Source organism: Acomys minous, assembly GCF_964271855.1.
Source record: "Acomys minous genome assembly, chromosome: 15".
NCBI lineage: Eukaryota > Metazoa > Chordata > Mammalia > Rodentia > Muridae > Acomys > Acomys minous.
The window spans coordinates 76077429-76143419 of NC_140497.1; the positions used below are offsets into that span (position 1 = coordinate 76077429).

At 44.5% G+C, this 65991-nt stretch overlaps 1 protein-coding gene across 2 annotated transcripts; it reads left to right on the forward strand.

The window, feature by feature from the left end:
* The first annotated feature begins 10652 nt into the window (after positions 1 to 10652).
* On the forward strand, positions 10653 to 58710 carry ANXA3 (annexin A3). Of its 2 annotated transcripts, none has more exons than XM_084760075.1 (13): positions 10653 to 10753; positions 14289 to 14341; positions 27648 to 27735; positions 30842 to 30936; positions 34467 to 34580; positions 38021 to 38111; positions 42199 to 42278; positions 45580 to 45636; positions 45966 to 46059; positions 47626 to 47721; positions 49110 to 49168; positions 51135 to 51257; positions 58502 to 58710. In XM_084760075.1, the coding sequence occupies exons 2-13, from the start codon at positions 14327 to 14329 to the stop codon at positions 58559 to 58561; spliced, it is 972 nt and encodes a 323-aa protein (XP_084616201.1). In that variant the 5' UTR covers positions 10653 to 10753; positions 14289 to 14326; the 3' UTR covers positions 58562 to 58710. The 2 variants fall into 2 exon arrangements, with proteins under 2 accessions (XP_084616201.1, XP_084616202.1); XM_084760076.1 differs by lacking the exon at positions 10653 to 10753 and adding an exon at positions 11168 to 11243.
* Positions 58711 to 65991: the final 7281 nt, after the last annotated feature.

A 65991-nucleotide genomic window follows, 5' to 3' on the forward strand; every position in this document is an offset into this window, starting at 1 on the left:
GGCGGCGGTGGGGGGGGGGCAGGGGGGGATGTCATCCATATCCAAACCCCTAAGTCCTCAAAGACCCTGGGGCCCAATGCAATCTTCAAATCTTCTTTGTGTCCTGTTGTCAACATTAGCTTAGCAGCAGACTCAACTCTGGAGTGCATTTCCCTAGAGACACGGAGAAATAGTTCCAAAATCCAGTTTCTAAACTTTCAAGATTGGCTGGGGGAAAAAAAATGCTTCTGAGACTTGAAATTTCATGCCCATAAAATTTAGGAATTTTGAGTGGCAGAATAGTCATTTCCGTGTAGAATTTAAAATGTCTCATAGGGTTTTTAAATGGAAAGCTGAGGAAGGAAATACTATCTAGAGTGTGTTGCTATGTTCAGCCACATGAAACTGAAGTTTTATAGGTCATGAGAAGTCCACAATATAGTTTTGTAGATCTCCACTTAATATAAGGATGTCAGAATGTCTTTTATAGATACTTTCCCAAATGAGCCAGAGAGGGCTCTTACAAGAGCCTGTCAGAACGGTGCATTGAGCTAATAGCCTGGTCACAGTCTAGGGACAATGTCAAACGATGCATTGAGTATGTCTGGCAAACAACCAAGTACAGTGATCCCCGGTAGGATTTCTGCCTAATCCTCATAACAACTATGGGACAAGCACCCCAGGTAATTTTCTTTGAAATTCCAAATGCACACCGGAATTTCAAAGCCTTCACAAGCAGAACTTGAGTTGCTTACTGTTGCCCTCGGGTTCCTATACGCTGATTGGATGTTTGTGCTGAGAGTCCCATCACTCGGTTACTATAACTGGACAGAACGATGCTGCAAGCTTTCCTTTGGAAACTGATAGGACTTTCATCCTTACGTCTGTTTTTGGTTTAAAGCTATCAGATTCTAGAACTTGTCAACACATGATAAAATAAAAAAATTTTTAAAAAAATTAAAAAAAAAAAAAAAGGGCCCAGCCTCTGGGACAATTTCCAAAAGTTGTTCGAAGCGAGATCCAAGATACGCCCTCAAACATCACACTGAGAAATATTTCAAAAATGAAGCGATGCTTGTTACCAGTAGACCCTGGTACTGTGCAGTGTGCAGTGTACTGGCTTCTCCAGATGTGATGGGCCATGTAGGGCCACTGAAATGAGAGAAATTTCAAGAAGTCAGGCCCCGCCCCACTCTTCTCTCCGCCTTGTTGTGGTCTCCTTCTTGGCCACAGGCCCCGTCAGACAGTCTCTCTTCCACAGTTACTGTTCTTATAGGTTATGAAGAATCCCTTCCCTCCTGTGTGGAGACAGCAATGGTTTCATGCTGTTTCTAGTTCAGGGACGTCTTGATGCCTGGGGAACAGGGTAACATTGCCCACACGTCTGTGCACACTCTCCGTCTTCAGCTCTTTCATTCTAACCCTCTGGGTAGACTATCTCTCTTCTGCTTGAGCTCATGTAGTCTCTCAACTTAGTGGCATTCTGCTAGAGTTTGTTTTGATTTTAACATAAACCATAACACTTGATCTCACTCAAAACAACTATTTTAAATTTGTCTTTCTGCTTAACACTCAACAGCTGGCTCTCAGAACCACTGGAAGTCTTACACCCAGCATTTACAGGCTTTTGTTAGTATATATTCCAACCTATCATCATCATTTATCTAAATGTAGAGTGGGGAAGAAATGAATAAAAGCACCATTTCACGCCATATTTTTTTTTTTTATCACACAAGTGGAACAGGTGTAAGTAACCTCAAGAGCGCAGCAACGTTAGCAAATGGTTGTGTCTGAACACCTCCCTATTTCTGGTGCTAGGGATTGAACCAGGGCCTCCCCTGTGCACGGGCAAGTGCTGCAGTCCCATCACAACTTTGATTTTTAACTTTGTCTTTAACTTCCTGCATTCAATTGTTATCTATTTCGGTTTTACATATACCTTTTAAAAATATTTTTATTAATTCTTTGGGGATTCCATATGTTGTATTTTGGTCATATTTACCTCCCCTTCCCCAACTCCACACAAATCCACATCCCCTCATTCCATAGCCACCCACCTTTGTGATGTTTTGTTTTCTTTACCCATCAAATCCATTTTGCTCTGCCTATATGTTCTCAAACCTGTGTCCATCCAATGGAGTATGGGGACCACATTCTTTAAGAAAACTGCCTCTCTCTTTGCCAGAAGCTATCAGTCACTTCACATCCTCAGCTGGAAGTGAAACTCTTGTGCACTTTCCCTTTCTGTGAGGCAGTTTTGCCTTGTCTGAGCTCACACAGGTCTTGCGCACACTGTTGTGACAGCTGTGAGCTCCTATGTTCAGAAAACACTATTTCCCCCACCCACCACCTCTGAGTCTTATACTCACTTGCTCCCTCCTCTTCCCTGATCCCCCAGCCTTGGGAGGAGAGGGTCTGGTGTAGATACCCAACTTACTGCTGCTGAGCACTCCACAGTCTCTGAGCCTCGGCATCTTTACCAGCTGTGAGTCTTTGTGCTAATCAGGATCCACTCCAAAAAGAAGTTTCTCTAGTGAGATTGAGAAATGCACTAACCGATGAGGGTGTGATGGTTTGCGAATGGCCTACCAAGCCTCATATGTTCGAATACTTAGTCCCCAGCCGGTGGAATTGTTTGGGGAGGATTAAGTGGGACGGCCTTGTTGGGGGAGATGTGTCACTGGGGAAAGGCTTTGAGGTTTCAAAAGATTTGTTGCCATTGTCTTTCTCTGCCTCAGGGTTGTATTTCCAGCACCATGCCTGCTTGCTCACTGCCATGCTTCCCACCGTGAAAGGCCTGGACTCTAACCCTCTGAAACTATACATTCCAAATAAACTCTTTTATAAGCTGCTTTGGTCATGGCATCTTATAGCAATAGAAAACTAGTTAAAGCAAGGTATAAGAAATCATTAGGAACTTTTCAGATTTAGCATTATCCTGGATGATTGTTTCCAATTGTGCGATTGTATCTTCAAGTCCTGATATTCGTTCTTCCATTTCTTGCAATCTGTTAGATAAGGCCACCTCTGAGATGTCTAAACACAATAAAGGCTATATATAGCAAACCAATAGCCAACATTAAATTAAATGGAGAGATACTCAAGGAAATCCCTCTAAAATCAGGGACCAGACAAGGCTGCCCACTTTCCCCATACCTCTTTAATATAGTTCTTGAAGTTCTAGCCAGAGCAATAAGACATCAAAAGGAGATCAAGGGGATCCAAATGGGAAAGGAAGAAGTAAAATTATCCCTATTTGCAGATGATATGATAGTGTATATAAGTGACCCCCAAAATTCCACCAGAGAACTCCTACAGCTGATAAACACCTTCAGCAAATTGGCAGGATACAAAATAAACTCAAAAAAGTCAGTAGCTTTCCTATATACAAATGACAAACAGGCAGAGGAAGAAATTAGAAAAATTACTCCCTTCACGATAGCCACAAGCAATATAAAATATCTAGGAATAACCCTAACCAAGCAAGTGAAGGATTTATTTGAAAAAAACTTTAAACCTCTGAAGAAAGAGATTGAAAATGACATCAGAAGATGGCGGGATCTACCATGTTCGTGGATTGGAAGAATCAACATAGTAAAAATGGCCATCTTACCAAAAGCAATTTACAGATTCAATGCAATCCCTATCAGAATACCTACTAAATATTTTGAAGATATTGAAAGAACAATTCTCAACTTCATATGGAGAAACAAAAAGCCCAGAATAGCAAAAACAATCCTTTACAATAAAAGATCCGCTGGAGGAATCTCCATACCTGATCTCAAGTTGTACTATAGAGCAACAGTAATTAAAACAGCATGGTACTGGCACAGCAATAGGCTAGTGGATCAATGGAATCGAACTGAAGACCCAGAGATGAATCCACACACATTTGCTCACCTGATTTTCGACAAAGAAGCCAAATCCATTCAATGGAAAAACGACAGCATCTTCAACAAATGGTGCTGGTCTAACTGGATGTCTACATGTAGAAAAATGCAATTAGACCCCTATTTGTCACCATGCACAAAACTCAAGTCCAAGTGGATTAAAGACCTCAACTTAAAACCACAGACATTAACCCAGTTAGAGGAAAAAGTGGGGAAGAGTCTGGAACTCATAGGCACAGGAGACAACTTCTTGAACAGAACACCAACAGCCCAGGCCTTAACATCAACAATTAATAAATGGGACCTCATGAGGCTGAGAAGCTTCTGTAAGGCTGGTGACACTGTCAAGAGAACAAAGCGACAGCCTACAGACTGGGAAAAGATCATCACCGACTCTTCATCTGACAAAGGTCTAATATCCAAAATATATAAAGAACTTAAGAAATTAAACACCACCAAACCAAATAACCCAATAGAGAAATGGGGCGCAGAGCTAAACAGAGAATTCTCAACAGAGGAATATCAAATGGCTGAGAAACACTTAAAGAAATGCTCGACCTCCTTAGTCATCAGAGAAATGCAAATCAAAACGACACTGAGATTCCATCTTACACCCATCAGAATGGCTAAGATCAATAACTCAACTGACACCTCATGCTGGCGAGGGTGTGGAGAAAGAGGAACACTCCTGCATTGCTGGTGGGAATGCAAACTAGTACAACCACTTTGGAAAGCTATCTGGTGCTTTCTCAGAAAAATGGGAATAGGGCTTCCTCAAGACCCAGCTATTCCACTCCTTGGAATATACCCAGAGGATGTACTACCACACAACAGGGACATATGCTCAACCATGTTCATAGCTGCCTTATTCATAATAGCCAGAACTTGGAAACAACCTACGTGTCCCTCAACAGAAGAATGGATAAAGAAACTGTGGTACATTTACACTATGGAATACTACTCAGCTATTAAAAACAAGGAATTTCCAAAATTTGTGGACAAATGGATTGAACTAGAAATTGTCATAATGAGTGAGTTCACACAGAAGCAAAAAGAGCTAAATGGTATATACTCACTTATATCGAGACACTAGCCCAAGGTGTACGTCCCCATGAAAAACTGTACCTACCAGAATAATGGGTAAGAGGGGAGGACATCCTATTGAAACTTTAGGTGTGAGAAGCCTGGGAGAAAGAGGAAATGGAAGGATCCAGTGGGTCCTGGAAAACTACAGGCTAGTCTGGGCCCTGGGGTCCTCCGCAAACTGTGGCAACAGCCAAGGAAAAAATAGGCAGTAAAAACCTTGAACCCCTACCCGGACTAGCCGATGGACATTCTCCACTGTTGAGTGGAGAAGAAGATCTAACTCTCACACAAACTCTGGTGCCCCATATTTGATCATGTCCCTTGGATGGAGATGCCTGGTGGCACTCAGAGGAAAGATAATAGGTCACCAAGGAGAGACTTGATACCGTAGGAGCATATTCAGGGGGAGGAGATCCCCCTCAGACACAGACATAGGGGAGGGGAGTAGGGGGGGGAAGTGGGAGGAAGGGAGGGATGGGAGGATACATGGGATGGGCTAACAACTGAGATGTAATATGTATAAATTAATAAAAATGTATTAAAAAAAAAAGAAATCATTAGGAATTGGTTTAGTACTGTGTCTCTTTAGAAGATAGAGTACTATACTAGGCTTCCTCCTAAGGCCTATGACATCTCTGGCCACACAGATTTTTAGCCCTGATAACATGGCTTCCATCTTGTGAGCAGGTCTCAAGTTCAATTTTCAAAAAGAAGTGGTTGGTTACTCTCATACATTCATGCCAATAGTACACTAATGGGAGTATCCTGTCTGGCTGGTTTTTATTGTAGCTCATAGGGTTCACAGACTGATAGGAGGGGGCTACCTAACATCAAAAACATTATTTAGGAAGTCGTGTGGAAAACTGTTACTAATTGTGTTTGCAGCTACCACTGCACTGACACCACAAAAAGGAAGGAAGGAGGGAGGGAGGGAGGGAAAGAAGGAAGGAAGGAAGAGACGGGGTGAGGGAAGAGGGAAGGGGGGGGAGGGAGGCTACTACAACAGAAGCTTCCTAGAATATAATGATATGTATAAGTAGTTTTTTTAAAGATGTATTTTATGTATATATATGTGTATGTATATATACACATGTATATATATGTGTGTGTGTGTATATATATATATATATATATATATATATATATATATATATATATATATATATATATACAGTATTCTGCCTGCGTGTACACCTGTAGGCCAGAAAGGGGCATTAGATCACATTACAGATGGTTGTGAACCACCCATGTGGTTGCTGGGAATTGAACTCAGGACCTTTGGAAGAGCAAGCAGCACTCTTAACCACTGAGTCATCTGTCCAGCTAAGTTTAAATGAAGCTGCCCAACAAGAAGAAGACAATGTCCCTATTAGATAGTGCAGACTAAGAAGTAAAAAGCTCAGGGCCAGAAATGGGTTACCATTTTTAGACTTGTTGGCCAATGGGGTCTCACATATGATAGGCTATTTTCCCATTGCTGTTGGGTTCCCTCTAGAACCTGAAGACACCTCAGGTGTGAACTATAGTACCTGGAAGAGTTAAGTTGGTGCCGAACTGGAAGCTTCATTCCCCACTGCCTCGTGATCCTGAGAGGTCCTACACACGCAGGCAGAGGAGAAAAGTAGTCAGCAAGCATATTTTGGAATGGAATTTTCCCTGTGTAGCTCAGATTGGTCTCAAACACTTAGGCTCAAACCGTCCACTTGCTTTATCCTCCCTAGTATATGAGACTTCAAACACATACCACTGTGCCAGGCTTCAACTCAATGTATTTTTTACATCATTGCTGTGTTTAACAACTATGGCAGCCCCAAAACTTAGCCATTGGTTTTATGTTCTGCCAACATAGAATAGCACAGAATAAATACTCGCGATCCAAAAGAGAGGAACGCAGTTGTAGCAAGGAAGAGTCAGACCAAAGCAAGAGAGAAACCCAGCATGGCAGATACCAAACAAATCCTACAACTCCATGTCTGATGTTTGGGGCTTAAGTTGGAACCGCCTTGTAAGCGCCTAGGTAGCGCCACGTCTCCAGCTGTACTGTCTGTAGCACACTTTGCCTTTGTCTTGGGCCAGCTCTATTCTGTTTCTGCAGCTTTTCTCGGTGAATGTACTCTGGTCCTAGCTAGCTTCTACAATATCCTGGGGTCTCCACTGCAACTCAGGCTCATCTATGCAGCTTTGCACAGCGGCCTCTCAGGACTTTTTGCGGGCACCCTGACCTCATCACATATTGCTTGACCTCAGGGTCTCCCTGGGATCATGGCACAAGACTTGCATCATCCCCCTCAGCCTTGCATCTTTAATGCCTGGAGAACCAGTACCACACGGCTGACACAAAATTTTGCTGCCAGTCAAGATAGAGACTGGCATCCTTAGGCGCTGGCCTTTGTTTGGTGGTCCTGGGGAAATAAGTTCTTTATGTCATTGTTTTTTGTTGTTGTGTTGTTGTTTGTTTGTTTTGTTTAATTGGGGAGTCCCTCCAGGGGCAGTTTCAATTTAGGCTCTCTCTCCCTGTAAACCTGCATGAACATAGTGTACCATAGACATTACACAGCCTGGATGCTAACCTGCCTTAAAACTTCCTCCACCAAACAAATTAGCTCATTACCTTTAATCCAGCCTTGCCCACGTTCTTGGGAACTGGCTAGATGCAGCCAGGTTCTTTGCCAGAATGTCACAGGAGTGTTCCCTAGCCCAACACCTTTTTGAGTCCTTGGTCCCCTCTGAAGCCTCAATGAGCAGGATGCCACTGTCCACACCTCTCTCAGTTTTGTCTTCTGAGTTCCCTCACAATGGTCCAGTAAATTCTCTAGGAATTTGGAGGCCACAGCTCCAAAACTTTCCCAAAATCAGTGACACCACTCAATCCTAACTTTCTCTATTAGTTCCTTTTCTCACAATAACAGGAAATACCTTAAAGGGGTTGGGGCCTATTAGCGCCTTAAGAAGGTGGGGCTTATTAGCACCTTAAGGAGGGCGGGGCTAGTTTTGACCCCTTTGCACTTGCAGTCCTGAAGTAGAAGGTAATTCATACTTGTGCTCAGCTGGCTTTCTCCTTTTTACTCAGTCTTGCTAGCTCTGCACGAGCGCTCGGGATGCGTTAATCTGCATTGAAGGAGGATCGTCACACTTTCGTTAACCTAACCTAAATATTCTGCCAAAGATAAGCCTAGAGGTTTGTTTCTTAGATGATTAATTAATCCAGATCCGGTCAGGTTGACCATCAATATTGTGGGGGTTTGAATAGGAATGGCCCCATAGACTTATGTGTTTGACTGCTTGGCCCATAGGGGGGGGATGGCACTATTAGGAGGTGTGGCCTTTTGGGAGTAGGTGTGGCCTTGTTGGAGGAAGTATGTCACTGTGGAAGCAAGCTTTGAGGTCTCCAGTGCTCAAGCTCCACCCAGTGTGGAATTCCAGTCTCTTCCTGGCTGCCCTCAGATCAGAATGTAGAACTCTTGGCTCCTCCAGTCTCATGTCTGCCTGAATGCTGCCATGCTTCCTGCCATGATGATAATGGACTAAGCCTCTGAAACTGTAAGCCAGCCCCAATTAAATGTCTTCCATAAGGGTTGCTTTGGTCATGGTGTCTCATCACAGCAAAGGAAACCCTAACTAAGACAAATATTAACCATCATAGGTAAGTTTTAGACACCTTGCCAGGCAGAAAGAAGTGGAAGACAAGGAAATGTCCCATGTAGCCCCTGTTCCTACATGTACAACACCTCCCCTTATCAACATACCCCGCCAAGCTGGCATGGATCACATTAACATATTTTACTCAGAATCCATAGTTTTCTTAAGGTTTACTCTTGGCACCCAATAATCTGTGTTTTGACAAGTGTGTAATGTCATCTATCCATCATTAGAGTATGCATGTTTGGACAAACACCAATAAGTGCAATTCCTGAGCTGAATGATAAGAATATATTTAGTTCTGTAAGAACCAACTAAATTATTTTCCATATGCCTGGACTACTTTTTTTGTTCTCAACAGCAATCTGTTCCACGTGGTCGAGCTTGTTGTTAATAATATTATGAACTCAGTCATTTGATTTATGTTTTCAAACCTGACATGACCACCCACAGGGATCAGTGGGGTACCTGTCATTAAGCCTAACTACCTGAGATTACATACCATTGCATGTGTGCATACATATACACACATGCATACACATACTATCTGAGCATACATGTCATTACATACACACACAGAGACACATACATCATCTGAGCTCACATACCATTGCATACACACATACACACACACACCATCTGAGCTCATGTGCCATTGCGCACACACACACACACACACACACACACACACACACACACCATCTGAGCTCACATGCCATTGCACACACACACACCATCTGAGCTCAAATGCCATTGCACACATATACACACACCACCTGAGCTCACATGCCATTGCATATATACAAACACACACACACACACACACACACACACACACACACACACACACTCCATCTGAGTTTATATGCCATTGCATACACACACACACACATATCTGAGCTCACATGCCATTGCATACACACACATACACACACACACCATCTGAGCTCACATGCCATTGTGTACACTCAAGCATACACACACACACACACACACACACACACACACACACACATGTAAAAATAAAAAATTAGGACCTAACAAATAGTATTTTATGTCACTGCTACATCAATATTTGGAACTCATATAAAATCATATATGAGAAAAGCTATAACTATGCCCCAGTATAGGACACATGAGGTTCTTGATTCAGTTCTGCACTGAGGTCGAGTAACATCAGGGCTGGTCTACTGCTGACCACTGTCCACTTACTTGGCCCATAGGTCAATCACCTGCTCACTCACTTGTCTAGTTGCTTCTTCTGTAATTAAAAAAAAATTGTTTAAATGTATTTACCTTTTATTTTATGTGCATTGGTGTTTTCCCTGTGTGAAGTCTAAATGAGAGTGTCAGATCTTGGAGTTACAGACAGTTGTGAGCTGCCACATGGCTGCTGGGATTTGAACTGGGGTCCTCTGGAAGAGCAGTCAGTGGCCTTAACCGCTAAGCCATCTCTCCAGCCCCATCTTCTGTACTTCATGTTTTGTTGTTATTGTTGTTGTTGGAGGTGGTGGTGATAGTGATGGTGGTGATGCTAATAGTGGTGGTGGTGACGATGGTTGCCATGGTCATGGTGTGTGTTTGTGTGTGTGTGTGTGTGTGTGTGTGTGTGTGTTAACATGTTTGTTGCATGGCTATCATGCAAAATTTAGAACAGTGCCTGGCACGAAGGACCGGCTAGGTAAGTGTTACTTAGCGTAGGTACCTGTAAGGACTGTACCTTGTCTAGAAAGAAGCCAAATGCTGGAATAAAACAACATCACCACCAACAACAAAAAAACCCAAACCAAACAAAATAAAATAGCAACACAAAAAGACACCAAAACAAAAACAAACAAACCAATCCAAATCAGAAAGAAAAAGAAAAAAAGAAAGAAAAAAGAAAAACCGGAAAGCAGCTGTGGGGTGGAGAGGAGCATGAGGAGGTGGGGTGGGGGTGAGCGGGACGTGGTGGGTGGGTCAAAGCCAGAACCCGGAGGATCCCGGAGCCACTAGCTGGCTGGGCGTGGGCGGTCCCTGAGTGGAGGCAGGAGGAGGGGCTGAGGAGGGGTGCGGTCTGGGTCGCTGCCGTCTAGGCTCTTGCAGAGCGCGACTGAGCGACTGAGCGCCGGTACCTTCGCAGAGCTTCTCCACAGGGTTCTCGGCAGCGGCACCCAAGGGTAAGTTTCCCACGCCTGCTCCACTGTGCCCACGGTGCAGCGGGTCCCCATGTCCACAAGCTTAGCTAAATCCCTACACCGTCCCCTCCGGTCCCTTCCCCAAACCCATTTCCCTCCTGTGGGAAGAGAGGAGACTGGACCCTTGGAGCTCAGGGGTGCCGTCCTGGGGGAAGTTAGCAAACTTGGGGTCTTAGGGCTCAAGCTCACACACAGGGGCTCTCTCATTCCTAAAGGTCTTGGAAACGTTTAGAAGACTAAAAAGGGGTGGAGCTGGTCTCGGTGTTGAGAACTTTATTCCTACCACTCCCAGGAGCTCCCCTCCCCTCCACGAGTGCAGCGCCTTTCAGTTTTACTTTTTATAGGGAAGAGAAAGGTGAACTAGGGTATTGGATTTGAGAGTTGAGGAAATTCGGTTTTCTCTGCCAAGACACCTTTCTATTCACTAGAGGTGAATCACCTGCCCTGGTGAGTCAGCACGCAAGGAATCCAGGTTGGAGGTCTGCCTTCACAAATGACCATATATAGACGTTCTACTGATAAAAAGTTGAGCAGCTAGGGCAAAATTCTTCCTTAGGAGGCGTGTTCAAGAGAAGAGCTTTTGCCTCAGAAAGAACTTCAGTTTCTACTCTAAACAAACATCTTTTTTTTTTTCTTTTTAAAGGGAGACTGAAAGGTTATTCTGTGAAGAATTGTTACTGGTTTTCCTAAAGGTGGAAAATTCCAGACTTCCTAGAAACGTGATTTTTAAACGCAAGAAAAATTAGACCCCTGTTCCTAGATCTGTCTGTGTTCAGAAATCTGTAGAAATGAGAGCAGGCAGAAGTACAAGGAAATTGCGTAGCTTCAGGAAGGATGTGTTTAAAGCTCTGTTGTTAGGACATACGGCCTCCACTGTGGAGTAATTCTTTACTTTTTAAAAGCGTAAAGGACGGCTCGATAATACCTCTTAGTATTGGATCAGAAAACAGTAAGCATCAGTTTGGGTCAGAGGCTGCAGGACTTGGGGATTAACAGTTCATTTCTTTGGAATCTGGATGCCTGGGTTCAATAGGGTCGGTCCAACAGCTGTGTGGTGGGAATTTCACCAGAGCTCCCTGGTGTCCCAGCATCTTCCTGTGCAAAGTGGAGATGCTGTTTCTGATGCCCACTCACTCACTAACTCATGCTGAGGCTTTCATCTAAATAATTTAATAAGCCCTGCCCCCTGCCCCGCCCATACACACCAGTGGATACACATTACATAAAACCCCAGCTTTGTGTAACTCACCTACTACTACTTCCCCTATTACCTGGCACGTAGTAAAAATACAAGATGCTATCTGACATAATCTCCCTCCCACTCACCCCCGCCCCCAGCAACAGCCTGTTTTACAGATGGGGAAATCCTGACTCAAATTATGTTTCACATTAAGAGATGTATTAGTTTTTTTTCTCAGTGAGACAAAATCCCTGAGATGGACATTTTTAAAGGAGGAAGGGTGTCTTTTAGCTCGTGGTTTTAGTTCAGTTCGGACTATCTGGCTCCATCGCTAGTCGCCCTAGGTGAGGCAGGTCTATTGGTAATGGAGGCAGTGGCAGAGGTGGATGCTCACCTCTTAGCAGCCAGGAAGCAGGGAGCAGGAGAGGCTAGCGTCCTCTAAGGCATCCTGTGAAGGAGCTTCTCCCTTAAGTTTCCGTCATGTCCCAGCCGCCCATTAAATTCTGAAACTATCACTGGTGCTGAGGTTGAGCGGATACTCAAGATCCAGTTGTCCATCCAAGTTCCCACCATACTCTGTGTTCAGGACCAAAACGGAAAACCCTGTTCTATATGACAATGCAAAGCAATCTTAGCCTGAACCCTCCACTGTACACTCTGTAGAGGGAGAGAGGGTTGGACCCTTTAACCAGGGAGCACAGAGCATACAGAGGGGAAAAAGCAGGGGCTGAGTATTTCCAGGGTCTATTGATGGGATTTCCTGTTGAACTTTGGCCTTGAGCTCCCATTGAAGCTTTAGAACATATTGTTGCCAGGATGGGTGGGGGCAGCTTGTATTTCAGAGTCAACCCGGATGCAAGCCAGCTCCTCTGAGTAATGCCTATTTATGGAAAGTGTGCCTGGCTCCAAGGAAGTAGCCTTTTCCCCTTTCTGTACCTGTACCTATTTGAGGGCCTAGCCTGGCCTCCTCAAAGAGTAGACCTGAGTATTTATAACAGGCTGCGTACATAGCCTTGGGCCTTGTAAAATGAATAGACAAGAAATCAGTCTGAAGCCAGGTAGGATTTGTCTTGGTATAGGGGGTTCTTCCTCTCTCTGTCATGGCAAGCTGACCATCTCAAAAGAAATCAGTAATAGACACTTAAAGTTCTCCTGGTTCTGTGTCATTTTGACGTGCGATGTCCTTATGTAGATCAGGTGACGCTTCTGTCCCAGCTGTCACAGGCTGGGACTGCAGACATGGACACTGGCCCCGACTACCAGATTTATTTGTTTTTATTTTTATTTTTTAAAAAATAATTTATTCAGATTACATCCCGATTGTTATTCCCTCACATGTATCTTCCTGTCCTCCACTGCCCCTCCCTCTTTCGCCCTATTCCCCTCCCCTAGGTCTGTGGCAGAAGGGGACCTCCTCCTTCACCATATGATCACAGCCTATCAGGTCTCATCTGGATAGCCTGCTTACCTTTCCTCTGAGTGCCACCAGACATCCCCACCAAGGGGGAAGTGGTCAAATAGGGGACACCAGAGTTCATGTCAGAGTGAGACTACTGGGTTTAAAGAAGAAGTGAAAATAGACTTCCCAGAAACCATTCCTGTAAGGCTTGAAGTGGGGAGCTGAATTTTTCTTGTCTGGTTGCCCTCAAAGGTCCAGGTCCAACACAACCCCTCTGTAGCTGTTTTAAGGCCGGAAGTGGGGAGCAGTAAATGGAGACCCCAGAGCGCTCCCTTTGGCCACTGTACTTTTGAAATGGTGGTCTTCAAAGATTTGAAATTTCCCCGAAGTCTCATGCTGCAGGGACACAAGGGAAGGCAGACATCTTGTGTCCCAGGAAGAGACTTCACACAGCTTTAACAAATTCCAGGACAACTGGAGCCATGCCAATAATGGCAGGCCCCTGATTTGAGCAGGCAGTACTAGTTAACTGTGCATGTCTCCTGTCCCGGTGTCAGTACCCTGAAGGCAGACATGGGGGTGCCCATCGGTTCCTGGGCCCCTTTGTTTGTTCCTCTTCCCAAGGGGCCACTTTGAGGAAATCTTCTTTCTCTGCTTTTCAATATTACTTGTCTCTTTCTAATTGGTGTACTGAGGACAAGGGGCCAGATCTGCAAGGCTCTGCTAACAGTTTGAGTTTGGAGGTACCTAGTAAATTCTTGCTCAGGGGATGGGTTTCCTGAAGTCAGATGCACACCCTCTTCCAGAGAAGTCTCCTGTTGGCTGCCCACATTTGACATCTGCTTTCTGGATTGAGCATTAAGAGTGGGACTGAAAAGGCTGTGCTCTGAATCGCCGTACAGCTCACTCAGTTTAGTACTTGCTTGTTTCTTTTATAGCTTACTGTGATCTCAGCTGGAGAAACAGGTGGAATATCATGGCATCTCTCTGGGTAAGTAAAAGAGCCAAAAAATAGTTTAATGGAAAGTCAAACTATTCCAAAACAAAAAACAAAAAACAAACCCTGAACATTGATTAACTGTTTAAAAAAATGGCTAAAAGTTAGAGATCGTCTAAAAATAAATTATAAAAGAATATATTATAAGCCGGTGCGGTAGTTATATCTATAATCACAGAACTTAGGAAGTCCAGGCAGGAGAATGACAAATTTGGGGCTAGACAGAGCTATGTGGGGAGAGCTTAGCTAAAAAGGGCTAGTAGTGAGAAATGTGTCAGAGGGGCCGGAGTCATGGTTCAATGTGACACTTGCATGCAGAGGACCGGGTTTCGGTTCCCAGAATCCACCATTGGGTGGCTTACAACCACCTGTAGCTTCCGAATTATAGTGTGTGTTGGGGGGGGGGGCGAGGGAGACACCTGTACTTATGTGAATACAGAGAGCAAGTTTTAAAGGTATTACAGAGCTCCATACTTGGCAAAGAGTCCTTAATGGAAGATAAATTTAGTGTAGAACTCAGCACCTACAATGGCAAAGATGACATTTACTATTTACTACCAGACAAAGTTAGTTTCTTCTGTTAGTAGAATTAGAGATATTTCTAGCTCAGCGGGAGAAAAGTAAATCTACATCCCCATCTCCCTTCTTATATTAAAATAAATTTTAGGTGCACGAAATATAGCAATGTGGGAATGGTTAGTAAAGTGCTGGTGATGGCAAGCCCCAGGTCCCTATGAGACACCCTGTCACAAAAAAATAAGGTGAATGGCTCCTGAGGAATGACACCAAATGCTGTCCCATGGCCTCCATATAACTGCATACACCCGCACAACTATGAACACATGCATATGCACTTGCACACACACGCACACAGGATATATAAATAAATATGCATACACACATATAGGTAATAACATTCAAGTGGATCTTTTATAATTAACTTGGAATGCGGAAGACCATTGCAACCATAAGCCTAAAGCAAAAGCCTAAAACGTTGTTTTTTATTTTTAATCTGTTTATGTATACGTTTGTAATTGTGGCAGCAGCATAGAAAGACAGCCTTCAGGGAGAGGCATTTGTAAAACATCAGGCGGATTTATTTCTGTAACATACAAATGACTTGAATAAAGCAATATGAAGAATGAGCTCGTCCCGAGACTATAGACACAAAGGAGCGAGGGAAAAGAATTACGAGTGCCCAAATGCACATGTCTACAGACCCTCACAGAGCTAAAGAAGTACCTAACACAAAAAAGAACAGGGTAACTGGGTGGGAAAAACATCAAAAGACAAAGTCACACACTCAGTAGGAACTCTCACACTGTTCATAGGACACTATGTTATACTTTTTGGAGAGTGTTTGGGTCCAGTTGACCAGTGCACTTCGCCCTGCGCTGCCCCTGCCAAGGGCAGGCTCCTAAATACTTGTGCCATTTACCCAAGTAATTCTACTTTTTATTATGTATCATAAATGTGACTAAGGTTGAAAATTTGGGGGTCTAAGCATATCTGTTTGTATTATTAAACATACGTAAACATTGTAAACAAACATCCATTAGGTACAAAGTATTCATCTTTAATTTACAGCCATTTTAATGTAATTATTCAAAAGATTGTGGGAAAAAAATGTCCAACTCTATGAAATGACAGTAGAAAATATACCAAAATGTGTTAATCAGCGAAAAATGCATCATAGGAGTAGAACATGTGAAAGAAAGGACTTGAAAGGTCCACACGGACCTAGGGCTGACAACGCCCTAGGCAGATGGCACCTCGGACTACTATGTCTCCCTCTCTGCTCTTGTACGTTTAAGCCAAGGTAAGAGAAGTTGAAAGCAAAGGCTACAGAGGTGTGGCCTGCCCTGGGCCGGGAGCAGTGTGCTGTGTCCTGGTCAAGAGCCAACCTTAGCCCTCTCTGTACCTGAGGCCTTTCTGACTGTGCATCTGTAACAGAGACAAGTGAATAGAGGCATCTTAAAATCCTAGCCCTGGTCCACTAGAATCCTGGCTGGGACCTCGATGACATCTAATGGGCTGACAGAGACCTGGGGTGAGTGTGAGACGTGGTGTTAGTTTTCTGTTGCAGTCAGCCATAAGACATGACTATAAATTGGGACTGGAAAGCAGCACATAGCTGGTGATGTTCCTGCATGGCAGAGCGTGCTTGCCTAGCCTGTGCTAAGGCTCTAGGCTCTGTCCTCAGGACTGCATAAGCAAGTAAGAGGATGTTTTTGCTGCGTGTGGTCACACAAAACCTAAAATACCACAACTTAGGAGGTGGGTCAGTAGTTCAAGGTCATACTCTACTATGCACCAAACACACATACACCCTCTACACATACACACACTATACATACAAACACACACTACATACCCTATACACACATATATACATATACACACATTCACACACACAAAGTACGCATATATTACATACATACATATACACACATTCACACACAAACCCATGCATCTACACAATGCAAATACTTACACATGCAAGTCCACACATACATAAATAAAAAACACACATACACACATTACATACACTGCACACATATATACAACACAAACACACACATGCATGTACTACACACACACTACACATAGATACACGTGCATGCACACATTACAGACCTGCAAAAATCTGTTTAATGTTCTCAGTCCTATCTGCACTATGAACTGGCTCTCTGGCAGTATATTTTTCCATAGCTAAGAAGTAAAAGCAACCTACTCTCAATGAGCAGGGACGGATGCACACCAGTGTTCCATGTGTACAATATAGAGCATCATCCAGCCTTACAGTAGAAGGGATCTCAACAGTGAGTGAACCTTGAGCATGTTCAGCCTGCGAAATAAGACAGCCATGAAAAGATACACATTGCATAATCCCTCCTATGTAAAGAAATACACAGAGGACCGTGGTTGCGTGGAGCTAAGGCAGGGCAACGGAGCGTTGCTGTTAAGCCAGAATAGAATTTGTGTTCTGCAAAATGCAGAGGGTCTGAGAACTGCTGCAGGGCCGTGTGAATAGGGCCACTTCTACGAAGTGTGTTAGGAGGGTTGGGATTTACCAAAGCATCACTTTTACAGGTTTAATATTCATGTGTGTGTGTGTGTGTGTGTCCATGTATGGCAAACATGTGAACATGTAAGCATGTATGTGAGGGCTGTAAGCAAGGGTGCGGTAAAGAAAGTACAGAAATGGCTGCTCCATGATTAGGCAGAAGGTTTGTTATTGTAGGTGTCAGGGTTGGGGGGCTGGGGGGAGAAACCAGAGGCATCTGGAGGAGACCAGAGCAGAGGGAGAAGGAAGCAGACTGGCCATGGCCAGGGCTGTCAGTGAGAGAAGGGAGCTAACTAGTGGTGGAGGAGTCTGGAGTGGGAAGACAGCCAGGAGTGCAGCAAGAAAGATGGCAGACAGCTCTGGCTTATCTCTCACACTCCTGACTTGAGACAAAGGCCTCAAGCTTTTCCAGCCAGCAGGGTCGCCCTCTGGCTGACTGACTCAGACTGGCCAGACGTGTCCAAGGCAGATCCTGAGTCCTGACCGTGTTCCCCTGAAGCTGTGGGCCGTTCAACTTCCCTTTCTTTGTTATAACTTTGATCAACCCAAAATTAAGGAAATGGGGCTCATCTCAGGCCACCAAGACCACTTAAAACCTCCAGCCTCCCAGAAGGAAAATGGATCTGTTCTGTAGGCAGTCTTTCTCTGCGGATCTCTCTCTGTCTCTGTGTCTCTCCCTCTGTGTGTGTGTGTCTGTCTGTCTGTCTGTGTGTCTCTCTCCCCCCCCTGTCTGTCTCTCTGTCTCTGTCTGTCTCTTTGTTTCTCTGTTTTCTCTGTCTCTGTCTCTGTGTGTGTGTGTGTGAGTGCGCGCGCGTGCGTGCATGTGCACACACGTGTACTTCTGCCTTTATAAGGGCGTGTTATCTGTTGTCTGGGATTCTCTCTGCCTTTCATTCTCTCATCTGTGGAGAACACGATTGAGGCTCCTAAGCAGCGAGCCTCCTGTGTGGGACTCCCAGCCCAGGGATTGCTGAGCACCCTGCTGCTGTTCATGGCTGAGGATCCAAACCCAGGCCCTCAGGCGCACAGAGCAAGCACTTCAGTGACAGCTACCTCCCCAACCCTCTGGGTTTAATATTCTCATCAGAAAGCTCTGTTATGGCTGGCATGGGGATTCACGTACAGGCCAGTCCTGTGGCCCTGCACTGCTGTAAAGGGGAAAAAAAATCTTTATTGTATTGTTAACGGACAAGGACTCCAGGAGCCAAGGTGCCCAGAGCCGTCTTCCTACGCTGGAAGCAGGGGTCTTATAGGAAGGAAAAGGGAGTCTTGGGGTTGCAGGATCCAAGCAGAAACAGGCGGCACACCACTTCCTGAGCCACGATTCCCTAGGGGAAGATATCGTGGGCTGCACTGGGCGTGGGGATTCTGAGCCTGTGACAGCAACAGGACAAACTGACTTCTGCACATACCCATTTTTATGAAGCTGGTTCCAAGCGGTTCTCGAGAGGATTCTGGAGGCATTCCATGTAAGACAACTTAAGGACTTTGTTATTTAAGGAATTCATGTCCAAGGCTGCAGCTGAGGTCACATTCTCAGTGTTTTCCCCCTTAACACAAAAGCGAGTACACACCCAAGCACAGATATGTGATCTATCCGCCCATTTCTCCACATCTCTGGCTCAGTGTGAGGTCACCAGAGTGTGGTTAGTTTCTTGTAAGAAACTCGGGATTGAGAAAACATTAAGGAGATTTAAAAAAAAAAAAGGCAAGGGCCTCTTGTTCTAGGGTCTGGCTGGAGGAGTCTTGACTTTTTAATTTTTTATTTTATTGTGATTTATGTGTAGAGGCCTGTGTCTCTGTGTGTATGCGCATGTGTGCAGGTGTCTGGGGAGGCCAAAGGTGTCAGAACGCCTGGAGCTGGGGCCTGGGGGTGGGGGCTGGGGGCTGGGGGAGGGGGGTTGTGAGCTGTCTGGTGTGAATACTAGGCATCACTGAGCCATCTTGCCAGTTCCAGGAAGTAACTTTCTATTTCGGCACAATAGCAAGGGCTAGGGAGACTGCTCAGTGATTAAGTGCACTGGCTGCTCTTCTAAAGGTCCTGAGTTCAATCCCCAGCACCCATAAGGCGCCTGGCGACTGTAACTCAAAATGCAGTGGTCTTTCCTGGCCTCTGCAGGCTCCAGGCATGTACACAGTGCATAGACATATATGCAGGCGAAACACCCAAGCACATAAAATAATAAAAATAACATGTATCTGTGCATCTCCATGCCCCTCCCCTATGGGATCAGGACACACTGCTCTGCTTACACGTTAGCAACTCCAACAGGGACACTCCCTGAGCCCCAGTAGTCAGAGTTTTAATTGGGCGTGACTGATTAAATTATTAACTTGTTATTGTATTATGGAATTCATTACCTACACGCCTTTCCTTCCCAAGAGGCGGAGCTGACTCCAAGCCCAGCGGTCTAAATCACATGGTCTTTCTGATGACCAGCTCCCCATCCTGAACCTGTCAAAGGACCAATGAGGAGTCGCCTCAGACACAGAACAAAGGCACGCCTACCACTCAGGAAATTCCAAGGGTTTTAAAACTCTGCCAAGAACCAGGACAGCTGACTACCTCCTCAGTGCACCACCCTGCGACTCACACCGAAGCACCGAGTTTCCAAAACCCTATCTGCCTTTATCGCTTTAGTGAAATTTATGGTGACACACGTGGCACCACCTTAATGCCGATTAGAAGCTTTGACTGTGAATTATATCTCTAGCTACTAGGAAAACGGGGAAATGGGAATACAGTGAAAATTGACAAAATGAAATGTTCTGTGCATGGCAAACCATGCAGCAGAAATGAAAAACTCACCTTTGGTGTTGGAGATGTGGCTCAGTGGTGGAGTGTCTACCTGCTGTGCACAAGGTCCCGCCCTTGCTTAAAGACCATAAGAAAAGGGGTGTGTGTGTGTGTGTGTGTGTGTGTGTGTGTGTGTGTGTGTGTGTGTGAGAAGAGGGGAGATCCTTAATTGTGGAAATGTTGAAGACTGCTACAAGCAGCCATCTGCAGATAGGTCAAACTCACCCATGGCCATGCGTTCCTGGGGACAGTTAGAGCGGCTGCTGGTCCCCACCTGACCACGTTCTTCTTTGTTAGGGACACGGTTGATGCAGTTTGGCAGATGGGGATGCTGGATCTCATTTCTGTGGTCCAACCAAAAAGACACTAGTGCTTGGGATCACAGGGAAGGCGCACTGTGCTAAGATGAAGGGATCTGTACAAGGTGATGGTGTTTTTCATGAGTAATGAAAGATGTTGTAAATAGTGTAAGCTCTGTAAAGAGGAAGCTGAGACCCTTTAGAGGATGGCGAAGCCCAGGCAGCCATGGTGGAGTTCTGAAGATAGAAAGACTTCAGCGCCAAACAAGAGCTTCTCAGGAGAAGTCAAGGAGGGCGTGGCATGGGTCCTGAGAGAGGCTTGGGGTGGGAGAGAAGCTTAGAGCTCCACTCCACTTCATATTTCAAAGTTGCCTTGGGCCGGGGTCACAACTACGATGAGGACGGAGGCTCCAAGGCCACGGCGGTTAGAACTTGGGGAGTTCTGAGAGCCCTAATTTCCCCCTTCTTGCTTGGATGGAGATATCCGTCTTTCTTTCCTGGGGTGTTTGCTCTTCTTCACCTTGCCAGGTCACACATGGGGTGGGAGACATACCTATATCCAATAGTGTGGGCCCCGCTTCCCTCCCGTCTTCCACATCTCAAGATTTTACTTAAGTCCCCAGTAAATTGAGGGGCCTCTTTGGATGTGGCTGTGACTTCCTGTCTGGTGTGTGTGTTGTAAATCCTTCTTCTTTAGGTAAATACTGGCACTCAGACCACTGGCCCTTGGCAGGAAGCTGGTAGAAACCAGATTGGACCTGAATTTACTTCTCTCTTTTTAAAATTTTATTAGTTATTCACTTTATGTCCTGGTCATAGTCCCCTCCTCTCCTTCCTGTCCCACCCTCCCTCCCTGCTTCCCCTCCCCCCTCCCCTACTCCTTAGAGAAAGGGAGTGCCCCCACCCACCCACTCCAGCACATCAAATTGCATCAGGAATGAGCGCATCTTCTTCCCCTATGGCCTGGCAAGTTAGTGCTGCCAGAGGAAAGTGATCAAAAAGCAGGCAACAGAGTCCATGTCAGAAGCAGCCCCGTTCCTCTTACTAGGGGACCCGTATGAGGACAGGATGGAGCTGCTTATACATTGCATCTGTGTGAAGGGCCTAAGCCCAGTCCATGCATGGTCCTTGGGTGGAGCTTCAGTGTCCACAGACCTGTCCACCCACCCCCGGTCCCTGATTAGTTGGCTCTGTTTAGACCTGAATTTCAAATCAAAACATTTAAACTTTTTTTTAAATGGAGCTTGGAAAACAAAACAAACAAAAAACAGACAAAACAAAAAAACAACTGTACAGTCTCAGAGAGAAAGGAGGAGCTCTGGAAAAGAATGGAATAACCGTTAGAGAGCTGTTCCTCACACTCAGACTCAAGCCCTACCGTGGTGGAAAGAGGCCCTCTGTGATATTTAATCATGATAAAATGACTATTTGAGTGACCTGTGGAGCACCATTGAATTAGCCTGGTCAATGAGAGGCAAAGGGGGAAAGAATTAACCTTAATTAGAAGCAGGGAATGGCTACAGAAGAAAGTCTGATTCCATGTTCTTAAACACTTATTGCTTAGCAGATGCAGAATAGGGGGAAAGTGTTGATGTCCTAAGTGATATGAATTAGAGCAGTTATGTCTGAAGGGCAGAAGGTCTCAAGGTTGCCCCTGCCTCTGTTATCAGAGCTTGGCCCCTTTCATTTGCATCTCTGTGTGATGATTAAGTACCGCACCTGAATGCTGGAGGCGTGTTCAAATAATATTGACAACTACTCCTTTGTACAAAGTTAGAAAAGATGGCGCCCGCCTTTATAGAAGGTTGGTTGGCATGGAACTTTGAACCATCTGGGAGTGTCATTTGATGATTTAAAGGAAGCAAGGTCTAAGAAAGACCAAAAAATGCGTTTTATTACGTGTGTGTGTGTGTGTGTGTGTGTGTGTGTGTGTGTGTGTGTGTGTGTACATGCACACTGCTGCTTCAGATTGAACTCAGGCTCTCACACGTTCTAGACAAGGCTGGCTTAGCAAGTCCTCTTAAATCTGTAACAATTTATTAGGATTCTCACTCCCCGAACAAGTTCATAAACAAATCATAGAACCAAGCATTTTGCTATTGTGGACATCAATGGCTTTGGCCATTTTTCTAAAAGATATTCCTCCCAGAATGTCCCAAATAGTCCATGCCTCTGGTCTCATTTCCTCATGGATAAGCTGACAACACCATGGCTATGAAGCGGATAAAAAGAAGCATCATCAGTGCTGTGTCCATGTCCTGTGGAGCCAGCTCTGTGGTCTAAACCCTCACCCTGGGTGATGACATTAGGATATGGGTCTTTTTTTTTCTTTATTAATTTATTCTTGTTACATCTCAATGGTTATCCCATCCCTTGTATCCTCCCATTCTTCCCTCCCTCCCATTTTCCCCTTACTCCCCTCTCCTATGACTGTGACTGAGGGGGATTTCCTCCCCCTGTATATGCTCATAGGGTATCAAGTCTCTTCTTGGTAACCTGCTGTCCTTCCTCTGAGTGCCACCAGGTCTCCCCCTCCAGGGGACATGGTCAAAGGTGAGGCACCAGAGTACGTGAGAAAGTAATATCCCACTCTCCACTCTACTGTGGAGAATGTTCTGTCCATTGGCTAGATCTGAGTAGGGGTTTAAGGTTTACCGCCTGTATTGTCCTTGGCTGGTGATATGGGTCTTTAGAAGTGATGAAGTGATGAGAAAAGAGCCCATGACGGAAGCTTTTAAAGAAAGTGAGCCAGTGCCTTCCATCATGTGAGGCTACATGGATAGGACTCCGCCTATGAGGAAGTGGATAGGCTCTCCCCAGAGAGCCTGCTGTAGTTAAGGATCCTATTGCTGCGATAAGACACCTTGAATTAGGTGGAGGGGATCTGTTTCCTTGTACTCCCAGGAAACAGTACAAGCACTTGAGTGAAGTCAAGGCAGGAACTCAAGCAAGGAAGGCAAGAACCTGGAGGCAGGAACTGAAGCCAAAACCAGGCAGGAGTGCTGCTTACTTGATTGCTAAGCCTGCCTTCTTAGAGAACACAGGACCAGCAGCCCAGGGGTGGTTCCACCCATGGTGAACTGGGTGCTCTCCCATTTTTCACCAATCTGGAAAATGACCCAACAGGCTTACCCACAGACCAGTCCATCTTGGCAGAACTGTCTTCGTACAGGGCACTAGACATTTTGTGTGCCGTGACATTATCTCAACCACTGGCACTGGAGTGACATTGCGTCCCATCACAGTTACATTCCTTGGGCTGCTGGTCAGGTCTTTGGCGTAGGGAAGACACAATCCAAGCCATGCCACCTGCCTCATGCAACTGCCTTTTATTTGAGGGCTTCTTGTAGGGCACTTCCTTCCGTTTTAAAAGACCGTTTCTTACTTGAGGAATGGAGCAAAAAGTCATACACTTTACAAGTTTGGACTGCTTTATTTTTCACTCAGATCCATTTCCCATGTCCCATAAAGCTTCATGACCCAGCTCAGCATCTTGACAGGGAGCACAGAGACTAATCATCTCTCCCTGGCTCTTTGAAAGCCCTTGAGTCCTAGAATTTTTCTCCAAGGCTGAATTTTTGGATCTGGTTTTTACGGGACGTTAGGAAGTGATGCGTGATATGGCTTCGCCTCACCTTCAGAATGTGCTGGCCGTGGCTGCCATTTTCGCTCTGGAGCATTTGGCTCTAAATATGTTTTGTGTCAGCAGAGTTGGCACCCCCGTGTTTCTCTTTTATGCATCCTTTCAATATAAAGGTTCGATTTATTGGAGGTCTGGTACCCATTTCACTAAGAAATAGGTGCAGCCATGTTCAGTGATACAGGAACAGATCGGCCTGCCAAGGTAACAGCAGACAGAGCCCTGGGGGGAAATTTGGCCAAGTCAGTGGCTTCAGGGCACCATGTTCTGTGCCTAGCCAAAGGGTAGTTTTAGGTGATCAGGGAAAATTCTAATTACTTTTATTTCCCAGTGGGTTTTGGCATCATTTTCCTTTGGGGATCATCTTAAGATCAAGTTTAAGAAAAGGGAAGAAACTAAATATGCATAACTCTTATCTAGCCTGATTTTGAAAACAGCTTTAGCCAAGTGTTCATGGGCTGTTCCCCATCAGCACTGACTATGTTGGGTACTAGGGCATGACCTCAACTAAGAATCAATTAATATGTCTTGCTTGGCAAGACATTAAGGCTTCAATGAAACAGGCAGTCAAAACAGCTTTGGCTGTAAACACCAACACCAACACAACACCCCTATTGAATTCCTCACCTTCCAAATCCTTCCAGAGCCTAGGTCTTCTTTGTTGACTTTACTCTATTTATCTAGGCACCTGAGAATAAAGCAGAGTGCTGGTTATGCCACTTGGTTGTTCCTTAAAATCACTGAGGCATCTTGTTAAGCCAGATGCTGAGTCCTGCCACATAGCTGTGGCCTCTAGGAGTGGGCTATTTATTGCGGAGCTACATCTCTGTTAATTCTAGGAGATTGCCATAGAGTCCATCCGGGAAGCCATTTTGAGAGCCATCAAGATGGCATCCCGTAACCTCCAGCACAGCAGAGTGACGTGCTGTAGGGCATGTGTATTTTGTTCACAGGGAGGGGGCTTTAAGCCCAGGCGCCTTCCTTATCAGCAAAGTTCTGTTAAACAAGCCATCCCTCTGAGTTTGACACTACCATGTTCTGTTATTTTTAATTATTGTAGGTGTGTGTGTGTCAGCATGTGGGGGTGTGGATGCAACTGCAGGTGTCTGTGGAGGCCAGTGGCATTTGATCCCCCTGGAATTAGAGTTACAGATATTTGCGAGTCACCTGATTTGTGCACTGGGAATTGAACTCCGGTCTTCTGGAAGAGCAAGTGTTCTTAACTGCTGAGCTGTCTCTCCAACTCCTTCAAATCTACCTCATTAAGATCGCGGAGGAAATCTTAGCTGCTTAAAAGGTCTTTTGTTCATTATCTAGCATGTATTAATAAACATGATGAGTCTGGTTACTTATTTTACAGTGAGGGAGTTTTTATAAATCGTATAAATCCTGCTAGATGGCCTGGATAACCAAGTCTTCCCAATAAATCCTATAATATTGTTCATTTAAGTGACTAAAGCACTTTTCAATATTTCACTATAATTCTACTGCAGAATTCCCATGTTCTGGGGCGGGGCTTTGGCTCAGTGGTGAAGCACTCGGTTGCCATATATGAGGTCCCGGTGTTTGATTCCCACACAGCAAAATACACAACTAAATAAAAAAAAGCAGCTTCCCATGGCTTGTTTCAAGGTGGCAGGTGTGTGTGTGACTGCTGGGGAGGGAGAGGGATCCTTTCCATATATAAGTCGCTCCACGCACTTGTCTTTCACCAGGAAGCATTGCTCGATGAAATAAGACTTTTATCCTCATCTAATTTTGTACGTTGGAATTGTAACAAATTTTGATTTGTAGGTGGTAGAGAGCAGGGCCGAGGTGACAGCTTAGAATATAAACCCTGAACCTTTGTAAGACGAGAACATTCAGATCCAGAGGCGCTGGGTGGGTAAGGGAATCCCAGAGCCCAGAGCGGGCAAGTGGACAGTAATGAAATGAAGCCAATTGCCTCTGCTTGTTTAGAAAGCTTACTAAGCCTTGAAGAAAGAAGATTCTCCGGAGATTATGTTAAAGTGACTGACTAGACCGCCTTTACTGTCCTTAGGTCTGGCACATTCTAACTTGTAGGTTTTAAATTTTTTAATTTGGAGTACTTTAAACAATGTTTGACAACATTGAAACAGATTGTTCCGTCTGACCTATTGAGTCAGCAGGCTCTCATTTCTGCTGTGCCAGTACATTAATTTTCCACTCACTTTAATGTGACAAGATAATGCCCTTTCATGAAAATATTAGACACTTTAGAAGAGCGTAAATGTGACCGTATTAGTTCATAACAACACGGTCGATGCCATTCAGTGAGAGGGTAGAAAGCCCTGGTTAAAAAGAAAATGTCCAATGCTACTACTGTTAGCATAGGTTTTTATTTAAAAGGTCAGAATATACTAAATAATGGCATGTTGGCTTTCAAATTTTTTTTTCAACGTCCTTTTGGCTGTCATGTAGTTGCTCTTCAGCACTTTTAGAATATTTTATTCTTTTTTCAGTATGGTCTTTCCCAGTTTACTGTCATGTTTCTAATTTATGTGCTTAAAATTAGTAATGTGACTATTTAGAACATTTCTGTGCTATTCTTGAGGCTCCATGACGTCAGTGGAGTTCTCAGAGAGAGTCTGTGAACCACAATCACAGATCCACTGAGAAGAAAGAGCGTAAAGGCTGACGATCTCAATTGCCCTTTCATTTATTAATTCCTTAGAGTAGGGTTTCTCCAAGGACAGTGGTCAACATTAATTAAAACCTCCCAGAAACCTCCCAGACCACAGCTGCTTCTGTGCGAGATGTGTGATGCGGAGCTTACTTAGAATCCTCACCAGGAAATACGGTGGATGGAGAAAATTTAAGTGTTCCTATGGTTTGTATGGAGGTATTTTAAGGCCTGTACTTCTCAGAGTCACTGGTGTTGAAACAGCTCATTGCCCTAGGGAAGCAATGTCTTCTGTGTGCAGTTTGTTACACAGAAGAGGCACCCGGGAGGCCTCTTGCTACACGTAGTTGAAGTGTTTACCGTGTCTAGGGACGGAAGACGCTTTCACTATGCCAGGAACGACAAGCCAGGCCGCCACAGGTCTCTCACATGCACATGCACATTGGGGGCTGAAGAGATGACTCAGCAGTTCAGAGCGCTTGATGCTCTTCCAGAGGACCTGGCAGGGTTCTGCTCTGTGTCTCTAACAACTTGAAAAGCATTTGCTCCAGGTACTTAGTACGCAACGACAAAGCCATTGGGATCATCCCAGAACTGTGCCGGCACAATACGTCTGCTAGGATGCTCTGGGCACGCTGCCTGTGGGCTGTGTTCACGCCTGGTTTTCCTGTTGACAAAGAGCATTATGTAGTCACACACCGAGCCTCTGAGGGCAGTGGAATTTTTTTTTTTTAAACATAAGCACTTTTACATAACTTCAGCAATGACCATGTGAGATCAGCATTTGGTTGCGTATATGTAAATATAATATAAATAAAAGTGTGGTTTTGAACTAGTGGAACTTTCTTTCTAGGTCGGACCTCGAGGAACCATAAAAGATTATCCAGGCTTTAGCCCATCTGTGGATGCCGATGCTATTCGGAAAGCAATCCGAGGAATCGGTGAGTGATGCAATGCAATCAGTGTTAACTCAAGCCAGGAATGGTCCCCGTCTAAAAACCCAGTTGGCCCATTTTGGATCCTGAATTAGAGAAGTTGTCAGGAGCTATTTTACAGCATGAGGCTAGGAAGACAGGCGTGGGAGCCGAGGTTTAGTGACTAAAGCATTCGTAACGTTTACTTAATTAAAATGTACCGCCACCACAGCCCCCGTTAAACGGTTATCACCATCATAACCACAAATCATTACAGACACGGTGCCTGACTAGTCTTCTTAGGTTTGACTTCACCCCATTATCTGGAGAAAATCCCCTTTCTAAATTAGATTTTACACTTGTGGACCTTCAATACCATGGCTACATACATATGTATACACTGCTTTCTATAGTTTCAAGCAGTTAACTGGAGACTCGCACTACACATCCTCTTGCCATTTGTTTTTAATCTCTTAACATAATGTTTCTGAGATTTATTCATGCTGATATGTTTAGCTCTAGGTCATTAATTTTAATTGCATAGTAGTCTATTGTATATTATATCATAAACTGGGGATGTTGATGAAACATGCAAATTGCCTATAATTCTTTTCTATTGCGGTGTAAAAGTCCTTCGTGAACATTCCTGCTTAGACTTCATTGTGCACATTTGCTAGTGTTTCTCCAGGACATGACAAGAGTTGTGATTGCTGGGTGGAAATTACCAGAATGCTTATTTGTAAATTAACTAGAAATCTTGCCAAACGTTCTCCAAAATGATTATAAGACTGAGTAGTGCTCGTGGGCCTGTGGGACGGCTTAGAAAGGGGAGTACTTGTTATTACACAAGCCCAGTGTCCTGAGTCTGATCCTCAGAAACTAGAGTTGAAGTTAGGACTCCACAAAGCTGACCTCTAAACTCCACATGCACACATGCATGCTGTGGTGCCCCATCATACAGCTAGTAATAATAACAACAGTAGTAGCAGCATCAATAATAATGATAATAATAATTAATAATAATAACAATAACAACAACAACAGTAATAATACATAGTTTTCCTTCTATAATGCAAGAGACTTTCTCTTGATCCATGTTCCATACTGTGATTGACACTAACTGCTCAAGTACCATTCAGTTTTCCCAATGACTATGTCTAAAATTGTATAAATTTCCCCTGTCTCTTTTTCCCATCTTTAAACACAGATGTAATTAAACATCATTCTTTTTTCTTTTTGTTTCCTCTTTCATGTATGACTTCTTTACGTATTTTAGCCCATTTTTCAGTTGCATTCCTTTCATGGCTGGCAAGAGAGCTTTTGCTGCTACTGATTATAAAGTTTTTAAAGTAAAATCTCAAGGCATTAAAACATTCTCCCCCTCCTAATCCATGCCACACCCCCCCAAAGTATCATGTTGATGTTTATTTCATCCAGTTTTAAAATTAGCAAAACCAAGCTTAGTAATATTTTTTCCAGGATTCATGCCTACTGTGCCTTTTTAGTTCTAAAGCCATAAAGCCATTCTGCATTTTCCTTCCAGGTTTAGGATTTTTGCTTTTTCACTTGCTCATCAGTCTCCAAGGGATTGATATTCGTGAGATATCTGATTTCATTTGATCTCAAGAGGGTACTTAATGATCTCAGCACGTTTCTTTTTAGCTTTTATTCTTAGTGAATTTCACATCATGAATGCCAAACCCATTTGCCTCCCCATCCATTCTTCCATATCTGCCCTCCTGCCTTGCAGCCTCCCCTCCCCCAAAAGAAAACAAAACAAAACAAAAACCATCTCGTTGTGGAAGCTGTGATGTGTCTTGATGTATCACACAGTGCACCCTTTTGTCTGAACAGCTTTACCTACAAATGTTCATTTCACTTAGTCACTGGTCTGGTTCCAGGTCTCTGGCTTCTGCATCAATAGTGGATCCTTACAGGGACTCTTTTCAATGTCCTGTTGTTGCTCTGTGTCGTGGAGATCCTGCAGCTTTGGCTCTGTAGGACCAGTCCCTTCACTGGCTCCAGCAGATCATACATGGGGTAGATGTTGGGGTGAGCCAAGTCAAAGCTGTTGAAATAGACGTAGCTTCTCGTAGTCGGCAAAATACTCTCACTACCAGAAATTAGTGGTGTGGAGGACACTCTCAGACAAGTCCTCGTCTTACCTTCTATTTACATGTGTGAAATGCATCCAAGAGTTACGAGTCAGACACGGAAATCTGTGTTAGTCAGACTTCGTATCGCTGTGGTAAAATACCTGTGATCGGTAAAGACTGATTTTTGATCATAGTTTCCAGAGGGTTTGATCTGTGGTACTTGGATCAGTTGATCAATCAGGGCCTGTGGTGAGGCTGAGCAGCGTGTGGCAGACTACCTAGCTCAGGGCAGACAAGAAGCAGGGGTGGAGGGGGAGGGAGGGAGAGAGAACAACCTTTAAAAGAATGTCCCTAAGTCACCTACAGACTCTAGGCCCCAGCCCTGAGAGGGCCGCTATTTTCTGAAATGACGCCATCAGCTGGGGACTAACGTAGTCAACACGTGAGTGAAGGGAGTGAAGGGGATGCAGTTCATCTTCAAACTACAACAAAATGCATGTTTGGGGATGAGAGACTCGTTGTGTCCCTTAGAAGCTGTGTCATTTGACAAATGTAACAGCTCTCCGTGTGTTGATGTCTTCACCTTTAGGGCAGCTTTATCTATCCACAGCACAGGGACCCTGTAACTCTCAGCTCTAACGAGGACTAAAAAGGAGCCTTATATATAGTAGATTCTCAGTGAGTCTTCGTTTCTGCCTCCCAGAGGATAGAAGATTTGAAGTCAGGTGTAGGAATCAGAGCTAAAGTTATATAAGAGAAGCACTCGCCCTCCTGAAGGGGAAACCACTGGCTGCGGTTTTTAGTTTTCCGTCCCCCAAATCGCTCAAATAAACTTCTCTTTCAAAAACAAAAGGAAACAACAAACAAACAAACAACCTGCAAATACACGAATTCTAACCCCCACAAGAAGCTGGAAACTAAAAATTAAGACACTTTACTGTCTACGCTTGTTTTGGGGCCACTGGGTCACGTTACTCTGTTGTTCGAAACAGATGTGGAGAATCCTTGGTTCAGAAAATAACTTTGGTCTCATTCAGGAACTGATGAGAAAACCCTCATCAACATTCTGACGGAGCGGTCAAATGCGCAGCGGCAGCGGATTGTCACGGAGTATCAAGCGACATATGACCAGGTACCATCCATGACGGGATAGACAGGGACAACCACGCCTGCCCAGGGTCTTCCTCCGAGCTCTGTTCACATACCTTTGGACTCTTAAATCTTGAGTTTTTTGTCTTCACCATCTCCACGGTGTAGGAGCCTCTGTTTCTTCACTGTGGAATGAAGAATCCCACTTTAAAACCTTGGTTCTCAACCTGTGGGTCTCGACCCCTCTGGGATCAAATGATCTTTTTACAAGGGGTTGCATATCAGATACTTACACTCAAGTTTGTAACAATAACAAACTTACAGTGATGAAGGAGCAATGAAAATAATTTTATGGTGGGGTCAGCACAACATGAGGGGTCATGGCATCAGGAAGTTTGAGAGGCACTGTTTCAGAGCAACAGGTGCAAGCTATGAGTGAGTCCTCTCCCCATAGGACACGGGGCATGAAGGGTCACTTACCCTTTCTTTTTTTGAGACAGGGTCTCGTGTAGCATGGACTTGTCTGGAACTCAAAAAGTAGCTGAACGTTATCTTGAACTTCTGATCCTCCGGTGTACAACTCCCAGGTTCTAGGATTATAGCCAGAAGCCGCTCAGCCTGGGTTATGTGGCACTGGGGATCAACTAAGGTCTTTGTGTCCCCGGCCTGAATAGAGACATTTTTGATGACCCCAAGTCAGACTGGGTTTGGAGGGTGCTTCTACCTTCTAGTGTGTAGAGGTTAGAGACACTGTTAACCATTATGTAACGTAAAGAACAGCATTCCCAACCAAGAATTATCTGGCCATATATCTGAGAAAGGCACCTTAGGTCATTTTTAATTTCACTTTTAACTTTTTGTTTGTTTATTTGTTTGTTTGTTTCTGAGACATGCTTTCTCTGTGTATCCCTGACTGTCCTGGAACTCACTTTGTAGACCAGGCTGGCCTCAAACTCACAGTGATCCACCTCCCCTTTGCCTCCCGAGTGCTGGCATTAAAGGCGTGAGCCACCATACCTAGTTTCACTTTTAATTTTAAAATAGTCATGTAAGTAGAGGCTCAGTAATCCCAACATATGCAAACCCACTAAGTACCAGAAAATAACTTCATGAGAAGAAGACTGCCATTGACACACAATTTGTTTGTTGTCCATTCGTCGATTAGTGCTCTCTGCCAGAGACTGGAGATTCACTGGTATGAGGGGCAGTTCCTCCCTGTGGAGCTAGCCTCGCCTCCTGATAGAAACACTAGGAGTAAGTAAGTTTAGGCATTTGCAAGTGTGATAGACATGAAAATGGGGTGACACGGTGGAAGGTACCCAACAACTGGCTCCCTTAACAGGGTAAGGGAACGGTGTCAGCTGGGTGCCGCTGCCTCACTGGCTGCTAGGACAATTGGTGCTGTGTTCTGATCTGCTCAGTCTGCAGAGGGGGAAAACAAAGGCAAAGATCCTGGGCAGAAGCCAGCTGGAAGTGTGGGAGAGACAGAACTCAGAACCCCAATATAGCAGGAGTGTGGAATTGATGGGACAGGGTTGGGGGTAACTGTGTAATGCTGGAGCTTTAAAAAAAAAAATCAGGTACCACTATGTTTCTCAGCCTAGCTCAAATGATCCTCCCACCTTAGGCTCCCAAGTAGCTAGAAATACATAGGTGTGTCTCAGCATACCTGACTACTAAACATTTTTATTTGCGGATTTTGAGATTTTTGCCATGTCGCCAGCCTGATCTTGAGCTCCTGTATCCAAATGACCCTACCCCCACCTCAGCATCTTTCCCACCCAGTGCATGCTGGGATTAGCAGCAGCTCCATGTCAGCGCTTCTCAACCTGTGGGGTGCAGCCCCTTGGGCAAATCTCCATCTCCAAAAACATTTACAGTATGATTCTTAACAGTAGCAAAATTACAGCTGTGAAGTCGCCACAAGAATAATTTTATGGCTGGGGCAGGGGGGTCACCACAACAGGAGGAACTGTGTTAAAGGGTCGCAGCATTAGGGAGGTTGAAAACCAAGTGCGCTATATGTTCGTGAAAAAAAGATTTTATTTCTATAATAGGGAGCCATTGCAAGTATGTAAGCAAGGGAGTAATATAGTCCGATTTTTAGTAATAAAAGATTATTTGGGTGCCTTGAGGTTTAGCTTAATTGCAGAGCACTTGCCCCACATTTCTGAGGCTTTCTGTTCCATCCCTAGGACCAGAAAGAAGATGGGAAACCTGTCAGGGCTGCTGTGGATCACAAAGGGTAGGAAGGAAGGAGTACAGACAGAGAGCAGTTAGGACGTTGACCATCAGAGTCAGCGCAGACATCACCCCCGCCCCGAGCCCGTTCTCCAGCCCCCCAGGCACCACAACTCCTTTCTCAGACACCCTCTACCTCACCTCAATATCCTATACAGTGAAACTGACTTTCATCTTTGAATACTTCGAATTTCTTACTAGGATAAACATCCATCGTAGGCACAAGCATTATATCGCAGCTACCTTTAAACACCTAGTGTGGCTAGGCCACCCTTATACGTGTTGAAATGGATGAACTCCAAGGATCTGGGGTAAAGCCTCATGTGAAGGTTGGGGCCCTGGGTGGCCCATCAGCCTTTGGGAGCACTGTAAAGCATGAGGGAGGAATCAACCAAGGCAAAAGGCAACAACCATTTGTCACTGGGAGGGAATGAGAGCATGTGAAATAAGGTTTCTTTCACGTTGCCTTGAGGACAGGTGGTGACAGAATTCAGCATTTAAAGAGGGGGGGGAACCTGCTGCAGTTAAAGCGGAGAGGGTGATACCTGGCTTCATCTCATGACCCCACTGTGTCCCCTAGTTGGGGCGGGGGTTGGTCTGTGTCATCAACACTGCCTGAGAGGCCGCCAACATCTCTGCCGGGCCTGAAAAAGAAGCTGTTCCATATCGCTCCTTTGAATATTGAAAATAGAAACCACGTCCCTGCCCTTAGGTGGGAGAGACAGACTTCTGTGGAAACGGTGCCGGAGGACGCTGGGGTGCTGCTTGGAATGCCTCAGGATCCATTAAAGGAGACTGACCAGCCTCTGTCCTCCCTTTTCTTTTTGGAGGCCAGTAGGGTCTCCGGGTTGCAAGGCACTGAAGGACAGAGCGTTTAGCAGCAGGACCATCTCCCTTCCTCCCTTACCGAACCCAAGCACTGAGAGCATCCACGACCTAGGAAATGCATTCATTGTACCTTCCTACTTACCAGTTACAGTTTTAGCTGTGCACATCTGCAGGTAAGGTGAGATGATTTGGCACACGTGCGCAGTATGTGATGAGCAGGGTTCTTAGCAGAGTGGCATTTTTTAATGTACAGTCCCCAAATCTGGTGCACTTGTAAAGCTTCCTTTGGGCTTTGCGGAATTCCGTGTAAGGCGGAACACTGTGGAAACATCATAGGATGAAGATTAGTGTCCACTGGGATATTCCCAGCATTCCTGCCGTTCCCTACGGATGAGTTTGCGTTCGTCTGACTTCTGTACTTGTGTTTCTCTTTCCCTAGGCAGCAGTTGAGGGAGAGAAAAAGAAACATCTCATGATTTCTCCTCCTTGGGGTTTTTCTTTTAGAAGCTGAAAGATGACTTGAAGGGTGACCTCTCTGGCCACTTTGAGCATGTCATGGTGGCTCTTGTGACTGCACCTGCCGTGTTTGATGCAAAGCAACTGAAGAAATCCATGAAGGTACAAGCCCTAAACAAGTGACGCTCCCCAGATGTCACCGTCATCACAGTTGGTGGGCTTGGATGCCATTTTTATTGTGTTCTTTAAAGAGCAGGGTGATCTGGGGAGCTCTGTGCAACCTGGAGCCAAAATGTCCCTGGGCTGCAAGGACGGTCTCATTTTCTTTGTTTTGTTTTGTTTTTACTAAATGCACATTTCAGGTAGAGGCAAGATGGAAGCCGATATCTCCACCCATGGCTGACACTTGGCAGCAGCCACCTGCATCTCTTGGTTACACTATATCAGTACCTTAAGCAGGTCCCTTCATCTCCGTTTCGGCTTCTTCTGGAACTATTCTCTGTGGGGTGGCCAAAATTGCTTTTATAAAAATGTTTTAAAGTGAAGTGATGTGATTCACCTCCCTAAATCTCCAGTGAGCACTTAAACGCCAGACTCCTTATTACTTTCATCATCCAACAGAGTCGGGTCCATGTCTGTCTATGGCTTAAAAACAAAAATAAAAACAAAACAAAACACCTCTTCCATCCAGCATTCCTCAGAGAAATGGAGCCATTAGCCAGAACATATATATTAAGAAATTTACTGTAAGGAACTGGATATACTTTGTAAGTCTAGGTGGTCAGGGAAGACTGGAGCCCCCAGTAGTCTCTGAAGCTGCTCTCCACAGGCACAGTGTCTTCTTCGGGCTAGCTTTGCTACAGGCACAGCATCCTCTCCTGGGTAGCCCAGGCTTTGCTCTTAGGGCCTTTCAGCAGAATCAATTGGCCCCAGCCAAAACGCACAGTATCTGGTGTCTCCCCCTGAAAATCAGTTGATAATGGACTTTAATTATTCATAAAATTCCTTCACAGAAACACATAGATTAGCATCTGAGTGGATAGCCAGGGCCTGTAGCCTGACCAAACTGACACATAAAACTGACTGTCACATTCTCTCTCATGCCCATTCACGGGTGCTTGCTTTGCTGGCCTCTTCTCTGTTTTCTTGAGCGTTGTGAGCGTCCTCGTTTTTCAGCCCTTATCCCTAATGTTTCCTCTGGATACTTACTCAAGGTTATTGTTATTTTTCTTTTGTCTAATTTTCACTTGTGTTTACGATGACTTTTATCCCCACGCTAGAAGTGAGTTTGGTTTTCTCTGGGATGCCTTTTTCTTCTGTTTAGCCTCTTCTGGCGCAGGAACAGTTTGCTCACTTTCAGTGAGGATCGCATCAGTGCAGGGCTGCTCAGGTATCAGCTACCCTGACCCTGTGAACTTTGGTAGTCGGGGTTGGGGGGGTGGGAACAGCAAGCAGGGGAAGCGCTGGCTGCTTTGTTCAGCTGGATATGCCAAATGATCGGAGCAGTGACACTTAAAATCTGAGTCTTGGCGTACGCTCTGTCCTTTCAAGCATGAGTAGCAAAATCTCAGCATTTCTTTCGGGCCACTGACCTTGTATCTCGTGCCATTTCTTCTCGGACATGCCTATCTTAGTTCCAACACTGTAGCAATGGAATGGTTCCCTTCAAAACAAAACAAAACAAACAAACAAAAAAGCAAAACAAGATGGCACTGTGTAGCCCAGGTGGCCTTTAACTTATATCCTCCTGCTTAACTTTCCAACTGTTGGAGTCACAAGCACCCAGCCATTCCATCTGCACATCACTTTTGTAAATCAGTATCTTCCAGACACTTAGCAGGTAGATGTGCACCCTGATGGCCCAGGCAGTTTGGCAAGTAGTCTTTAAGATTTGGACCTCTTTCTTCATTTCTATGGTTCTGTGGTATCTTCTGAAGTGAGTGAACAGTGAACCCCTTTTGTGGATTACCACAAGGGCCACTTACAGAAAGAAGCAATTTTAGTTTTTAATTTCTCTTATTGCTATCTAAAATGTTCTCTTCTTTTTTTAAATGCACATTTCTTTGTCCTTTTGGTTTTCCATGTAACTAAGCTCTGAGTCTTCACCACGCTAGGAAACCTGGCTAGTTACAGTCTCTATTTTCTTATCCTACATCAGAGTCTGAAATGAAATAAATGCTTCACAGACTTACAGAGAAGTGAAGGAAGGGGGGGGGGCTTCCATGTGTGAACATAGGCTAGACTCTGGCCTCCAATTTTTTTTCCTTTCTTCTGGAATGGGTATGAACATCTGAGAAGCAGTTGGCTAGATGGAAGGCCATATGCAGGAGATTTTCCTGTGAGAAATGCCTTTGAAGAACAAAGCAGATAAAAACATGAGCCTTAAGGCTGCTCTGAGAGTGTGACCCCTGAGGAGGAACCGAAGCACACGGCACATCGCTGAGAAAGTGTGGCAGGCCGTGATGGCATAGGATGGAGTCCCATGCTGCGCAGAAACAGCCAAGCTCCGTACCTGACCTCACCAGGAGCAACCTGGAGACAGAAGCTCCTCATCATGAACACTCTAGGGCAGACCCAAATGTGTGACAGTTGGAGGTGTTAGCAAATAACACCCTTTGCACCAGACAGACTCGAAGTGAAACGTGAGCAGTGTGTATCACTGGCTTCCACACGGGAAGAGCTTAGCAGGTGTGAGTCTTATGATCCAGTCCACACATAAGTATTGGGGGGAAATGTTCCCTTAGGTTATGAGGAAATGTACACAAAATGACTCCAGACCAAGAATGGTGACAGTCCCATTATCAAGGGCCCTTCCGTCTTAGCCTCTCCCTTCTTAGGCCCTGTCTGAAGCTGGCAACCAGAGTCAAAAGCTAAGGAGGGCTTTACAGCCTCTCTGCAAGGATGCCTCTCGTACTTGCCTGTGATTAGCCTGCCTGTATCCCATTGGCTGGAATTTAGTGGCACGGATGGCTTCAGCGGCAGGCATCCTGGCCACCATTGAATCTGTCTGTAAGCTTCCTTGGCTTTATTTGATCAAGTGCTACTGCAAATCGCTTCACAGGGTGACTCTGTGGCCTTGATATAAATGAGGTGAGCCGGGCTCCAAGCCAGCAAGGCCCACGACAACATTTACTAAAGATTTGAAAACCTCTGTGTATGAGAAGGCTGGGGCCTGCTGACCAACCCTTCCCAGAGGTGCAAGGATGAATGCATTCAAAATTGCCGCAGGAGCCATTTCTAAACAGAGTGCTACATCAGCTGGCTGGGCTAATCCTGTTACACCATCACTTCCGATCTTTAACGACCTGGGCTTTTTTCCCTTATACTCTTCCTTCCTAGAATTATCTGACTTACGTTCACACTAGAGGAGGGCACTTTCATGAAAAAACACGATGGCAGTTTAACTCCAGATGACTTGTGTTTGTAATTCTAAAATGCACGGAAAAATCAGGAAACTGCTGTAGAGCAATATGCGATCTTACATTGATTTACTCCTAGCTGTTCTTTCATCTGTACAAAGTTAAGATATTAAGACCGAAAAGCATGAAATTAAGGGTTTTTTTTTAAGTACTCTAAAAATAAGATATTTTTCCCCTTGTTAGGGCACAGGCACAGATGAAGATGCCCTGATTGAAATCTTAGCAACCAGGACAAGCCGGCAGATGAAGGAGATCTCACAGGCCTATTACACAGGTAACCTTGGTTTCTCCTCTTGCCTTTTCCACTGGTCACGTGCGTGCGAGCCAGGTTGCTTCTCCCAGCACCTTCCTTATCATAAGCATCTTGAGAAGGCAGGAGATGGGGAAATAAAGACACATCCTAACATGGACTGTGCGTTTGCAGGGCGAGTTAGGATGTGACCTGCCACATAGCAATGCTGTTAGCATCTTGCATTTGTAGCAGCATCGCTTCTAAGGACTCTGCCCTCAGCAATCACTTAGCTGAATCAACCATTTTAATCAACTATAAGAGTCTCCAATCATTGTGTATTCCTACTGTAAGTTAAAAAACCACTCAGATTCATGATTTTGGGTGTGGGAAATTTAGCAAGCCATTCGATTGATGATTTTGGGTGTGGGAAATTTGGTAAGCCATTTTGAGAAAGTGCTGGATCTTTAGGTTTGATATAGCTGGCCCATGTCCTAAAAGTCTGTTAGCTCTGCATTAAAAATTAGAAAGTTGCCACAGTGTAATTTGGACTCTGCTTAGGGGTGGTACGATCCACAGGTGAACCTCAGTCACACGCTCAGAGGTTCCCAGGCCACACATACCAATTGCCTACAAGCCCAGGGTTTTCACAGCCCTTTCAGATTAGATAGCTCCTTAGAAGGCTTTCAGAAGTATAGAAAGTGCAATACTCCCAAGGACAGGTTTGTTACAAAGGGAGTGAATCATGGCCCTCCAGATGACAAGCCGCATAGATGTCTGAGAGTCTCCAATGTGGAACTTCGACCCTCCTGGCTGACACACTGATGAGTGTATCACCACAGGGCATGCTCACTTGAACATTGATAGCCATTGTTTTTTTTTTTTTAAATCAGGGCTTGCTACTCAGATGAGACTGAGTAAATCATTGTCCCTATAGCTGAGCTCAGCCCGTAGCCTGCCCTCAGAAGTTGGGATGACTATGTCATGTGACTCAGAGCTTCACCTTCTAATCGTAGGGCTGGTCTTCCGAATCTTGCTGCTCTCTATTCTTGGTCATCTTATTAGTAAAACTCAAAAGAATACCAAGAATAAGAGACTTAATTGCCAGAAAAAGAGTTCAAGGATTTGTCCCAAGAACCAAGGACCAAATACACAACAGCTCACAAAGCTCTCTAGGTACCTCCATGTTTTCTAAACTTGTGTTTCTAAGAGGCCCACTTTTTCTGTAAAAAGCCCACTGAAAGGGGACTCCTGGGCTCCAGATGGGAATTAGAAAGGTTATTTTGAGAAATTCTCATTAAACGATAGATGCCTAAATAATAGGTGACTAATTTGTTACTGATGCACCAATTAGGGTCCAGTCAGAAAACCCCAAACAACACCAGGTATTTTAACAGGGAGTTTAATAGAGATAACTACATCAATCCTTTTGGAAAATGGAGGGGAAAAAACACAAAATGGAAAATGGAGGGAAATACACCAAAAACCTCCCAAGTTAAGGACTCTGTGGCCCAGAAGTTGGAGTTATCTGAAACTGTGAGTTCGGGAGAAGACAACCACCTGTCAGGTGTTAGGGCCCCCAGGAACTCAGAAGGGAAGCTTGAGGAAGGGTTCAGATGTCTAGGAAGAGAACCCCACTTGTCTGGAGCCGGTCCCTGCAGAGGCCATGCTGCCCCTCAGGGTACAGCAAAGGCGGGTAGGCAGCATGCATGTGTTTCCTTTCCCTGCCCACGGGTCTCCCTTCACTCCCAGCTATTAGGGAAACTTAGCAGGAAGCACAGGGACTTGAGGTAGATGAGGGAACTGGTTAATAATAGGCAGAAGTGGGTACATAATTAGTGTTTCTAATACTTGATAAGGTTTTGGGCTTGCTAGATGACGTCAGTGGGTAAAGGCACATTCCTCTAAGCCCAACTCCAGGGACTCACATAGCAGAAGAGGGCTTACTCCCAGAGTTCTCCTCTGGCCACCACACATGGGCTGTGGCACATGAATGCAATAAGGGGTATAAAGTTGTTGTGGCCTCCTATGGGACTCCAGTACAATGTGAAATGGTGACCCATCCATAAGAATCTATCAAAGCAGGCCATCAACTTGGCCTTCATATAAAAGCAACAAGTTGTCCGTTTACACAGTGTCTCGGTAATCTAAATAAACAGCTGAGAGCCAGGCTTTTCCCAGCATTCTAAAGTTACCGCTGTAGGGAAGAGTGCCAACTCAGGGGTCATGAACCCGTAAGTCCTAGTTCAGGCTCCTCCCACTGCAGCCACATCCTCATCCTCCTTCCCTGTTACGTTTCAAAAGGCACGGGGCACTTGTCGGCTGTGTTGGAGTCATTTTTTTTTTTTTTGCCTATTTCCTTTTTACTGTAACTACTGGTACCCATTGGTTGTACGTCTTAGTGAGTCTTGTCGTCATGTTTTCGTACACTCGTGTGTTGGGCAGCCATCATGGCCACACTTGCTTCTTCTGCTATGTTCATTTTCATGTTTTAATTGTCCAACTTCCTGCAAAGTATGTGATGAAGGAGGAAGGCAGGGGAGACTGCCTCGCATGAGTACTTAGTCTTATCTAGATAAGTCTAAAATTACAAAATACGCCTGACTTGTTTTTAAACTTAAAATTCCCTCTCCAACTGGACTGTAGAGTGGGACAGCAATATTATGACTGGTAGGCATAAATTAGCACCATTAAGATAAATAATTTATGTCTCTAGTGGCTTTTATTTGTGTGGATTTCTTTGAAAATGATCGGCTTCATTAAATTTCATTTTATTAAGTTTTGCTGAGGAAATTTTTGCTGTTACGCATCCAGTGACTTTCTGTAATTGTCTTCTACTGATTTAAAGATGTGGAAAGTTTATATGGTTTTATTGAAAATGTCACCGATCAGATTCATATTGCCACCTGGTGTCACTTCCATCCAGATCAGCATTAGCAGCAAGGGAGTCATTTCTCCACAGAAGCAGAGCAGACATTTTAAGTTGTAGGCAAGGCGGGAAATGTTGCCCGGTGGCAGTGCTCTTGCCGAACATGCACAACAAGACCCCGGGCTCAATCTCTAACACTATAAAAAAAAGAAAAAGAAAAATCAAAGCTGGAGAAATGGCTCAGATTTAAAGAAAATTTGCAGCTCGTGCAGGCAACCCAGGCTCAGTCCCCAGCACCCACATGGTGGGTCACAACAATGTAACTTCAGTTCCGGGGTTCGAGGGGGGGCTCTGACCCCTATTCTGACTTGTGTGAGCACCAGGCATGTACACCATGTATCTACAGGCAGGCAGGCAAAACACTCATACACATAAAAGAAAATAAATAAATCTTTTAAAAGGAGAATGAAAGGAAAAGTGGGCACAGTTTACCATTTGCCATGTGAAAGGGTCTACATCCACTGTATACAAAAATATGTAAGTACAAAGCTGGCATTGGTTAAGAAAAAATTGTATTTGGGCAGATGGCATTCTTCATTTTTGAGCCATGTTAATTAATAAAATCTAAGAGTATTTCTTAAAGTGAAGCGTAGGTTCAATAAAACTAAACAACAGTGGCTTTGTACATAATCGATGCTGAATTCTGTTATGTGTAGAGGTTGGGAGAGTGGCAATTCTAGGCTGGTATGATAGTTTCTAAAAGCTTCCGGTGACTCGGGCTCCCACCCCTCATACTGATGGACAGCTGCCTAAGACTTGGGTCTCAACCCACATAGAGGCAGAATCAAAGAAGTAAAGGACAATGCTGGCTACAGCTCGTCCCTCTGGGTAGATTTTCCAGCAACATCATCCGTGCCTAAGTGTGATGGAGAACCAAGTGACTGGGCTGCACCTAGCAGAAAGGGCGCTGGGAGCCCGGCTTCAGGCTACCTGAATGACCTCTGCTCATGGTTGTGAAGGAAGAATAAGCCTGAAGGCCAACTAACAGACTCCCGCCCTGGCTCTTCTTTGGAGCCACTGTCAGATAAAACAAAGCACAGTCTGAGCCAGAATCTGACCCAGAACCGCAGCTCTTCCTCTCGTTTGCCTCCACCCCGCACTGGCAGAGCCCCAGGAAGTCAGTGCAGAGGAGAGCAGCGCCCTGAGCTCTGTAGTCCTAGGCTTCATCTCCTCAGCACTCAGTCTCACCTTATCTGGTTTCAGCATATAAGAAGAGTCTCGGCGATGACATCAGCTCCGAAACGTCGGGAGACTTCCGGAAAGCCCTGCTGACTTTGGCAGACGTAAGGTTTTATTTCTTATTATTTCCCTCCCCTTTGTGCCCCCCCCCCCCCGCCCTGCCCCAATAAGCCTCATGCTCAGAAATCATTTTCCAGGGACTTAGCAAAACCTAAGACAGTGAGGTTTTCATTTTTCTGTGAAACAATTCGTTGTCGTTGCATTTGCCTTACATAGTGATGTAACCACAACAAAAAGACTTGGTTTGGCTCAGATCAGTCTGTGGATTACAAGTGTCTGTCTCCACTGAGAGTCACGGTGTGCTGCTCTGATATGCCACCCACATAAGCTCAGAATTGCTCGTTTGGGGGCATGTTTGCATGTTTAGGACACAGAGTTCTTCTGGGTTTCAAAGAAAACTTATTTTGTTAAAAATTAAGTGAGAAGAAGACATAAAAGGATTCGCCTTAGAGCTGGGTAGTAAATCCAGGGGAAATGTATCTGTTTCAGGCCCTTGTCCCTCTTTCCTTGGAAAAGACATTACGTGAGCAAATGAGGCCACTGCTTGCGTTGCCTGGAAGGTTTATGATTTTATTAAAAAATTCAGGAGGCCAGTCACAGTGCTGCAGTAGGTAAAGGTGCCTTGCAACAACTCTGGCACCCAGGGTCCAATCCCGGGAACCCACAGAAAAGTGGCTAGAGAGACTCACCGCCCTAAAGTCAACCTTTGACCTCCACACTTGCACTGTGGTGCTCCCACACACACACATACACTACTAATAGCATTAGATAATTTGCATTTTTTAAAGATGCTAAAGTCAGGGCTAGAGAAATGGGTCAGCAGTTAAGAGTACTGCTGGCTGTTCTTCAGAGGACTGGGGTTAGAAGGAGTCTCACACTCACGGGTTGGCTCACAATCACCTGTAACTCTAGTCCCAGGGGATCCTGTTCTCTCTTCAGGCATGTGTGTGTATGCACCAGACATGCCCTGTGCACAAACACACATGCACCTTAAGTACCCATACACCTAGAAAACAAGATGGCAAAGTCAAGGATGAGACATAGTCACAGGCTTGTATAGAGAGGATATGATTAAAGCCCCGCCCCCTCATCCCCCCCCCCCCCCATCACCGAGGCGGCTGATTTACACAGCTCCTGATGTGTGAGAAAATCCCAAGTGGCTCAGCATGACGCCTGAAGCAGCGCTTGCCAAAACGAGGCACTATGCTGCTTGGAAATAATTTATCCCCATTATAGCTTCAAGTGCTTTAACTTCCTAAAACCTCAGGAAGGTGGAATCTACAAAGCGGCAGCGGCAGGCATGGCCTCAGCGGTGCGCGTCCCGGTGCGCATCCACAAGAAAGCAGGAAGATTGGCGCTCCAAGGCTGGTTTCGGAGCAAGCAGTTGGGCCCGCCTGCTGCTGAATGGCTTTGTGTACCTGAACAAGTTACTTTAAGCTTTCAGGAATTCCTGGTCATACCTGGGAACCATACTTTAGACAGCTATTAACCCCTTGAGGTGTTGTGAAGATTAGAAGAGATTAAGTGGGGCGCTGGCTGCCGGGAAAGGAATCAGTACATTAGGGTTTACTCAAACGTTCTATGGATTTTAACAAATACATGAACGCGCCTATCGTCACAATTTTCCATGAAGAATAGTTCCACTGCTCCAGGAAGCCTGTCTTCTGCCTATTCGTATCGCCCTTTTTTCCTTCCCACGAAGCCACCTCTATTTTTTTCTGCTTCTCATTTGCCTCTTGTAAAGTGTTCGGTAGTTGAAGTCAACCCCGCCCCCACCCCCCTTTTCAGACCAGCTTCCAACGCTCGGCCGTCCGCTGTTCTGTGTGGTTTGGAGACTGACCTATGGTAGCTGTGCTTTAGGTTTTTTGAATGATTGAGTTTCTTAAGGATACAGCAAGCCAAAGTAAAAGAATAATCAAAAGTAGCAGCAGAAGGATAGAAAAAAAAATCCTCAAATTGGGCACTCACGCAGCAGATACTCACTGGAGTGTCCCGATTGGGAGAATAACAGAAGGTAACATCAAACAAAGACCCAGCAAATGGGGATAGTCAGTTGGGACAGCCAACCAGAGCTCTGGAATGAGGATCCTGGGCGGGTCTTAGTGTTGGTGTGGCTTTCCAGGTCAAAGAACGATTGGTGAGTTGGCACAGAAAGAGAGCATCATCACAGCACCAGCACAAATGACAGGGATGCCCTGCTCAGTCACGCCAGAAAAAGTTCCTGGCACGGCAGAATGTTCTCTGTACAGTGAGCTTCGCCTTCTCTTTCTCACTGTAGGCATTGGAATATTATGGGATAAGTGATAGTTGCCCTCGGAGAATGTTTACTTCTTAGCTGTTCTCCAGGACAAGATGTTTTAGCACCCTCAGCTGCTTGCTGTTTTTCCCTGTCCACATACAGAGTCAGGGGACCAGTCTGACCCAGGACAGGGACATCCGGAGGACACTTGACATAAACATGCTAGAACTGAACTTGGAGGGGCCGCCCTGCATCCAGAGACAACTCCTCAGTGGTCTCAAAAGGCACATGTCACTTTACCAACATAGTGACTATTGCATATGCCTGGAAGGTTTCTTCGTACACACACACACACACACACACACACACACACACACACACACACACTTAACTGGCCAGCTTGTGTCTATTTTTACTGAATAATATTGTGTTGAGTAAACTGTTTATCAGTTGAAGGGCGTCTTGGTTGCCATCAAGTTTTGTCGATTATAAATAAAACATCAGTTAGATATTTATGGGCAAGTATTGTATGGGCATGTGTCCATCTTGCTTAGATAAATGTTGAGGGTCATACTGTAAGACTATACCCAGCAATGTAAGAAACTGCTGCATGGTCCCTGAAAGTGCTCGCACCATTTCACATCCCCACTAGCAATGTCTGTAGAATTGCTATTGTTTCTGGTCTTTCCCAGTTTTTGGTGTTGCCAATGGTTTTTGAGTTTAATCATAATTTACAGGGACATGATGAAAACATCTTTCCATATGCTTCCTTGCTATCTATACATCTTCTTTGGTGAGATGTCTCCTTGGATTATTTATTCTCTTTAATTGGGTTGTTTGTCATCTTCTTACTGAGCCTCAGAGGTTCTTTATATTTTTTGATCATTTATCTCTTATCAGATATGTTTTATAAATATTTTCTGAGGACCTGGTTAGTGTGCCCTGCTACATTGACTACCCAATGGCTGAGACAAACCTAGAGGAAAGAGTGCATGATTTTCCTCTGTTACGGCGAGTGCGTGGAAAAATCTACCAAGAGGAACCGCTGGGTGGAGCACTGCGTCCTTAGAGGATTGACATTGTTTTTATCATCTCTGTTGGTTTAGGGGAGAAGAGATGAAAGTCTAAAAGTGGATGAACATCTGGCCAAAAAAGACGCCAAGGTCAGTAACAGCCAGAAGAACAGCTCTTTTATCCCCACCCCGACCTGAAAGCCTGTCCTCTCCTGCCTTGTCCCTGGAGACCAGTGTCACCCAGCCCCAGCCTCTGCCTCCCATTGTGGTGTTGATTATCCACCATTGCAACCGCCAGGTCCTACATTTGACCTTCAGGTTTGAAGTCTTCTACGAGGGAAAGGTGTAGGTGACAGATGATTTTATTGGCCGCTAAGATCAAGTAAAACTCCCATCCTTCTATCCTGTTCCCTCGAGTAGAGAAAGAATTGCCTCGGTGATGGATGATGACACATGGGGCTTCTTCCATTTGTCAACAGGTCCTCTATGATGCCGGCGAGAACAAATGGGGCACAGATGAAGACAAGTTCACTGAGATCCTGTGCCTGCGCAGCTTCCCTCAGCTGAAACTAAGTATGGACTCGGTCATTCTGGCTCTGGGTTGTTTTGCAAAATGTCTTTGCAGTTTATTGTAGAAGCACCTTAGGAAACCAATCGGAGAGGTGTCGTTTTACCTCAGGGCAGTCGTGACGCTCTTTTTCGTCTGGTCCTGAAGACTGAGTAGGCCTTCTGCCCTGTGAGTGGCAATAGGTGGGGGTGGGGTAGACGGTTGGGCAATCCTGCAGCGAGCAGGAGATGGTTGCCAGACTTCAGGCTTCTACTATACCTCTCTTGGTTTGCCACCTTCTAGAATAACCACACACTGACAGGGACTTTCATTGATTAATGGTGATGAACAATGGCTTTTCTTCTGATGGGAAAGGAAATGGGAGTGGGGGACAATCCTGCTGCTCTTCTCAGACCAGTGACTGAGGCCCACGCAGTCTCTCCCTCATGTGGCTCCCGAGTGAGCTTTTCCAGACACACCCAGAGCCCCATTTAGAGTGACCATATTCTGACAGTGGCTGCCAGGTGCCAGTTTAGAAAGCCGCTGCAGTGCAGGGCTAAGCTCACTCTGAGCTAAGGAAACAGAAAGGCCTTGCTGTGACTTTTAGTTCAGAAATTGCACTGCTTTAACTTGGACAGTGATTTTGGTGCCACGATTGTGCCCTGTGATGGTGGGTTTACTGAGGTCTTTGTTTGAAAACAGAGGTAGGCTGACCCCTGTATGTCTTTGCAAATTTTCTTGCTTTCCAAATGCGTCGGCTGGACAGGTGTGGTGGCCCATGCTTTTAATCCTAACAAAGGCAAGAGATATCTCCAAGTCCCGGGCTACCTAGGGCATCAAATAGGAGACTCCCATCTCAAAATAGGGGGTGTGGGGGGGTGGGAAACAGCAACAAAAACCTTGCCGAAAAATGTACTTGGCTTATGAAATCTTCTTGTACACCTGATGACATAGGTTTTACTTAAGTCAAATACTGATCAAGATATTTGGATGCCTCCTGGTGGGTATGAAGAGGACCATCCTGCCTTAGAGAATGATTCCCCCTGCACAGGAAAATACAAACCCTCCTAGATAGGGCTGGTGAAGTGGTTCCTCAGGCGAAGGCACTTGCCACCAAGCCTGACCACCTGAGTTTGGTCCTTGAAATCCAGGGGTGGAAAGAGAAAACTCAGTAAATTGTCCTCTGACCCCTTTGTAGGCGCGCGCGCGCGCACACACACACACACACGCCAGAAAATTCATATTAAAAATGTCTTAAGAAGTCTTCCCAGTTAACATTGTGTGTGCGACACCTTATTTCCTAGCACTGCCATAATTCTAAAATAGATAAGTTATTTGTCACAGAACATTTCAAGCTCTTTTAAACTGCTTTGAGCTGGGAGGGGAGAAGGGAAAAACAGAAGAAATGGTCTAAGGAGTTCAGTCTTCATTGTGTTCAACTTTTGATGGCTGAGGTTCTGCGCTTGCTCATTGACCTGCTACATCGGACATTTTAAAATGTGAAATGTATTCAAGCGTGGCCCTCTAGGATGCTTTAAATGTTTTTACGGTGCTTTTTTTTTTTTTTTTTTTTTTTTTTTTTTTTTTTTTAGCATTTGATGAGTACAGAAATATTAGCCAGAAGGACATTGAGGACAGCATTAAAGGAGAATTATCTGGGCATTTTGAGGACCTGCTGCTGGCCATAGGTAAGTCCTTGAGTATTAATCAATGGAACTATTTGTACTTCTCTGAAGTCCATGTCAAAGTGATCTAATTAGAAGAATCCTGACTGGTCCATCGGGGTGCTTCTAAAGACCCCAGCAGTCCATGGTACAAACAGTTGTCTCAACAAATAATGTTAAATAATTCCTGGGGAAGTTATCTGCTTTTTAATTTGTATTTGGCTTGTCATCATGGTTAGATTATACCCTCTTTGAGACATGAAATATCACACTCTACTGGCATTTTTATTGAGCCAGGTTGAAATTAATCGATTTGGTACTCCACTGTATTTGGTTACCTCTGCAACCTACCGGTGGCCTCCCAGATTGAATCCAAGGTCAGAGCTGTAGATCTCTTTCTCTTTGGTTGGATGATTGGGTGGGATTCAGGCTAACCCCATTCCCATGTAGACATGTAAATTAACGAGCGGTCAGTGATGCTGTTACACAGGCAATGAGGTCTCACGGTTGGTCTTCTCAGACACCGGGAGAACACCTCAAGAGCAAGGTGAGATCGAAGCACCAGGCACTACTCAAAAATAGGGGGGCGGGAATCTAGGCTACTTCTAGTTAGAGACACTGTAGAGCTGACTACACAGTTCCCCTGGGGATTGCCCAGACTCTGAATGTTCATCTTGTCGCCACTGGGAAGTCATTTCTAACATCCATTATAATAATTCATAGCACTTACAGTAAGATCACCGTAGCTGATCCCCATGGGTAACTTCCTCTTCCTGGACCTTGAGAATCATCTCCCAAACCCTAATTCCTCACCTCTGAAGAGTGACTCCTAGTTATGGTGCCTTAACTTTTATTTTTAAGCACTTCTGTGTGCTGGGCGCTATGCTCGACTTTTCACAAACATCAGCTCATCTGCACTTTGACAGTCCTTCAAAGCAGGTCCATCCCTCCTGGTGACTCAGCCAATCTCACTAGCCTATCCTGAGACAGTCATTTTAAAGGGAAATCCACCTGGGAGGGTGGAGATTTGGTCTTAAGCTGATGTTCGGTGCCCTTTTTTAATGGAACGAGTTATTTGTAGCCAAAGCTATTAATTGGTAGGCAGAGGCATTAGAGCTGACTGGGGGTTAAACTCAGGGAATTATCAGAAGAAGATGAGGTGTCAGCATGTAGATGAGTCAGAAACGTGGGTGTGTCTTCGGCACATAATTTTATTTTCTCCTTGGCTGAAGATAATTACTGTTCTGAAGTTTTGTGCAAATCTGACAACACAAGCCTTTGAAATCTAGGATTAGCAGCTTTTTTCTCATTGTAAGTAAAAGTCAGGAGTGATATTGACTCGGTTTCTATTAAATGAAACTAACTATTACTTTGCTTTTTTTTAAAAAAAAAATAAATCAAACAATAAACAGTTCACTGCGCGAGGAATACCCCGGCCTTTTTGGCAGAAAGACTTCACCGCGCTTTGAAGGTTGGTCTGGACCTTTCATATTGTACTCATAGAGAGCGTCCCTCAAAGAGAAGGAAAATACTGTTTAATATTGATGAGATGTCATATTCTTTTTCCACTTCAGTCAGTCTCTTTCTGAAGCTAAATTTTCTACTAATTTGCCTCGAAGTATAATAACTGTGCCAGCCAGGGTAGAAGAAGCTGGTAACGTATTGGTTCACTCATTTCCCTCACGTGTAGGAAGTAGGACTTGTGGAATGCCAGACTTCACACAGCCCCTGAAATGCCTGAACCCAGCTGAGTCTGCAACCTGCGCAGGATGCAGACGGCGCATGCTCTGTGCAGGATACTGATGACGCATGCTCTATTCATGTCTTCAGTCCCTATGCGAGGAAATGCTTCCTCGGTTCTTTAGTGGGCATTTCCTGTGGCTGTAAAGGTAATGTTCGACTGAACATCTCACCCACGCCACCGCCAATCCTGGCTCCTGTGTTCAGCCATCTCATAGGGTGGACCTAATCAGAACTGGCCTTATTCAGCTCTGGAAATTGAACTCCGCCTCCAAAGCCTTGTTACTTCCGCTTCAGCCACCTCCAGCTTCCTGCCATTCCTGGTTACCAATGCTCTTCCCACATTGGCATCTCTGTGTTCGTCTCTCTTATCTGTAGTGTTCCTCCACTTGAGTTGTGGCTGGCTTTTTCTCATCTCTTCAGGGCTCAGCTCAAATGTCTCCTGTTGACATAGGCCTGTAAGTGCCCATGATTACTTCCTGGGCCAAGGTCAACTGATGTGGCCGCGAGGAATTGAATCAGGCCAGTTGGAAGATCCCCAACAACACTGAGGCTGTGGAGGTTTTATTGAGAGCAATCAGGCTTATTATACCCTTATCAGAAACAATATATTGACAGTTGCCAGAATCAATACAATTGCAGGTGTCAGGATACAATGAAGTTTGCCAGCTGCACAGGGTATACAAGATCAATACCTGAGACCAATTGTCCTGTCAAGCTTTCATGCTGGTTTGACTTCTAAGGGAACATACAGAGAAACACAAAGCAGCCTGAAGGCTTCTCTACCTGCACAAGTGCATCTGTTTCTCGGGAAGTGGAAGTCACACAGTGCCCCAGGAGTCATGGAGTCTACCCTGAAAAACCTATGATGCATGCCTCGCAAGACAGCTAGGCCTAGCCAACTCTGTAGTTCCCTGCAAAGCCCTCCCTCTACTGACACTCTTTCCATTATCCTGTATTCTATTTCCCTGTGTCTTCCCTCATTCTTCTACTATTTATTAAAATTATTAGATAGTTTGCTATCTCTGTCTAATAGAAACTAAACATCAGGAAGACTAAATCTATTCACTGCCAGAGTAGAGTGCCCGGGTACATAGTAGATGTCCGACTGGCATTTGTTGGATACATTAATAAAGTCATTATTCACCTGAGAGCTACCTTGAAACACTTCACTCTCTTTCCCCGTTATTCCAACGGTACGTGGTAATTTTGACCAGCCACCCGCAAACATCTCACATAGTTGCCATGTTCTTTAGCTGCGGCCATCACTCCAGGTGACACCATGGCCATCTCTTTGTGTTATCGCTACGTGGCACCTGGCTGGGGCTCAGAGGGGCTCTCCTCTTACTCCCCTGCTTCTCCCCTGAAACCTGCACTTGATATTGCACGATGGGCCGTCTTTGAAAACAACCGCGGATAAGACCTAGCCTCAGCATTCTTAGTTTAGAATGGTGCAACAGTTCAGCTTTTGGAATGCAGTTCCGCTTTTATGTCGCGGCTAGCAAGGTCCAGGATTTCCAGACGCATCATTTGTCAATGTTCATTGACAATGTAAATGAATGGTGGAGTTTGGTTCTGAAGGAATGAAGAGGAGCTGCGGTGGCTGAATGTTTTGTGCACTGTAATCTGACATTTATAACTGAATATCTGCATGTCGTTGACTGACTTCTGAGGATTTCATGGCCCTTTCTTCCCAGGGTGCTGGGACTGATGAATTCACCCTGAACAGAATAATGGTTTCCAGATCCGAGATTGACCTTTTGGACATCCAACATGAGTTCAAGAAGAATTATGGCTACTCCCTATACTCAGCAATTCAAGTAAGTCTCCCCCAGAAACAGCAAGGCATAGCGTCCCTTTCTCTGTTGGCAATCTCTTTCGTGGTCCTTAAAACAGAGATAGGTCTGACTTAGATGTCTCTCTTCTTGTTATTGTGCTTTCTGAGTTTAAAATAGTTACACCAAAACATTCAAGTGGGAACTGAGAACTAACAAGATGGCTCGGTGCTTAAGAGCACTTGGGTGCTCTTGCAGAGGACTGGGGTTTGGTTCCCAGCACCCACACGGCAGCTCTCAACCATCAGCAACTCCAGTTCCAGAGGATCTGACACCTTTTCTGGCCTCTGTGGGCAATTCATGCACATGGTGCACAAACTTATGTAGGCAAAACACCCACTACACATAAAATTAGAAAGAAAGAAATCTAAAAAAAAAAATTTGTTAAAAATGGTGATTGTGTTCCATCTCTTAAATACTAAGAATATAACAGTGAGTCATCTTTTTAAAGCTTATTGGCCATAAATTTTCTCTTGAAAAATATGTGTGTAAATTGGTTGTCTTTTTTTATATTGCTGTGCTTTTACAAAAAATTATTGCAGCATTTATGGCAAAGTAAGGAAAGAGAAGTACATATTTTAAATTTTCCTTTAGTGAACTAGGCATGTATATCAGTATTAAACACTTATAGCATGTGCAAGGCTGTAAGTTTGGCCCCTACCCCAACAATAATAAATGTAATAATAATAATAATAATAATAATAATAATAATAATAATAATAATATGCCTTCTGTTGTACACAAAAGATGGCTGGTTCTGTAGGTTCAATTCCTTTCACTGCAGTATGAGGAAGGTCTCTCATGTTCAGTAGCTGTACGTCATTCCAGTGTTACTCCAATCTCATCAACAGATGTTTACAGTTCCTACCATGTACATATTCCGTTTCATGGGGTACAAGTGTTGGGGGAGATGGGTAAATGGCTAAGACAGATAAAAATATGTTTTTTTTTCTTGGCTCCCATTTCCTTGTTTTCATCAGACCCTCAGAATAGAGGGTTGTTTTGTACTCATAAATGACCCTTTGGTATTTTTATAGTCCGCAGGTGAGGGTTATAACTGAATGTATTTTCACGTCTTAAATGACATTTTTATTTATTTTTGCTGAGCTGTCTCTTTCTGTGTTTTTGGGCTCATTCTTCTTTTGGGTTTCTGTTGCTTTCTGTTAACTTCTAAGACCTTTTATTACATAAAGCAGATTATCTTTTTAAAATCTCATTATAAATATTTTCCCATTTCTCGGCTGAAGGCATTTTTCCCAAGCAGAACTTGTATGTGATATGTAATTGAATGTATCAATCTTTATAGTTTCCCGTTTTAAAAAATTCCCACTTTTCTGTCATTCTGGATGAGATTTTTTTTCTTAAATGTTTGCTATTCCTTTCTCTCTGTTTAAAGAGTGAACCCATGGCCACTGTTCTCAAGTCTCAGTGTACACAAATATATATGTAATAAATTAAGAATTATTAAGGAAGTGAGACTGGTAAAATTGATGAAATTGTTCAGAAAAAGAAACTTCTATACCATAAAACCTTGAGTTCAACGTCATAGCGGAAATGGAAATAGACCAGCTAGCTAATAAATGCTAAGGAACCAGCCCCAGGCCTTTCTCACAGTATTCTGTTGGGTCGATTTTCTGTTTTGTTTTTCTTTGTTTCATTTCACTTTAGCCCCACCCCCCCCACCCCCTCCCCACCCCCCGGTGATTTACAAAAGTCTGATAATTGAGAGAACTAATCTGGGGCCCTGAATCAATCTAGGCACAGACGCTGAGTAAGAATACCCAACCCTCCCAGTCACCCAGTGTAGAGTCTGGGGCTGGCTACACAAGGCCTTCACGGGCTGCCTGGCTTATTTACCTCTGAGTCTTTAGATACTCTACAAGCTATTAGGAAAATCAGCTTTGGAGACCCAGGCTGATACCTGCTAAGAAGCAGTGCCCAGGAGAGCTGGGACCAACAGGACAGCAACCAGTAGCCCGGCAGGAAACACCGAGAGCCCCAAGCTGGCAGCACACACCCCAGGCCAGTTGCAGGATTATTGTATACAGATCCTGATTCTTGGCTACTACACCTCCAGTCGCTAGGACTCTAAATCCCTGTTCCCTAAGGAATAGATGCCTAGCCATGGCCACTGGGAATGCCTAGGCTAGGCCATGTTCTGGTGCCACATGGAGTAGTTGGAGCCTTTCCTTCTACCCATAATGCATCTCTAGCCACAACAGACATCCTTAACCAGACACAGACATTGGCCTGGGCATCTCTAACCCCCTTGGGAGTATTCCAGCCTCAGGACCCATAAATGATTTTTTTTTTTAAAGAAAGGAATGAATGTATTCACTTTATCCAGCCAGCTAGATTTGCTCACTAAATTCTTTTGTGCTTTTAAAACCCGAGTCTTGGTTTTCTGCTAAACTTTGATGGAGAAAGACGCAAAGGTAAGTCAAAACCATAACTGATCTGAAAGAGCATCACCAGGCTCTGCCTAGAGCTTAGCGTGGGTTCTATTTGAATTGATCCTGGCACATTACAATAGTTTCCGTCATCATGGGGAGGTTCAATAACATTAGCCACATTGTACTTGCCGAGGCAGAAAAGCAGACCCATACGTTTTATAACAATTGTCAGTAACAAGGTTGACACACCAGGAGGGCTTTTGGTTCACCCTCAGCAAACCAGAAAATTAGATTAAGCTGTGGCTCTCCGTCCCACAGTGCTCTGGGTAATGGGGACTTATTGTATTAAGAAGCATTTAAGCTATTTGTAGTTTGATAAAAAGAAAACTCCATCACTGCAAAGTCCAGATTGTGATGTGATACGATATAGACTCCTTGCCTTCTCCCTCCCACACACATTCTCAGGTATTCTCACTCACGGTGTTTTGACTTACCGGTGGGATCTTTTAAAGATGGCTGTTTCTGAAACTCAGGAACCAGAATCCCATGTTATGTCCATCCTGATCTTTGATTCTGTCATCCTCTGCTGTCTCCTGTTATTCAGACATTCAACTCCTTGTTCACTCCTCTCGCGGTTGGTGATTGGTGAGGAGGAGAAGGAAAGGAAGAACATAGGTTAAAAACAAACAAACAAACTCGTCTTTTCCTGACAAGATGATTCGGGGGTAGTGACACATGCCTCACATGCCTCCCATGCTTTGGGAGTCGCTGAGGCAGGAGGATCTCTAGTTTAAGGACAGTCTATATTACATAGTTGAGGTCCTGTCTAAAAAAGATATTAATGGAAATTTAGACGAGACTGAATGTTTCTTAGTCTTCCCTAGTCAGTAGTAAAAAGTGCTCTATAAAGGCACTATAGTAACTACTTGAGTGATCTCATAGCATATAGGATAGACTTCATATGAAGGCTTAAGGTAGGCATTAACATAGCTAATAACTGGAATCTAGCCGTGTCCTAAATGTGCAGTATGGAGGATGGAGACATAGAAACTGGGGCTGGAGAGATGGCTCAGTGGTTAAGAGCACCACCTGTTCTTCCAGAGGTCCTTAGTTCAATTCCCAGCAACCACATGATGGCTCACAACCCTCTATAATGTGATCTGATGCCTTCTTTGGCAGATAAAGCACTGATATACAATAAATAAAATAAATAAATCTTTAAAAAAAGAAACTGACAAAAAAGCTATGTTGAGATTAGAAAAGGAATATTTCCTAGAGGAATAGGTTTTGAGTTTTCCTATCAGGTCAACAACATGAAGTGGGTGCCTCCTCTGGAACTGTGCTGGTCAACGGGGTCCTAGGATGCATCCTAGAAAGAGACTCATGGTAAGAGTCCAGAGGAAAAGAAACCTTAATTGCTTAATTAGAAAAATTGATCCTAGGGATTGCTCAGGCATAACATAGTGAAATGAGTTCACCCAGAGTTCCAAAGTTGGGGGGCAATCTGTGCTGTTTTCATCTAATCACAAATATTTACTTCATGAATGCTATGTACCAGACTCAGGGCTGAAATGATAGGGAGAAAATGTTTTGTTCCCATGAAATTATAAATATGGTAAAAATCACTACTTAAATAAGAGAGAGACATGGTGCTTAAAGATCATCTACTGGGAGGACTTGATTGACAGGAAAGGCCCTTATGGGAAAATGATGGTTCTGATCTGGAAACTGAGTAGGAATAGCAAGGGGATGGTTGCGTCTGTATGGAGCTAGTTGGCCATTCTTATGAAGGAACTGCAAATGGACAGATCCTGGGGTAGAAGAAACAATGGAAACAGGGTAGAGGGGCTAGGCCATGCAGGGAATCCCTGGCACATTGAAATAGTCCTGTCTTTAGCATCAGGATTGTGAATTCAGTGAGAATGTCATGCAAGAGATAAACTTGATTGCTAAAGATTCTGGTGACTGTGAAGAATGACTTAAACAGGGACTCGGAGAGATACGGAGTGGTGAGTTAGGGGCTGTCGCTGGGATGGGAGGCTGTGACACAGCCACAGTGGAGTACACATGAATAGGGTGGTAGTCATACAAACAGAGCAGAGGCTCAAGAAGTACTTAGGACTTGATAAGAGAAGTGAGGGAAAGTTCAAGGATGGCACCCAGGGTTCTACCTCAGGAAGTAGCAAGAAGTTCCATTTCCCACGAGAGGGTGAGAGAAGAGGGTCTCTTCTTTGGGAAAGTGTGAGGAAGTTCCTGGTCTTGCATGTCGGGCTTGGGATGTACTGGGAGTCAGTACCTGAAAGAGTCAGTGCAGCTGTTGCTCCTGTGGGTAGATTGTGAGAGTCGGTGTGGTAGGTACCTTCTGTTGCTGTTATCAATACTCTGAGTGAAGTAACTTCAGGAGTCAGGCGTGGTGGCACATGCACTTAATCCCAGCACTCAGGAGCAGAGGTGAGCAGATCTCTGTGAGTTTGAGGCATGTTTCATCTACATAGCAAGTTCCAGACCACCAGGAACTACACGAGTCTCTCCCCTCCCCCTCCCTCTCTTTCTCTCTCTCAAATAAATAAATAAATAAACATTCTAACTAACTAATTAACTTAAAAGATAAAGAGTTCACCTTTGATCCAGGGGATACGGCCGATACTGCTTCTAACAGATACCATGTTAATATAACAGGTCAAGCTATAGCTAGAGGTCTCTGATTTTAAAAAGGCTTGGTGCTTCAATTGTGAAAAATACGGTCATTTGCAATGAGACTGTGACCAAACCTAAAGGCTCAGATACCAAAATGTCCGGTGTGTTATTTTTGAGAAATGCAGTATTGTGTACCAAAAATGTCAACAAGCTATTTTTAGGAGTAATGGCTCTTCTAAATCTCAGACAGAAAGAATACCTAGGCTTCTCAGGGTGTGTGTGGGATGCAGCAGAGGCTGCCATTGGGTTCAGGGATGCAGATCCAAAAGAGATATTCAAGACAATTTTTTTTTTAACCATCAGGAAATGGCATTGGGGCTCTGGCTCAGGCCCACAGCAAAAATTACAAGCTGTTTTAATCAAAGAGTAACATACAACAAAGAAGAAGAAAAAAAGAGCTAGAATCAATATTGCTCTACTAACTTTAAATTTTCTGTATGTTAATAATAAAGGAACAAACAACAGCAACCAAAAGACACTGGGTTATAGGGGGGAAAAACCTGTGAACTTAAATACTATAAGGATGTGTTAACATCAGAATGGAAGTCAGCAAAAGTTTTGCGTTGGAGGTGCAGACTTGCTTATATTTCCACGGGAAGTGATCAAAACTGATCCTGAAAACCCTGGCCACTAACCAGAAAAGCACTTATTTCATTGAAAATGTCTCTGTTTCTAATTTCCACCTCACATAACACAATTGATGGCTTAAAACAGAAGGGGAGAAATATAGTGGCAATTCTGGAATTTTGGGTTCTTTTTTAAAAATGTGGAAATATAAGAATGTTCATTTGTTTGTTTGTTTTAATCCTAGGTATGCTTTGTACTGTCCAAAGACCCTATGATTTTCCTCATGCTTTAGCATAGCCATTGTTTTGCCAGCTGCAGATAATTTCTGTGATTGTGTGGCATTCGGAATTCTGAGAACTCTTCCCAGGGTATATAAATGCCAGGGCCCCAAGAGTCAGGGTGGGTGGTTGCTGGTCATTCAGGGAGGTTGAGGTTTGTTAGTAGCCATGCTCAAAGAAGAAACAAAAGGAAAGAGATCAGATCCAGGGATCTCTCTATCTATATTTCCCCTCTATTCTTTCTCTTCTACTTAGTGATGGAGGGTGAGACCGGGGTGGGGGCAAAGGGTGGGAAAAAGAAGAATATACAAAGCAGCAAAGACCAGCTACACATCATGGCATGGGAGACATGGCAACAGGCAGTGGGAGGTTGGTAGAGGAGCAGAAAGTTGGCTGATCACTATTATCTGTACTCAGAAAGCAGAAAGAATAACAAGTGAGGCCATGCTGGGAAAAAAAAACTAAACTAAAAGTGTTTGTTGCTTCCTCCGGTTAGAAGGAGCCTAATGAATCTGATCAGCTTAAGGGACTTCCTGAAGGTATTTTTTGAGTTGTTTACCTTCCCACATAAGGAGCTTCCCTGCAGGATAGAATTTTCGAATCTCTTAGGAAACTGTGATATAACAGGAATGGGGCAGGGGCCAGGCTCTCTGATTTGAGGGCACTTCTCTTTAGCCTCTGCAATTGTTACGTTGGGATTAGGAGATTAGGACAGTTCATATTCTACTGAGTAGAACGTTTGCAAGAGTTGCAATGCAATAGTTAATACAAGATAAACTTTCCCTTCAAGCTTTTTATACTGGAAATTCAATCCAGGGTCTTATGCATGTTCAGCACGCTATAGACCACCGAGTGACACCCGCAGTTCCCCCGTGATAAATGTTTGAATTGCAAATAGGAGTGTCGGTTAACATTGATTCTTACTAAGCTACAGTTTTAGAGGGTTGTTTGTTGTTGTTGTTGTTGTTGTTTTTGTTGTTTTGTTTTGTTTTTAGCAGCTAATATGTGATGTCATGTAAGTTTTGAAATCTTGTACTCTTTAAAGCCCTCGTTGAAATTTGGTTACACTACTGCATGAGGGTTTAAACGTTGTGCACTGCAGAGAACACACTAGGCTGGAGCACAACTGTACTCAAGTGTGAACGAATGAAGACCCTGCAGTGTGCCGTATTGAAGGGTGCGGTTCACAGGTCTCCTGCCCAAGTGACTCCCATGGCTCTATGGGGTCTGAGTCACCTCCAATCCCCTCATTATTTATGGTGTGTTTATTCCCTGTTGGTCCTGTCCCCTGCAGTCAGATACTTCTGGAGATTACAGAGCCGTGCTCTTGAAGATCTGTGGAGAAGACGATTGAAGAAGATGGTTTCCAAAGGCTGCCTGCCCTGACAGCGGACCTCCTCAACAGCTCTGCTTACTGCTTTCATACCAGTGTTCCAAAGTGCAAGCAAATGCAAGACAGCCACCTGCCTGCCTGAGAGGCACCCTCACTGTTCCATGGAACAGTTGCTCTGTTATAGAGCAACTCATTCGTAGTGTAGAGGTTTATAAGGGAGATCCAACCTACAACTAAAGACCTACTATCCATCTTCTACGTTTCTTAGGAAGCTGGAATCTGTGTAGTTCAAAAGCATTAAACATAAACCAGGACACTAAAAACAGTTGCCTTTGCTAAATATAATTTGTGTATTTGTTTTCAGTAGCTACCGATACTGTATGCTGCCTCGTGCCAACTAATAACTTCCAAAGACACTTGTTGTAAGTGCTGTTGCTGCTTCTGTTGACTACTTTATTCTGCGCTCTAAGAAGCTAATAATGAAGTGGCACGGTGGTGCACACCTACAATCCCAGCACTTGGGGGGTGCCCACAGGAGGCGCAATGGTTTGGGGTCATCATTGTGAAGGTGCAGGGGGGTGTAAACAAGTCCACTAATGGCCTGGTTGAGGCTTGGGCTCAGGGAAGGAGAGTGGTGTCCTAAGCATAGTTGCCAGGGAAACGAGATAATGATGTCCTTACTGATGTTCAGCACAGGCAGGATCCGGGCAGGGAAGACAGAAGGATTGCTGGTGGATACTTACAGCACTCCTTGGGAACCTAAGAAACCAGTGCCCGAATGAGCCACTTGCCTCTCTCTCCTTCTTCTGTTGGGCGCAGCATCAGGCTCACTGTTAACATGGACCTCTGGTGCATGCCGGTGCTAACCTTCAGGCTTCCCCAGTCAGTACCAGGCTGCTCCAGTTCATAGATTCCCTCTTGCACCTGTAGCTATTATTTTTCTCTATAATCCATTAGATTTTTTCCCCTACTCTCATTCTTCTTTCTCCTCCCAAGAGCAGTAGCCATGACCTTTGACCGTCGGCCCTTCTCCCCTCTGCCCCAGAGATGTAGCCATGGCTATTTTGGAATTTCCCAAAGGCCTCGTGCTATTCTCTCTCATGTCTATAATAAAAAACCTTCTTTCTGTCCATGTATTAGTGATTTTTGCCAGCTCTCTGTGCCTTTGCTTAGAATCCCCCCACCCCCAAGGTTTCAGGACCAGATATAAGCGAAGACATAGTAAAGAAATCATGGAAATAGTCTCCATGAATGGAGAGAAAGCTTTTATTAGTAGTAAGAGAGTGAACAGCCAGAAACATCTGTAGGAGTCCAGAGCAGAGAGAGAAAGAAGCAGACTGGCCAGGGCCAGGATTAGAGCAGTGTGGGCATGGAAAAATAATGTGGGTTATAAGGTGTACACGGAGCTAAGGGGAGGGAAGTCTGTGAACCAAGGCAGGCTGGATGTTCAAAGAGGAGGAGGTGAGAAAAGCCAAGATGCTAGTGTGGGCTTTGAAATGCTTAATGGGTACATGTGGGTAGGGACTCAAGGAGCCTGGAGGCCATCATGGGTTTTTGATATGTAACCACAGGTATATACCATGGTAAGTGGCCCTTTCTGGAAGGTTTATAGAAGGAATCTCTTATATCTGTATGGAAGCATCACCTGTCAATAAAAAGCTAGTGGCCTATCGCTGAGGCAGGAAATAGGAGGCAGGACATCTGGAAGACAGAGGGGGTTCTGAGATAGAGCAAGGTACAACAGGTTCAGCCGGCAAGATGTGAGGAGTACAGGCACATGATACCTAAGCAGAGATAACCAGCCACATGGTCGAACATAGATGATTAGAAGAAGTTTTAAGCTAGTCAGAGAAGCTAGGCCTCTATGGCCTAGGCATTTTTTAAGTAATATTTTGAGTCTCGTGAATTTTTAATCTGGGAACTTGGGGCTGGGAGGAAAAAACACTGCAACACAGGTTCCTAAGGAATGCTTGGATCTAACATCCACAAAATTGTTTTATAATGAAGTGAAATATTTGAAAGAGTAATCATGGAAATGGAGAGATGGTTTATCAGTTAAGAGTGTTTCTTGCTCTTCCAATGAACCTGAATTCAGCTCCCAGCAGCTCATCACTACCTGAATCTCCAACTCCAGAAGGGTTGGGCCCTCGAGGGCACCTGGATTCAGGTGAACACATCCCCACATATACACGTAATTAAAAATAATGAAAATAAATCTTGAAGACAAAATGAATAGGTATTCAGTACATTAGTAGAACATAACCCTCAATAAATGTTATTTTAAGCTATGGTCGGTGGTTCATACCTATACTTACAGCTATCAAATTTAAGTTATAAAATATTTAATTTAAGTGTCTTCATACAATATGTTTTGATGATATTTCTCTCCCCCAAGTCTTTCCAAACTCCCCACCTCCCTATCCACTTTATGATCTTTCTTTCTCTCTTTTTCATTAAACAAAATCAAAGCAAGAATCCAAAAACAAAAACAAAGAAACATGGAATGAAAATCAAAACAAGCAGAAGACAAGTTAGAAAAGAAATGTCAAAACAAGAGGAAGCGAAATGTTTATGTGAGAGAGAGACAGACAGACAGACAGACACAGAGACAGACAGACAGAGACAGAGACAGACAGACAGATAGACAGAGATAGACAGACAGAGACAGAGAGACAGACAGACAGACAGACAGAGACAGAGAGACACACAGAGAGAAGGGGGACCATTGAGCCACTGAGTTTGTTGTGTATTGGCACCTGCTCCTGGGCATGGGCACTGTCCTTAAGTATGACTGACACACAGTGAGACTCCATTGGAGCGAAGTGGCTTTCCCTCTCTCAGCAGGTGTCAAATGCAGTAGCTCCTTGGTTAGGGGTGGGACCCTGTGTCTGCCTCACCTTCTCAGTGCTGCGACACATCTGGATTGAACCTAGGCAGGTCTCATGTGTGCTGCCATAGTCTCTGTGAGTTCACATCTGCACTCTTTCTGACAGCCTTGCAGCAGATGCCACAGCTGGACCAGCTGGCGTCTCTGCCTTCTGTTGTTATTGCCTAAGGGGACATGGTTACCTGACTGAGCTGCCAGGGACTGGTGTTACTTCTGTAAGTACTAGGTGCCTGAGTGGTATAAGCAGAATGGGACATGAAGGCAGAACCATGGTCTTAGGATCAGGCTGCTCAGACCTAGAAGACACTGATTCCTTGGAGTTATTTATCACCTCTGGCTCTTAAAATCATTCTATTTCTTGTTCTGCATAGATCTCTGAGCCCTGAGGAGATAGGCTTGATGACAATGTCCCATTTAGAACATAGTAGTCGAAAAGTGTCTCCCTCTCTGTGCACTGTCCAGTTGTGGGTCCCTGTCAGTTGTACTTTTTACATTAATAACAAGATAATCATATAAAACAGGTACCATTATTGCTTTGGGGGTTGAAGAAGGATGATTACTTAAACAGTTCAAGACATTCTTGAGCTAGAGATATTGATGCTGGAGTTGTTTGGGGCAGAGCTTGTGCCCCGGCAGCCCTAACAAGCTTGGTTTACACACTTGTCCTCAATAGATCAGTTAAAGAAATAGGTAATAATGACAGACGGAAAAGAAAAATGTATCCAATACAGCAATATTTGAAAGAGGAACAAAGAAGGATATCCAGTGGCCCATCTTGAGCCCATCAATGAACATGATATTTAGGTTTAAATTGAGGGAAAGAGGTATGCATAGCTAAGCAGTCCGAGGTATGGCCCCACTCCCTGTTGACACCCTGTCTAGGCTCTCATTTGTCCTGAAAAGTGTTCTGACAAGTTGTCAGCATCTCTTTTCCAGAGACAAGCTCCTTTTCTGGCTGGCATCACCTTTTCCTTCTCTCAATGTGACTGGGAAAATTCCTTGGGAGGCCATTGTCTCCACAGTCTTACAGCCAAAGGGAAGGCAAAGTTGTCTCTCTGTAGAATAGCTTCATATCTGCCAGCTACAAGATCTTACTTTAAGAAGAAAAAATATTCTGCCACCTTACGTCATACATTATTAGAGTGTGCTTGTTAGTCAAGGAGGGTGGTTTTGTTGCCTCTGATTTCCACAAGGTGGCAGGTCAACTTCAAAGCCAAACGGTTGGCTTTGTGTCCAAACCAGGAAAAACCTACTTGTTTGAGAATAGCTACTCCAAATAGGACCCTGTAAACATCCTCTGTGGAACATGTGCATTATTTAACTTAATCCTTTGGTTCCCAACATTCTCAGGGAGGTCTGCATTTGTATGAAGTATGTGTGTATATATTACATACATTGGGAGGTCTGCATTGGTATGAAGTATGTATGTATACACTATCTCAGCCATGGACCACATGCCCTGGTGAGTAGCTGCAAGTCAGCTCACTGAACGCTGTGATCTGTACCTGAACACAGTGAAGGCAAAACCTTGCAAGTAGAAGGAGCGCTGGCCTTGGCTATGCTGAACTGAAAAAGGCAGGAGATTCTAGAAGAATGTCTAGAGATCTTGGTCTGGAGATCAGATGCTACAAAAATGACAAATGAAGATAGTGGATAGAAGATTCTCAAAGCAACTACCTGTAAGGACTTTTAAAGGAAAGGCTGAAGTAATGTGATTCACAATTTGCTTCTGTGTATTTTCTGCTGTCTATTTGCCTCTCATTTGCATACCACGTTGATAGCTTTCGATTCCTGCAACTATAATTTGTCTTGAATGCATTCAACCTGGCCTCAGATCTTGCCTTTCCACTTACTACAACAATGTGTATGTAAATCAGTACGTAACTGGCAAATACTCCTCTCCTTTCAACCTGATATTTTAGCTAGGAATTATAGTACTTACTGCATAGAGTTATGAATATCTAATGACATGAAGCAATATAAAGAATTTAACTCGATAAAAATTAAGTAGTGGAGAAAGACACTCAAGCACCTTCCCCACCACACTGACTCAGCATGGCCAGGAGAGAAATACCCAAGTACCTGCCTAGGGTGTCACTCTGATGAATCAATGCGTGATGGAGTTCATGGTGGAGCTATGGAGGAGGAAGGGAAGCTGAGGGGTTTATACATTATGGAGAAAGGTACAACTGAAGATTCAATGGCGCAGAAGAAGAATGGACAGATAAGGAGGAGGCCATGGTGAAGTCCTGGCCTAGGCTGCCACCAAGGGCAATGTCTGTGTCCATGACCCTGCTACAGTTGGTGTCTGTGTCAATGTCTGTAGCCTGAGTTACCACCAAAGGTGAAGCTGATGTCTGTGGTGTGGGCTGCCACTGCAGACCATGTGGATGTCTGAGAGCGTGCTGCTGTGGGGGCCATGCTGATCCAAATGGCCTATGCTGCCACCTGAGGCCATGGCTGCTGCCATGTCTGGGTCCATGGACCTATGGCATCCTAGATCTGTGTGGATGCTCGTTGGCATGTGAGAGGTGGTCCTGCAGCTCATCTGCTGTGGGGTAGAGTGGGTACCATGGCAAATCCTGCAGATCCAAAGGTGCAGTGCTCCATGACACAGGACAACAACAGAGTATCTGAGAAGAGTCCCAGTGAAGAGCCAGAAGTATTGATAGTGTAGCAGAAGCCAGAGACCTAGAACCAGACCAAGGACTCGCTGCAATGGACATTTGCAAGTAAAGAGAGAAACCCTGTCTCAAAAAACCAAAAGAAAAAAAAAAGATGTGTAAACAAAAAGCTATACTGTGTGACACACTGTGATACACCAATACACCACAGCTCCCAGGACAAATTCCTCTTCTTCTTCTTCTTCTTCTTCTTCTTCTTCTTCTTCTTCTTCTTCTTCTTCTTCTTCTTCTCCTTCTTCTCCTTCTTCTTCTTCATTCTATCTTATTTTATTCTGCTTTAGGGGAAAAGTTTCAAGGGCAGGAATAGCATACAAAGGGATGGGGAGATGAGGGAATTTCACAAAGAATCAATAAAATGTTTTTAAAAATTACTCAGTGGTCTGGACCATGAGTATGTTAATAGAGTATTTGCCTGGTGTGCACAAGGCCCTGAGTTTAATCCCTAGTATGGCCTAAGTAAGCAATAAGTGTTCAGTGAACATCTGAAGAAAAAAATAAATACACCTTATTTTAGTTGCGCAGCAATAATATCTCTACCTTTGGCATTGGAAGTCTTTGGAGGAACCGTTTCTTGAATAAATGGAGCCTAGCATGTGTTGTTTGGTGATTACAAGATCAGACAACAGGTTCACGGTCGAGCCAGGATGGCACAGATTTTTCGTGTTGTGAATAGGTGTGAGGTTTCAGTAAGTCAGTTTAGGTGCACTTAGCCCAGGGCCTGAACCCTGTAGAGTGCTCCATAAATGCTTGACATTATTCTCTGGCTCCATTTGGAAACTTACAATGGCTCGTACTCATTCCATTTGGGGATGTGGGATTCTGTAAAGTTCTCTTGAGTTTGCAGTTATGAAAGAAGATACAACTGACCTTCTGGCAATCCCCTTGCTGTATGAAGCATGGAAAGTACCCCCAAATTTCTTTTCAAAACTACCCAGTTCATAAGTAGACTCAGATCCTCCCTCCCACTCCCTGTACATCTCCCCGAGTCCCTGGGTACCAAGTGCATGTTTGGTGGCTCTGTGCTCAAGCCATGTTGCTGGTCCTTTATTTCTTCCACTTAAAGTAAGGCCTACTTTGATGCCACCTTCCCTACCATGAGCAGATCTCCTCAGAGACTAGAGTTTGTGTGGTTTTCTAGAGCCATTTTCAAAGTCATAGAGAGAGTTTCAGAGAAGGTGAGAGAGTGAGAGAGCTGGCTTAGCCACTCATCTGTGTGAGGTGGCCTGGGTGTGTGCATGCTGATTATCCCACCCCCCACCCCCATGACCCCTCATCACCTGTGGCAGTAAGGAGAACTGGCACTGAGGTCATGAGAGCAGGTGATCTGGCCCTGTCTCTTGACCGCTGTAGCACTTGGGAGAGGAGGCCCTGTGTTAGGAGACAGTTGCCTGGGTCCAACCATCTCAGAAACAATCTCTATTTTACTGATAGGGACAAACCTGAGTTCATGTTCCCAGAGCACCTCCCCCCCAAAAAAAAACTAGCTCCAATACTGCATCTTCAGATGTTTTGTTTGTCTGTTAACCAGTAAAGCATGTAGTAAAGAGGGAAGTTGCTGTTATTCCATTATCTAAACTAAGGCACACAAGTCATGACATGTGGGCCTGACATGACTTAATTGACTACGTTTAGCTGCCCACTCTTTTCTTTCCTTATCATTCTAAATCCTGGGCCAAAAGAGAAGAAATCTAAGATCAAAAGCTGAATCAAGGACTCTAAAACCAGGTGACCCAAATAAGGCCCAGGAAACAACTTCCTTTGTCAAAATATGATTGGTCAATGCGACAGCCCACCCCACTCCCCATTTTGCACTCCCATTCGTTAGAAATGTTGTACAATCTCCCTTCAGGGACATGGTTCGGATCCTGAACTGGCTCCTC

Coding starts and splice junctions, on each gene's coding strand:
- ANXA3 (XM_084760075.1), top strand. Junction 30,937..34,466: donor ATCAAGCGACATATGACCAG/GTACCATCCATG, acceptor TTTTTCTTTTAG/AAGCTGAAAGATGACTTGAA. Junction 49,169..51,134: donor GACTTCACCGCGCTTTGAAG/GTTGGTCTGGAC, acceptor CTTTCTTCCCAG/GGTGCTGGGACTGATGAATT.